This window comes from Salvelinus alpinus, chromosome 25 (genome assembly GCF_045679555.1).
Source record: "Salvelinus alpinus chromosome 25, SLU_Salpinus.1, whole genome shotgun sequence".
NCBI lineage: Eukaryota > Metazoa > Chordata > Actinopteri > Salmoniformes > Salmonidae > Salvelinus > Salvelinus alpinus.
In genome coordinates, this window is record NC_092110.1 from 46,435,027 (window position 1) to 46,507,115 (window position 72,089).

At 45.9% G+C, this 72,089-nt stretch overlaps 1 protein-coding gene across 3 annotated transcripts; it reads right to left on the reverse strand.

The window, feature by feature from the left end:
- Positions 1–27,028: 27,028 nt before the first annotated feature.
- On the reverse strand, positions 27,029–57,931 carry LOC139554038 (M-phase inducer phosphatase 1-like). Of its 3 annotated transcripts, none has more exons than XM_071366939.1 (10): positions 57,417–57,931; positions 56,877–56,962; positions 56,434–56,485; positions 54,202–54,243; positions 53,708–54,026; positions 53,383–53,577; positions 51,412–51,594; positions 40,943–41,104; positions 39,271–39,399; positions 27,029–27,331 (listed from the first exon to the last, which is right to left on the reverse strand). In XM_071366939.1, exons 1-10 carry the CDS (start codon positions 57,614–57,616, stop codon positions 27,191–27,193), a joined length of 1,509 nt encoding a protein of 502 aa, XP_071223040.1. In that variant the 5' UTR covers positions 57,617–57,931; the 3' UTR covers positions 27,029–27,190. The 3 variants fall into 3 exon arrangements, with proteins under 3 accessions (XP_071223040.1, XP_071223037.1, XP_071223038.1); XM_071366936.1 differs by having other exon boundaries at positions 27,035–27,331; positions 39,049–39,399; positions 57,417–57,929; XM_071366937.1 differs by lacking the exon at positions 54,202–54,243 and having other exon boundaries at positions 27,035–27,331; positions 39,049–39,399; positions 57,417–57,929.
- Positions 57,932–72,089: the final 14,158 nt, after the last annotated feature.

Here is a 72,089-nt window from a genome sequence, read left to right on the forward strand (position 1 = left end):
AATTTGTGATGTTTATGGGACATATTGGAGTGCCAACAGAAGCTCGTCAAAGGTAAGGCATGAATTATATTTTTATTTAACGCCTGCAGGGTTGAAATATGCTTCTCTTGTTAATCCTCTCTTTGGCTGGAAAAATGGCTGTGTTTTTCTGTGGCTATGTACTGACCTAACAATAACATCATCGCAAGGTGTGCTTTCGCCGTAAATCATTTTTGAAATCAGACACGGTGGCTGGATTAACGAGAAGTTTATCTTTAAAATGGTGTATAATACTTGTATGTTTGAGGAATTTTAATTATGAGATTTCTGTTGTTTTGAATTTGGCGCCCTGCAATTTCACTGGCTGTTGGTTAGGTTGGACGTTACCGTCCCACATATCCCAGAGAAGTTAAATAAAGGTGAAATAAAAATAAATAAAATAGGAAAAAAAAGTTATATCCCAGTTTACCCTGATTAACTCTTTAGTCATATATTTGGGTCAACACGTCTAAATGGTGTGACATTAGGATCGATACGTCTAAATGGTGTGACATTAGGATCGACACGTCTAAATGGTGTGACATTAGGATCGATACGTCTAAATGGTGTGACATTAGGATCGACACGTCTAAATGGTGTGACATTAGGATCGACACGTCTAAATGGTGTGACATTAGGATCGACACGTCTAAATGGTGTGACATTAGGATCGACACGTCTAAATGGTGTGACATTAGGAAATCCACATTCGAGGAGTTAACTCGTTTGTTTACAAAATCAAAAGTTATTATCCTGGGTGACCTCAATTACGATTGGGAAATGCAGGTGTCAGACAATCTAAAAGACACGTGTAATGATCTGAACTTAACTCAGCTGGTGACTAAGATTATACGCCCCAACCCTAGAGATCAACTCTGACTGATCTTATTTTAATGAATACACCAGAGAAATATATTTCTACTGGTGTCTTCGCCCCAAGACACTAGTGACCATTGCCCAGTTGTCTGTATTCTCACGTCTCTAACACAAACAACTAAGCCTAGTGTCGTCACAAAGAGGAACTTTTCAAAACTTCAGTGAACAGGCTTTTTATTTTTTTTATTTTTTACATGATCTTTCTTTCAGTGACCTTGATCAGATTTCAGTCGACCTTGAACTTGATTCAGCTGTGATCATTTTTTACAGATGTCTTCAATACTACTGTGGATTATTCATTCATGAAAGAGATGATGCTTGTGTCAAGGCCAGGAACACAGGCGTAGGCCCCGGACTGGCAAGCTTTTAAACAACTGAGGAGTCATTGTTGTTTAAAACAAAATCAAGAAAGGCTAAATCTGATTATGTTACCTCTCTTTCGGATTGTAATGAGAACCCGGCTAAATATCGGAAAACTGTCAAATCCCTGAAGGTTTCTACTTCCTCTTCTCTGCCACAACAAATTAATTCAGACACTGGCCTCATAACGGAAAACAAATGCCATCATTGATGCATTTAATCACCATTTTATCTCTTTGAAAGAACTTCTAAGCCTTTTCACTATGATACTGGGCTGGATGCTGATAGGGGAAACTTGTTGAATGATCACAGAAATGATAGTCAAAGCTTTTCTTTTAGGCTACTTACAGAAAAACAAGTCCTGGATGCTTTGCTAGCAATAGACAACAAGAAATCCACAGGGGCCGACCAATTGGATCCTAGTCTGCTTATTAAAGTGTGCAGCGCCCATCATTGTTGGCTCAATAACCCACATTTATATATTAAACATTGTCATCAGGAAATATTCCATAAGTATGTAAATCTGTTATGCTGCCTCTCCATAAGGGAGGATAGTACTGTCGTTAATCACTAGCACCCCATTTCAAGGCTTCCTGGTCGAGCTAAGATGGTAAACGTACAACTTTGTTCTTTTTAAATCAGAGAAATGTATTTTGAATGCTTTTTTAAATCAGAGAAATGTATTTTGAATGCTTTTTTTAATCAGAGAAATGTATTTTGAATGCTTTTTTAAATCAGAGAAATTTATTTTGAATGCTTTTTTTAATCAGAGAAATGTATTTTGAATGCTTTTAGGCGTTGCCAATGCATTAATATTCAAATAGATATTACATTCTAAAATATGAGAGAATAATGAGGACATTGCCTGACTAAATACACTGCTCAAAAAAATAAAGGGAACACTTAAACAACACAATGTAACTCCAAGTCAATCGCACTTCTGTGAAATCAAACTGTCCACTTAGGAAGCAACACTGATTGACAATAAATGTCACATGCTGTTGTGCAAATGGAATAGACAAAAGGTGGAAATTATAGGCAATTAGCAAGACACCCCCAATAAAGGAATGGTTCTGCAGGTGGTGACCAAAGACCACTTCTCAGCTCCTATGCTTCCTGGCTGATGTTTTGGTCACTTTTGAATGCTGGAGGTGCTTTCACTCTAGTGGGAGCATGAGACGGAGTCTACAACCCACACAGGTGGTGAGGGTAGGTAACAACATCTCCACCCCGCTGATCCTCAACACTGGGGCCCCACAAGGGTGCGTTCTGAGCCCTCTCCTGTACTCCCTGTTCACCCACGACTGCGTGGCCATGCACGCCTCCAACTCAATCATCAAGTTTGCGGACGACACTACAGTGGTAGGCTTGATTACCAACAACGACGAGACGGCCTACAGGGAGGAGGTGAGGGCCCTCGGAGTGTGGTGTCAGGAAAATAACCTCACACTCAACGTCAACAAAACAAAGGAGATGATTGTGGACTTCAGGAAACAGCAGAGGGAGCACCCCCCTATCCACATCGACGGGTCAGTAGTGGAGAAGGTGGAAAGTTTTAAGTTCCTCGGTGTACACATCACGGACAAACTGAATTGGTCCACCCACACAGACAGCGTTGTGAAGAAGGCGCAGCAGCGCCTCTTCAACCTCAGGAGGCTGAAGAAATTCGGCTTGTCACCAAAAGCACTCACAAACTTCTACAGATGCACAATCGAGAGCATCCTGTCGGGCTGTATCACCGCCTGGTACGGCAACTGCTCCGCCCACAACCGTAAGGCTCTCCAGAGGGTAGTGAGGTCTGCAGAACGCATCACCGGGGGCAAACTACCTGCCCTCCAGGACACCTACACCACCCGATGTCACAGGAAGGCCATAAAGATCATCAAGGACAACAACCACCCAAGCCACTGCCTGTTCACCCCGCTATCATCCAGAAGGCGAGGTCAGTACAGGTGCATCAAAGCAGGGACCGAGAGACTGAAAAACAGCTTCTATCTCAAGGCCATCAGACTGTTAAACAGCCACCACTAACATTTAGCGGCCGCTGCCAACATACTGACTCAACTCCAGCCACTTTAAAAATGGGAATTGATGGAAATTATGTAAAAATGTACCACTAGCCACTTTAAACAATGCCACTTAATATAATGTTTACATACCCTACATTACCCATCTCATATGTATATGTATATACTGTACTCTATATCATCTACTGCATCTTGCCATCTTTATGTAATACATGTACCACTAGCCACTTTAAACTATGCCACTTTATGTTTACATACCCTACAGTACTCATCTCATATGTATATACCGTACTCTATACCATCTACTGCATCTTGCCATGCCGTTCTGTACCACCACTCATTCATATATCTTTATGTACATATTCTTTATCCCTTTACACTTGTGTGTGTGTATAAGGTAGTAGTTGTGGAATTGTTAGGTTAGATTACTTGTTGGTTATTACTGCATTGTCGGAACTAGAAGCACAAGCATTTCGCTACACTCGCATTAACATCTGCTAACCATGTGTATGTGACTAATACAATTTGATTATTTGATTTGATTTGATTGAAGCGGCGGGAAACAAACTAAAGTGGCCACATCTATCACAAAAACAGCTAAAAAATTAAATCACAGATAATTATAAGGGAGCTGGAGAACTTAGAAATTGGCAACAATAATTACAAGGAATTATCAAGCACCAAATTGAGGAAATGTCTTATTTTCAAGTAGGCCTATTCAAGTACTTGAATTTATGAGCTCCAAATTCAAGTTCAAGTATGCTACTTCAAGCCCCTGGTATTGTTCAAAATTGCGGGTGTATTTCTCATGTTATTTCCTGACCAGGTCACATCGTGATGACGCCATCTAAGCTGTCATTTGTTGTCATTATATCCAGAATAATGAATAAGAATAGCGTTGGTTGTTAAGCAATAGTCTATCCTACACAATTGCGCACTGTGTCCAATCTGAGGCACAAAAACAACATGAAAAAATGAACTCATTACCTTGATGCTTTCTCTGTTAAATCTAATGAAACCCTGCTGTAAATGAAGCCGACTACAACAGATTATCAACATCCATTCACTAGGGATATTAGATCAATATGGATCCAGACACTACTGTCTTCACCAGCATAACGAATGAGACAACACAATATCACTAGGGATATTAGATCCAACATGGACCCAGACACTACTGTCTTCACCAGCGTAACGAATGAGACAACACAATATCACTAGGGATATTAGATCCAACATGGACCCAGACACTACTGTCTTGACTACTTGTCACGATCGTTGAAAAGAGTAGACCAAGGCACAGCGTGAGTAGAGATCCACATCATTTTAATAAACTGAAACTCACCTAACAAAACAACCAAACGAAACGCTACTGATGTGCACTAAGGCAACTATACATAGACAAGATCCCACAACACAAATGAGGAAAATGGCTACCTAAATATGATCCCCAATCAGAGACAACGATAAACAGCTGTCTCTGATTGGGAACCATATCAGGCCAACATAGACATACAAAACCCCCTAGACATACAACAACTAGAGTACCCACCCTAGTCACACCCTGACCTAATCAAAATATAAAGAAAAACAGAGATATCTAAGGTCAGGGCGTGACAACTGTCTTCACCAGCGTAACGAATGAGACAACACAATATTCTGGACAATCTTCGGGAAGACCTTTTTTTTCCAGTACTTGCTCTGTTATTTGCATCGCATGTGCTATCACATCAGCTGTTGTTGTCAAGCCATACACCATCACATCAGCTGTTGTTGTCAAGCCATACACCATCACATCAGCTGTTGTTGTCATTCCATACACCATCACATCAGCTGTTGTTGTCATTACATACACCATCACATCAGCTGTTGTTGTCATTACATACACCATCACATCAGCTGTTGTTGTCATTCCATACACCATCACATCAGCTGTTGTTGTCAAGCCATACACCATCACATCAGCTGTTGTTGTCATTCCATACACCATCACATCAGCTGTTGTTGTCATTCCATACACCATCACATCAGCTGTTGTTGTCATTCCATACACCATCACATCAGCTGTTGTTGTCAATCCATACACCATCACATCAGCTGTTGTTGTCATTCCATACACCATCACATCAGCTGTTGTTGTCAATCCATACACCATCACATCAGCTGTTGTTGTCATTCCATACACCATCACATCAGCTGTTGTTGTCATTCCATACACCATCACATCAGCTGTTGTTGTCATTCCATACACCATCACATCAGCTGTTGTTGTCATTCCATACACCATCACAACAGCTGTTGTTGTCATTCCATACACCATCACAACCAGCTGTTGTTGTCATTCCATACACCATCACAACAGCTGTTGTTGTCATTCCATACACCATCACATCAGCTGTTGTTGTCATTCCATACACCATCACATCAGCTGTTGTTGTCATTCCATACACCATCACAACCAGCTGTTGTTGTCATTCCATACACCATCACAACAGCTGTTGTTGTCATTCCATACACCATCACAACCAGCTGTTGTTGTCATTCCATACACCATCACAACCAGCTGTTGTTGTCATTCCATACACCATCACATCAGCTGTTGTTGTCATTCCATACACCATCACATCAGCTGTTGTTGTCACTCCATACACCATCACATCAGCTGTCGTTGTCAATCCATACACCATCACATCAGCTGTCGTTGTCAATCCATACACCATCACATCAGCTGTCGTTGTCATTCCATACACCATCACATCAGCTGTCGTTGTCATTCCATACACCATCACATCAGCTGTCGTTGTCATTCCATACACCATCACATCAGCTGTCGTTGTCATTCCATACACCATCACAATCAGCTGTTGTTGTCATTCCATACACCATCACATCAGCTGTTGTTGTCAATCCATACACCATCACATCAGCTGTTGTTGTCATTCCATACACCATCACATCAGCTGTTGTTGTCATTCCATACACCATCACATCAGCTGTTGTTGTCATTCCATACACCATCACAACCAGCTGTTGTTGTCATTCCATACACCATCACAACCAGCTGTTGTTGTCATTCCATACACCATCACATCAGCTGTTGTTGTCAATCCATACACCATCACAACAGCTGTCGTTGTCATTCCATACACCATCACAACAGCTGTCGTTGTCATTCCATACACCATCACATCAGCTGTCGTTGTCATTCCATACACCATCACATCAGCTGTCGTTGTCATTCCATACACCATCACATCAGCTGTTGTTGTCATTCCATACACCATCACATCAGCTGTTGTTGTCAATCCATACACCATCATATCAGCTGTTGTTGTCATTCCATACACCATCACATCAGCTGTTGTTGTCATTCGATACACCATCACATCAGCTGTTGTTGTCATTCCATACACCATCACATCAGCTGTCGTTGTCATTCCATACACCATCACATCAGCTGTTGTTGTCATTCCATACACCATCACATCAGCTGTTGTTGTCATTCCATACACCATCACATCAGCTGTTGTTGTCATTCCATACACCATCACATCAGCTGTTGTTGTCAATCCATACACCATCACATCAGCTGTTGTTGTCATTCCATACACCATCACATCAGCTGTTGTTGTCATTCCATACACCATCACATCAGCTGTTGTTGTCATTCCATACACCATCACAACCAGCTGTTGTTGTCATTCCATACACCATCACAACAGCTGTTGTTGTCATTCCATACACCATCACAACAGCTGTTGTTGTCAATCCATACACCATCACAACAGCTGTTGTTGTCATTCCATACACCATCACATCAGCTGTCGTTGTCATTCCATACACCATCACATCAGCTGTTGTTGTCATTCCATACACCATCACAACAGCTGTTGTTGTCAATCCATACACCATCACAACAGCTGTTGTTGTCATTCCATACACCATCACAACCAGCTGTCGTTGTCATTCCAAACACCATCACATCAGCTGTCGTTGTCATTCCATACACCATCACATCAGCTGTTGTTGTCATTCCATACACCATCACATCAGTTGTTGTTGTCAATCCATACACCATCACATCAGCTGTCGTTGTCAATCCATACACCATCACATCAGCTGTAGTTGTCATTCCATACACCATCACATCAGCTGTCGTTGTCATTCCATACACCATCACATCAGCTGTCGTTGTCATTCCATACACCATCACATCAGCTGTCGTTGTCATTCCATACACCATCACATCAGCTGTCGTTGTCATTCCATACACCATCACATCAGCTGTTGTTGTCATTCCATACACCATCACATCAGCTGTTGTTGTCAATCCATACACCATCACATCAGCTGTTGTTGTCATTCCATACACCATCACATCAGCTGTTGTTGTCATTCCATACACCATCACATCAGCTGTTGTTGTCATTCCATACACCATCACAACCAGCTGTTGTTGTCATTCCATACACCATCACAACCAGCTGTTGTTGTCATTCCATACACCATCACATCAGCTGTTGTTGTCAATCCATACACCATCACAACAGCTGTTGTTGTCATTCCATACACCATCACAACAGCTGTCGTTGTCATTCCATACACCATCACATCAGCTGTCGTTGTCATTCCATACACCATCACATCAGCTGTCGTTGTCATTCCATACACCATCACATCAGCTGTTGTTGTCATTCCATACACCATCACATCAGCTGTTGTTGTCAATCCATACACCATCATATCAGCTGTTGTTGTCATTCCATACACCATCACATCAGCTGTTGTTGTCATTCGATACACCATCACATCAGCTGTTGTTGTCATTCCATACACCATCACATCAGCTGTCGTTGTCATTCCATACACCATCACATCAGCTGTTGTTGTCATTCCATACACCATCACATCAGCTGTTGTTGTCAATCCATACACCATCATATCAGCTGTTGTTGTCATTCCATACACCATCACATCAGCTGTTGTTGTCATTCGATACACCATCACATCAGCTGTTGTTGTCATTCCATACACCATCACATCAGCTGTTGTTGTCATTCCATACACCATCACATCAGCTGTTGTTGTCATTCCATACACCATCACAACCAGCTGTTGTCATTCCATACACCATCACATCAGCTTTTGTTGTCAATCCATACACCATCACAACAGCTGTTGTTGTCAATCCATACACCATCACATCAGCTGTTGTTGTCATTCCATACACCATCACAACCAGCTGTTGTTGTCATTCCATACACCATCACAACAGCTGTTGTTGTCAATCCATACACCATCACAACAGCTGTTGTTGTCATTCCATACACCATCACAACCAGCTGTTGTTGTCATTCCAAACACCATCACATCAGCTGTCGTTGTCATTCCATACACCATCACATCAGCTGTCGTTGTCATTCCATACACCATCACATCAGCTGTCGTTGTCATTCCATACACCATCACATCAGCTGTCGTTGTCATTCCATACACCATCACATCAGCTGTCGTTGTCATTCCATACACCATCACATCAGCTGTTGTTGTCATTCCATACACCATCACATCAGCTGTTGTTGTCATTCCATACACCATCATATCAGCTGTTGTTGTCATTCCATACACCATCACATCAGCTGTTGTTGTCATTCCATACACCATCACATCAGCTGTTGTTGTCATTCCATACACCATCACATCAGCTGTTGTTGTCATTCCATACACCATCACATCAGCTGTTGTTGTCAATCCATACACCATCACAACAGCTGTTGTTGTCAATCCATACACCATCACATCAGCTGTTGTTGTCATTCCATACACCATCACAACCAGCTGTTGTTGTCATTCCATACACCATCACAACAGCTGTTGTTGTCAATCCATACACCATCACAACAGCTGTTGTTGTCATTCCATACACCATCACAACCAGCTGTTGTTGTCATTCCAAACACCATCACATCAGCTGTCGTTGTCATTCCATACACCATCACATCAGCTGTTGTTGTCATTCCATACACCATCACAACCAGCTGTTGTTGTCATTCCAAACACCATCACATCAGCTGTCGTTGTCATTCCATACACCATCACATCAGCTGTTGTTGTCATTCCATACACCATCACAACCAGCTGTTGTTGTCATTCCATACACCATCACATCAGCTGTTGTTGTCAATCCATACACCATCACATCAGCTGTTGTTGTCAATCCATACACCATCACATCAGCTGTCGTTGTCATTCCATACACCATCACATCAGCTGTCATTGTCATTCCATACACCATCACATCAGCTGTTGTTGTCATTCCATACACCATCACATCAGCTGTCGTTGTCATTCCATACACCATCACATCAGCTGTCGTTGTCATTCCATACACCATCACATCAGCTGTCGTTGTCATTCCATACACCATCACATCAGCTGTTGTTGTCATTCCATACACCATCACATCAGCTGTTGTTGTCAATCCATACACCATCATATCAGCTGTTGTTGTCATTCCATACACCATCACATCAGCTGTTGTTGTCATTCCATACACCATCACAACCAGCTGTTGTTGTCATTCCATACACCATCACAACCAGCTGTTGTTGTCATTCCATACACCATCACATCAGCTGTTGTTGTCAATCCATACACCATCACAACAGCTGTTGTTGTCATTCCATACACCATCACAACAGCTGTCGTTGTCATTCCATACACCATCACATCAGCTGTCGTTGTCATTCCATACACCATCACATCAGCTGTCGTTGTCATTCCATACACCATCACATCAGCTGTCGTTGTCATTCCATACACCATCACATCAGCTGTCGTTGTCATTCCATACACCATCACATCAGCTGTCGTTGTCATTCCATACACCATCACATCAGCTGTTGTTGTCAATCCATACACCATCACATCAGCTGTTGTTGTCATTCCATACACCATCACATCAGCTGTTGTTGTCAATCCATACACCATCACATCAGCTGTTGTTGTCAATCCATACACCATCACATCAGCTGTCGTTGTCATTCCATACACCATCACATCAGCTGTCGTTGTCATTCCATACACCATCACATCAGCTGTTGTTGTCATTCCATACACCATCACATCAGCTGTTGTTGTCAATCCATACACCATCATATCAGCTGTTGTTGTCATTCCATACACCATCACATCAGCTGTTGTTGTCATTCCATACACCATCACAACCAGCTGTTGTTGTCATTCCATACACCATCACATCAGCTGTTGTTGTCAATCCATACACCATCACAACAGCTGTTGTTGTCATTCCATACACCATCACAACAGCTGTCGTTGTCAATCCATACACCATCACATCAGCTGTCGTTGTCACTCCATACACCATCACATCAGCTGTCGTTGTCATTCCATACACCATCACATCAGCTGTCGTTGTCATTCCATACACCATCACATCAGCTGTCGTTGTCATTCCATACACCATCACATCAGCTGTCGTTGTCATTCCATACACCATCACATCAGCTGTTGTTGTCAATCCATACACCATCACATCAGCTGTTGTTGTCATTCCATACACCATCACATCAGCTGTTGTTGTCAATCCATACACCATCACATCAGCTGTTGTTGTCAATCCATACACCATCACATCAGCTGTCGTTGTCATTCCATACACCATCACATCAGCTGTCGTTGTCATTCCATACACCATCACAACAGCTGTCGTTGTCAATCCATACACCATCACATCAGCTGTCGTTGTCAATCCATACACCATCACATCAGCTGTCGTTGTCAATCCATACACCATCACATCAGCTGTCGTTGTCATTCCAACCACCATCACAACAGCTGTTCGTCACTTGACTGTCATTCAGAAAATTCCTAGATCAGAGGATGATGTGTGAAAATTTCAAGGAGTACCTAATCAACTGGACACCAAATGCACATCCAACAAGTATTGATGGACCACGCTAATTACCGTATCGATTTAAGTACCAAGGTAATCTGACTCGGTTAGAAGCACTCGATTTTGCAGTTGCATTTATTATTTAGGATTTGTGCGATTTGTCAATACCAGGGGCTTGAAGTAGCCTACTTGAACTCGAATTTGGAGCTCAGAAATTCAAGTACTTGAATAGTTGAACTACTTGAAAACTGTTTACACCCCCGTAACATAAGGAGACAGGAAATGTTACATTTCTGAGATCTCTGTATGAAATACTGTCCGACAGCAAGTTCAATGTTTAATTTAACGGATTAATATATGAAAGACTGAAGGACAGAAAAGGCATGTTATGTCACATGATTTTAGACAAATCCGTCAAGACACCAATCATGATAAAGGGTTAAACAGGTTTTAAATCAACTCGTGAATTGTATTGAATATAGCCATGATCCCCCCTTATATCTTCATGTAATAAAATTAAACACAAAATGGCAGATTATTATCAATGACTTATCAACAGCTGTAACAAGTTGTCCAGTGTAGGAAATCCCCACTGGTGCCCTAGCTTATAGAAAGACCCCTTTACATTGACCGTCACCTCCATCAATGAATAAAAATCATTATTTTGCGATGGGATTTTTTATCTCATTTTGGACGGCAACCGTTTTATTTACCGGCTTTCCATTATACATTTTTTTTAGCCGGTTAACAGAAACCCTGACACAAACACACTCCCATGACATCACACACGTCTCCCATGACATCACACGTCTCCCATGACGCAAACACACTCCCATGACACAAACACACTCCCATGACATCACACACGTCTCCCGTGACATCACACGTCTCCCATGACATCACACACGTCTCCCATGACCTCACACACGTCTCCCATGACATCGCACACGTCGCCCATGACATCACACACCTCTCCCATGACATCACACACGTCGCCCATGACATCACACACCTCTCCCATGACATCACACACGTCTCCCATGACCTAACACGTCTCCCATGACATCACACACGTCTCCCATGACATCACACACGTCTCCCATGACATCACACAAGTCTCCCATGACCTCACACGACTCCCATGACATCACACACGTCTCCCATGACATCACACGTCTCCCATGACATCACACACGTCTCCCATGACCTAACACGTCTCCCATGACATCACACACGTCTCCCATGACATCACACGTCTCCCATGACATCACACACGTCTCCCATGACATCACACACGTCTCCCATGACATCACACACGTCGCCAATGACATCACACGTCTCCCATGACATCACACACGTCTCCCATGACCTAACACGTCTCCCATGACATCACACACGTCGCCAATGACACAGTAAAACCAACAGAAACAAATCCTGTGGATTCATTCAAGGGCACTGCTCTGCTTTAAGGACGTCTCAGATCTGCATAGTCGACCTCAGCATAATGCTGATTTAAGTAGCTATGAGAAACATCCGTTCTGTGTTTAAATACTCGCCTACTCAAGATGATACCTGATATGAATAAAAATGACAAAACATTGGGCTCACACAGAGAAATATACATTTTAACAAACTCTTCAGTATTTCGGGTACTGTACCTGGTATCACTGGTGGCTGAGAGAAGAGAACCCTGCCAGTACTGTAGTGTAGCTAATGCCTGTTCAAACACTCCCCTCTAGTGGACATTTGGGAACAGTCTTGTCTACCAGCTGTTTAGTTTTTTTACACACGTTTTCAAAACTGTCTCCTTTTCTCAAAACTCTTCACACAAAATGCCTCACATCTCCTTCAAAATGTAACACTGCATTCAAAATACCAATAAACACATGTCAGAATGAAGCATTTGCATCAAATGGAAAACACTGCTTTCAATAATAGTATATTTTTGGATCTACCATGTAAACACTGCTGTTCTAAATCTAAAGCTCTCTGGTCTTTCATCGGCTTATATCTACAATACAATGTTCTACAGTGAAAGTCATCTGCTGAGAGGGGTAACAAGTACACTGTAAACACCAATGCAATGTAGAAACAGAACATATTTATTAGGCCAAACATTACTGTTGTATACAGTAGCATACAACAAAACCATAAACATATGTAAACCAAAAGTATATTCTTTAGAATACAGTAAAGAACACAATTGTGTGTGTGGGGTCCCGGGGGGGCAGTCCAGGAATTGGTAGGGGGGGGGGGGGGGGCAGTCCAGGAATTGGCAGGGGGGGGGGGGGGGGCAGTCCAGGAATTGGTAGGGGGGCAGTCACCAGTGCTAAGCTACGCTTCATCACTTCTAAGGACAAAGGGTCTGGCCACAATACTTCATCCTCATCACAAGATACGTTTTCTCTTGCCAAACATCGAGGGAAGTATCTCCTAGCGTGGCGTATCCAACCTTGGACAGAGGCAACCTCTACGTCCCCACATGCGTCCTCCATTGCCTGGAGAAGCGGCATGCGGGCATAGGGTTGGCGATCATACTTTCCAGCGCCAGGCTGAGAAGAATTCCTCCATGGGATTTAGAAAAGGTAAATATGGGGGTAGGTACAAAACTACAAATTGTGGATGGGTGGCAAACCAGTTTTGGACCAGAACAGCCCGGTGAAAACTAACATTGTCCCATAAAACCACAAATCTAGCAGGCTCCTGATTTGGATCAGGGACAAGCATTGTGTAAATTGCATCCAGAAAAGTGAGCATATGGCCGGTGTTGTACGGACCCAGTGTGGCATTGTGATGGAGGACCCCGTTTTGAGTGATGGCAGCACACATAGTTATATTACCCCCACGCTGTCCAGGGACATTGGTAATTGCCCTCTGTCATTTCTTCCGCGGCGCCTGGTTTTGGTGAGGTTGAAGCCAACCTCATCCACATAAATAAATTCATGGCGAATTACATGGGCATCCAGCTCCAATACTCTCTGTAACAGACCACAGGATATACAGATGAGTAAATATGGCATGTCTGAAGTACTGGAAGTAGTGTTGCATACATACCTCTACAAAGTCATGTTGCATATTCTTGACTCTGTCAGAGTTTCTCTCAGATGGCACCTTGTAAAGTTGTTTCACCGTCACTCGGTGCCGTTGGAGGATGCGTTGTATGGTCGACAGGCTTACAGCATTGATGTTGTTAAATATGGTGTCATTAGTCAAGATATGCTCTCTTATCTCTCGAATCCTAATTGCATTGTTGTCCAAAACCATATTTATAATTGCAGTCTCTTGTACATCTGTAAACAAGCGTCCTCGTCCTCCATGATGTCTTTGCCTTTCTACTCTGTACAGAATTCAAACACAGTATGTGTTCAGCATAGGAACTGTAAACAATGTACAAAAACATGTAGTACAGCATGATAACCAACCTCATTCATTCAATGCAGTGCAGTAAATGGATGGCTTAGAGTTACAAATGTTTATGCAATACTATGCAGTCATACGTATTTTACAGTACATTACTGTAATGCTAAAATAGTCATTTAGATAGTTGCATACCTGTTCTCATTTCTGAAGGTTCGAATTATAGATGCCACTGTAAATCGACTCAAGTTGGGCTGGACTCTCAGTCCAGCCTCTCTCATGGTCAAACTGTGGTTCATCACATGATCAACAAGTGTTGCCCTAATCTCATCAGAGATGGCTCTCCTTCCTTCTCTTCTTTGCCCTCGTCCTCTTCTTCCTCTTCCTCTCCCTCCTACTCCTCTTGCTCTCTGTCCATTGTTGGCATCCATTGTTCAAAACAGGTCATCTGACCTTTGACCTATTTATAGGCCTATACTACAGTAAAGCAGTGATTAGTGTTTAGATTAGCTATTAGTGTTTGCACATGTGAGGAGTGTGTGTGTGACCTGGTGAATAAGTGTAGCATTTTGATTGGTTGTGTTTGGAAAAGGAAAGCAAGTCACTTCCTGTTAGATTTTTGTGTTTTAGGTAGAGAATTGTGTGTAGTGTTTTGAAAAAAGTGTTTTATGCAATTGACAACTGAGTCAAAGGCTGAGAAATAGCTTATGGTTTTGGATATTTGGTGTGTCGTTTTGCACTTTGAGTGAGAGGTTTCAAAAATCGTGTGACATGAAAAGATTTTGTGTGTAAGCAGTTGGAAAAAGCTGCCATTAACCGGTTGTGGACCAAGGACACTGCGAGGTACAGTACCAGTCAGAAGTATGGACACTCCTACTTATTCAAGGGGTTTTCTTTAGTTGTACTATTTTCTACATTGTAGAATAATAGTGAAGACATCAAAACTATGAAATAACACATATGAATCATGTAGTAACCAAAATAGTGTTAAACAAATCAACATTTATTTTATATTTGAGATTCTTCAAAGTAGCCACCCTTTGCCTTGATGACAGCTTTGCACACTCTTGACATTCTCTCAACCAGCTTCATGATGTAGTCACCTGGAATGCATTTCAAATAACAGGTGTGTCTTGTTAAAAGTTAATTTGTGGAATTTCTTTCCGTCTTAATGCGTTTGAGCCAATCAGATGTGTTGTGACAAGGTAGGCGTGGTATACAGAAGACAGCCCTGTTTGGTAAAAGACCAAGTCCATATTATGGCAAGAACAGCTCAAATAAGCAAAGAGAAACGACAGTCCATCATTACTTTAAGACATGAAGGTCAGTCAATCCTGAACACACAAATTTCAAGAACTTTGAAAGTTTCTTCAAGTTCAGTCGCAAAAACCATCAAGCTCTGTGATGAAACTGGCTCTCATGAGGACCGCCACAGGAAAGGAAGACCCAGAGATGCCTCTGCTGCAGAGGAGAAGTTCATTACAGTTACCAGCCTCAGAAACTGCAGCCCAAATAAAGTAACAGACACATCTCAACATCAAATGTTCAGAGGAGACTGCGTGAATCAGGCCTTCAAGGTCAACTTGGTGCAAAGAAACCACTGCTAAAGGACACCAATAAGAAGAAGAGACTTGCTTGGGCCAAGAAACACGAGCAATGGACATTCGACCGTTGGAAATCTGTCCTCTGGTCTGATGAGTCCAAATTGGAGATGTTTGGTTCCAACCGCCGTGTCTTTGTGAGACGCAGAGTAGGTGAATGGATGATCTCCGCATGTGTGGTTCCCACCGTGAAGCATGGAGGAGGTGTGATGGTGAAAAAACATTCCAGGTGAAGCTAGTTGAGAGAATGCTAAGAATGTGAAAAACTGCATCCATAGATAGGAGTAAGAAGTCCAGGAAACAGCAGAGGGAGCAGCCCCCTATCCACATCGACGGGACAGTGGTGGAGAAGGTGGAAAGTATTAAGTTCCTCAGCGTACACATCACGGACAAACTGAAATGGTCCACCCACACAGACAGTGTGGTGAAGAAGGCGCAACAGCCTTCAGGAGGCTGAGGAAAATTGGCTTGTCACCTAAAACACTCACAAACTTCTACAGATGCACAATCGAGAGCATCCTGTCGGGCTGTATCACCGCCTGGTACGGCAACTGCTCCGCCCACAACCATAAGGCTCTCCAGAGGGTAGTGAGGTCTGCACAACGCATCACCAGGAGCAAACTACCTGCCCTCCAGGACACCTACACCACCCGATGTCACAGGAAGGCCAAAAAGATCATTAAGGACAACAACCACCCGAGCCACTGCCTGTTCACCCCGCTATCATCCAGAAGGCGAGGTCAGTACAGGTGCATCAAAGCTGGAACCGAGAGACTGAAAAACAGCTTCTATCTCAAGGCATTCAGACTGTTAAACAGCCATCACTAACACAGAGAGGCTGCTGCTAACATACTGACTCAAATCTCTGGCCACTTAAATAAATTGACTTAATAAAGGTATCACTAGTCACTTTAAATAATGTTTACATATCCTACATTACTCATCTCATATGTATATACTGCTATATACCATCTACTGCATCTTGCCTATGCTGCACAACCATCGCTCATTCATAAACTTCTATGTAAATATTCTTATTTATCCCTTTACACTTGTGTGTACAAGGTAGTTGTTGTGAATTTGTTAGATCACTTGTTAGATATTGTCGGAACTAGAAGCACAAGCATTTCGCTACACTCGCATTAACATCTGCTAACCTTGTGTATGTGACAAATAACATTTGATTTGATAAGGTGCCCGCGATACGGTGTGACTCGCTACAGTAAATAACTAGCAAAATAACATATCTTCATAATAACTAAATGGAACACAAAAGTCAATCAACATGATAAAACTCAGCAAACAGATCACATAGAAGGCACAGTGTGTGGGTATAGGTGGACGTATTGTGATGGAAGGTGTGGTGTGTGTTTTTTTGGTGTTTTGGAAAAGTGTGGCGTTGAGTGACTGAGAAAGGAAATGGTTGCATATCCCAGAACCAATGTGTGTCTGTGAGCAGGGGTTGTGAGAGAGAGAAAGCTTTCAATTTTGTGCAGATATGGCATATACATTTTTTTTTAAATAAATGATACGTGTAGCCCCCATCTAGATTCTGAGCCTGCCTGGCAGGGTTGGTCCTGCCCCCTAAAGGGAGAGCATAATATACAAGGACATTCTCAAAGCTGCTAATGAGAACCTTGATGTACCTAGCCGGTGGTGATTCCGGTGGGGTGCCCCCACCCAGGCAGTGGCAGTGCTGGCAACGCTAGCTTGCAGTAACCCATGGGGAGGGGGTCACACTCTGACAATCAGAAAAGGGGGTATATTAGTGTGGCCCTGGTGGCACATAATCATCAAAGGTCTGATTGCACTGATGCTTGGAGAAATGGTCACAACGGGGGGACCAGCGTGTGGGTGTTTCAGGGAAAGGATCTGATCTCCATCACCTAGGACTTGACAATGGTTAATCAAATCTCACATTTTTTGCTCAATCTTTCATGCTTTCTCAAACAGCTGTAACTGTATTCATAAATCAGGTCATTTCTTAAGGCTCTGGGATGTAACAAACGTTGAGCATCTGAGCTTATGGTTGATTGTGGGGGAAAGGGGTGGGGGGTGTGTGTGTGTGTGTGTGTGTGTGTGTCCCACAATTATCACAATCACAATAACAAACAATTATTGTGATTCCTCCTATGTTGTACCTAACATAACAGTGTGTGTGTGTGTGTGTGTCCACCCCCCCCCCCACACACACAATGTTATGTTAGGTACAACATAGGAGGAATCACAATAATTGTTTGCAAAAATAATAATGCAAAAATGTACAAAAATAATACAGAAATGTAATGCAATAATCCTGGTTATAGGTACCAATCCTTTGCACTGCCAACATTATTACGCATATTAATCGTTAATGATGGAAATTAAGATAGAATGTATATACTTCTGTTCAAAAGTTTGGGGTCACTTCGAAATGTCCTTCATTTTGAAAGAAAAGCACATTTTTGGTCCATTAAAATAACACAACATTGATCAGATATACAGTGTAGACATTGTTAATCCTGTAAATGACTATAGTAGCTGGAAACGGCAGATTTTTTATGGAATATCTACAGAGGCGTACAGAGGCCCATAATCAGCAACCATCACTCCTGTGTTCCAATGGCACGTTGTACTGGCTAATACAAGTGATTAAAGAAGCAATAAAAACTGGCCTTCTTTAGACTAGTTGAGTATCTGGAGAATCAGCATTTTGTGGGTTCAATTACAGGCTCAAAATGGCCAGAAACAAATAACTTTCTTCTGAAACTCGTCAGTCTATTCTTGTTCTGAGAAATGAAGGCTATTCCATGTGAGAAATTGCCAAGAAACTGAAGATCTTGTACCATTCTGTGTATTACTCCCTTCACAGAACAGCGCAAACTGTCTCTAATGTGTGTCTCTAATGAGAGACAGTTTGAGAGACACAGAACACATCTCCTTCCTGAGCGGTATGACGGCTGCGTGGTCCCATGGTGTTTATACTTGCGTACTATTGTTTGTACCACGTTGTACACAATGAACGTGGTACCTTCAGGCGTTTGGAAATTGCTCCCAAGGATGAACCAGACTTGTGGAGGTCTACAATTTTTTCCTGAGGTCTTGGCTGATTTCTTTTGATTTTCCCATGATGTCAAGCAAAGAGGCACTGAGTTTGAAGGTAGGCCTTGAAATACATCCACAGGTACACCTCCAATTGACTCAAATGATGTCAATTAGCCTATCAGAAGCTTCTAAAGCCATGACATAATTTTCTGTAATTTTCCAAGCTGTTTAAAGGCAGTCAACTTAGTGTATGTAAACTTCTGACTCACTGGAATTGTGATAGTGAATTATAAGTGAAATAATCTGTCTGTCAACAATTGTTGGAAAAATGACTTGTGTCATGCACAAAGTAGATGTCCTACCCGACTTGCCAAAACTATAGTTTGTTAACAAGAAATTTATGGAGTGGTTGAAAAATGAGTTTTAATGACGCTAATCTAAGTGTATGTAAACTACTATGACTACAACTGGACATGATCAAATACACATTTAACCATAATAACTACCGTGGGACATGCATCAACAGCAACCTTGGGAAAATCCTCTGCATTATCATCGTACATTTCCTCAGTGAAAATAATGTACTGAGTAAATGTCAAATTGGCTATTTACCAAATTAGCGTATGAAAGGCAAAGTCTTCTCGTGCTTTTTTGGATTTCAAAAAAGCTTTTGACTCAATTTGGCATGAGGGTCTGCTATACAATGTGTTAGAAAGTGGTGTTGGGGAAAAAACATAGGACATTATAAAATCCATGTACACAATTTTTATTTTACCAGGTAAGTTGACTGAGAACACATTTTCATTTACAGCTGAGGAATAGTTACAGGGGAACAGAGGAATGAGGCAATTGTAAGATGGGGTGATTAGGTGGCAATGATGGTATGAGGGCCAGATAGGGAATTTAGCCAGGAAACCGGGGTTAACACCCCTACTCTTACGATAAGTGGCATGGGATCTTTAGGTGACCACAGAGAGTCAGAACACCTGTTTAATGCCCCATCTGAAAGACAGCACCCTACACAGGGCAATGTCCCCAATCACTGCCCTGCATTGGGATATTTTTTTGGACTGAGGAAAGAGTGCCTCCTACTCGCCCTCCAACACCACTTCCAGCAGCATCTGGTCTCCCATCCAGGGACTGACCAGGACCAGGACCAACCCTGCTTAGCTTCTGAGGCAAGCCAGCAGTGGGCTGCAGGGTGTTATGCTGCTGGCAAAAAAAAAATGCAGGGTGGTATGCACAAACAACAAGTGTGTATGGATAAAATTGGCAAAAAACACACACAATTCTTTCCACAGGGCAGTGGGGTGAGACAGGGATGCAGCTTAAGCCCCACCCTCTTCAACATATATATCAACGATTTGACGAGGGCACTAGAACAGTCTGCAGCACCCGGCCTCGCCCAACTAGAATCTAAAGTCAAATGTCTACTGTTTGCTGATGATCTGGTGCTTCTGTCCCCAACCAAGGAGGGCCTACAGCAGCATCTAGATCTTCTGCACAGATTCTGTCAGACCTGGGCCCTGACAGTAAATCTCAGTAAGACACAAATAATGGTGTTCCAAAAAAGGGTCCAGTTGCCAGGACCATAAATACAAATTCCATCTGGACACTGTTGTCCTAGAGCACACAAAAAACTTTACATACCTCGGCCTAAACATCAGCGCCACAGTTAACTTCCAAAAATCTGTGAACGATCTGAGGGACACGGCAAGGGCCTTCTACGCCCTTGAAAAGGAACATAAAATCTCACATACCAATTAGGATCTGGGTAAAAATACTTGAATATGTTATAAAACCCATTGCCCTTTGTGGTTGTGAGGTCTAGGGTCTGCTCACCAAACAAGAATTCACAAAATGGGACAAACACTAAATTGAGACTCTGCATGCAGAATTTTGCAAAAATATCCTCTGTGTACAACGTAAAATACCAAATAAATGCATGCAGAGCAGAATTAGGCCAATAACCACTAATTATCAACATCCAGAAAAAGAGCTGTTCAATTTTACAACCACCTAAAAGGCTATTTTGCCCTAAACAGATACTACACAGTGGCAGAATACCTTACCACTGTGACTGACCAAAATGAAGGAAAGCTTTGACTATGTATAGACTTAGTGAGCATAGCCTTGCTATTGAGAAAGGCCACCGTAGGCAGACCTGGCTCTCAAGAGAAGACAGGCTGTGTGAACACTGCCCACAAAATGAGGTGGAAACTGAGGCGCACTTCCTAACCTCCTGCCAAATGTATGACCATATTAGAGACACATATTTCCCTCAGATTACACAGATCCACAAAAAATTCTAAAACAAACCCAATTTTGATAAACTCCCATATCTACTGGGTGAAATACCACAGTGTTCATCACAGCAGCAAGATTTCTGACCTGTTGCCACAAGAAAAGGGCAACCAGAGAAAAACAAACACCATTGTAAATACAAGCCATATTTATTTATTTTCCCTTTTGTACTTTAACTATTTGCACATCGTTACAACACTGTATATAGATATAATATGACATCTGAAATGACTTTATTATTTTGGAACTTCTGTCAGTGTAATGTTTACTGTTCATTTTTATTGTTTATTTCACTTGCTTTGGCAATGTTAACATATGTTTCCCATGCCAATAAAGCCCTTGGATTGAATTTTGAGAGAGAGAGAGAGAGAGAGAGAGAGAGAGAGAGAGAGAGAGAGAGAGAGAGAGAGACAGAGAGAGAGACAGAGACAGAAGTGGGGCATATAGAATTGCCTCTATCAGAGTTTTACTTGTTTTTTTATTTTCCGGAAATGTGTTATGTCACAATGTGTATGAAGTCAGTAGCAGAGTTTGAATTGCCTCAGACAGAGATATCTCCAAAATGGTACCCTATTCCCTACACCCTATTCCCCCCTGTGGGCCCTGGTCAAAAGTAGTGCACTACCCTATGGGTCATGGTCTAAAGTAGTGCACTCTATAGGGAATAGGGGTCCATTTGGGAGACATTCTCAGACACAAAGACAGCTGTAACTCAACAGCTGCTGCCTTCTTTAGTTCCCAGAGGGCCCCAAACCACCTCTGAAGAAACACAAGAGACAAAGAACACACTCATTCCCTTTTCCTCACCCATTCCTCCCCCCTTTCCTCTTCTTCCACACTAAGATGTACATGACCTTATAGAAATGTCCACATAATAATTCCCATTTTCTGTTGCTGTACAATTATGTACTGTACATACTCTACTGTACTATGCTGCACTGAACTGAACTATACTGAACAATACTGCACTGTACTGAACTATACTGTACTGTTCCACACTATACTGAACAATACTGTACTGAACTATACTGTACTGAACTATACTGAACTATACTGTTCTGTACTGAACTATACTATGCTGAACTATACTATGCTGAACTATACTATACTGAACTATACTGTTCTGTACTGAACTATACTATGCTGAACTATACTATACTGAACTATACTGTTCTGTACTGAACTATACTGTTCTGTACTGAACTATACTGTACTGTTCCACACTATACTGAACAATACTGTACTGAACTATACTGTACTGAACAATACTGTACTATACTGAACAATACTGAACAATACTGTACTGTTCTGTACTGAACAATACTGTACTGTTCTGTACTGTACTGAACTGTACTGCACTGAACTATTCTGAACTATACTGAACTATACTGAACTGAACTATACTGTTCTGTACTGAACTATACTGTTCTGAACTATACTATAGCCAGCAGGCATACCACCCTGCATACCACTGCTGGCTTGCTTCTGAAGCTAAGCAGGGTTGGTCCTGGTCAGTCCCTGGATGGGAGACCAGGTGCTGCTGGAAGTGGTGTTGGAGGGCCAGTAGGAGGCACTCTTTCCTCTGGTCTAAACAAAGATCCCAATGCCCCAGGGCAGTGATTGGGGACACTGCTCTGTGTAGGGTGCCGTCTTTCGGATGGGACGTTAAACGGGTGTCCTGACTCTCTGAGGTCATTAAAGATCCCATGGCACTTATCGTAAGAGTAGGGGTGTTAACCCCGGTGTCCTGGCTAAATTCCCAATCTGGCCCTCAACCATCACGGTCACCTAATAATCCCCAGTTTACAATTGGCTCATTCATCCCCCTCCTCTCCCCTGTAACTATTCCCCAGGTCGTTGCTGCAAATGAGAACGTGTTCTCAGTCAACTTACCTGGTAAAATAACGGAAAAATAAATACTATACTGAACTATACTATACTGAACTATACTGAACTGAACTATACTATACTGAACTATACTGAACTTATAGTATAGTTCAGTATAGTATACTGAACTATACTGTACTGAACAATACTGAACTGTTCTGTACTGAACTATACTGTGCTGAACTATACTGAACTATACTATACAATACTGCACTGTACTGAACTATACTATGCTGTACTATACTGAACAATACTATACTGAACAATACTGCACTGTACTGAACTATACTGTGCTGAACTATACACTACTGATTTATACTATACTGTACTGAACTATACTGAGCTTCACTGAACTATACTGAACTATACTGTACTGTACCGTACGGTACTATACTGTACTCTACTGTACTATACTGAACAGTACGGTACTATACTATACTTTACTGAACAATACTGCACTGTGCTGAACTATACTGAACATTACTGAACTATACTATGGTGTACTGTACTGAAATTTACTGAACAATACTGTGCTGTACTGAACTTTACTATACTGTGGTGTACTGTACTACACTCTACTGTACTGAAATATACTATACTGAAATATACTATACTGAACAATACTGCGCTGTACTGAACTGAACTATACTGTGCTGAACTTTACTGAACTATGCTATACTGTACTATACCGTACGGTACTAATACTGAACTATAATGAACTATGCTATACCGTACGGTACTAATACTGAACTATAATGAACTATGCTATACTGTACTATACCGTACGGTACTAATACTGAACTATAATGAACTATGCTATACTGTACTATACCGTACGGTACTAATACTGAACTATACTGTACTGAACTATACTATACTGAACTATAATGAACTATGCTATACTGTACTATACCGTACGGTACTAATACTGAACTATAATGATCCACACAGCCAACTTGGAGTTTCAGCAGTCCATATTTCTGACCTGCAGTGAGTCATGGTTCCTCTGAAGCAGCTAGCAGGAAGGCAGACCTCATCTGGAGCTGAGTCAGAATAACAGGATGTGGTTGAGAGAGAGAGAGATGGCAGCTCGCAAGCAGCCAGGGCTAATGGCTAACATGACACGCTGTTCAAAAATATAGGAATCTAAAGGCCAGAAATGATTTAGGACCTATCAGGAGACGTGGAGGAGGCCGTAGGAGGGCAGCAACCCAGCAGCAGGACCGCTACCTCCGCCTTTGTGCAAGGAGGTGCACTGCCAGAGCCCTGCAAAATGACCTCCAGCAGGCCACAAATGTGCATGTGTCAGTATATGGTCTCACAAGGAGTCTGAGGATCTCATCTCGGTACCTGATGGCAGTCAGGCTACCTCTGGCGAGCACATGGAGGGCTGTGCGGCCCCCCAAAGAAATGCCACCCCACACCATGACTGACCCACCGCCAAACCGGTCATGCTGGAGGATGTTGCAGGCAGCAGAACGTTCTCCACGGCGTCTCCAGACTCTGTCACGTCTGTCACATGTGCTCAGTGTGAACCTGCTTTCATCTGTGAAGAGCACAGGGCGCCAGTGGCGAATTTGCCAATCTTGGTGTTCTCTGGCAAATGCCAAACGTCCTGCACGGTGTTGGGCTGTGAGCACAACCCGCACCTGTGGACGTCGGGCCCTCATACCACCCTCATGGAGTCTGTTTCTGACCGTTTGAGCAGACACATGCACATTTGTGGCCTGCTGGAGGTCATTTTGCAGGAGCGGTAGAGATGCTATGAAAAGCCAACTGACATTTACTCCTGAGGTGCTGACCTGTTGCACCCTCTACAACCACTGTGATTATTAATATTTGACCCTGCTGGTCATTTATGAACATTTGAACATCTTGGCCATGTTCTGTTATAATCTCCACCCGGCACAGCCAGAAGAGGACTGGCCACCCCTCATAGCCTGGTTCCTCTAGGTTTCTTCCTAGGTTTTGGCCTTTCTAGGGAGTTTTTCCTAGCCACCGTGCTTCTACACCTGCATTGCTTGCTGTTTGGGGTTTTAGGCTGGGTTTCTGTACAGCACTTCGAGATATTAGCTGATGTAAGAAGGGCTATATAAATACATTTGATTGAGAGGCTTTGAAGCCAGCAGTCGGCCATAATGGCAGTCCCCGGCTGGAGCAGACCTCCATGGGAATGAATGGAAAGGACAACATGACAGTATTTAAGTAGCGTTTTTTTGTATTGTGGACAGTAATGAACTTTCAAAAAATTATTCTTCATTTTTATTTATTTATATATGTTTAGCTCAAATAGTATGATTTAAATGCATTAAGTTGTCTGATAGAATAAATGTGGTAAAAACAAAATGTAGACATTACTACATGCATTTCTATATCTTCCCTTACCGTGGTGTGTACATACACATACATACATACATACATACCCCTCCCGGGCAGTAGGGTTACAGGGGGGGGGCAGTAGGGTTACAGGGGGGGGGGGCGGGGCAGTAGGGTTACGGGGGGGCAGTAGGGTTACAGAGGGGGGGGGGGGCGGGGCAGTAGAGTTAAGGGGGGGCAGTAGGGTCACAGGGTTGGGGGGGGCGGGCAGTAAGGTTACGGGGGGGGGGGGGGGCAGTAAGGTCACGGGGGGGCAGTAGGGTTACAGGGGCGGCAGTAGGGTCACAGGGGGGGGGGGGCAGTAGGCTCACAGGGGCGGCAGTAGGGTCACAGGGGCGGCAGTAGGGTCACAGGGGGGGGGGCAGTAGGCTCACAGGGGGGGGGGGCAGTAGGCTCACGGGGGGGGGGGGCAGTAGGCTCACAGGGGCGGCAGTAGGGTCACAGGGGGGGGGGCAGTAGGCTCACAGGGGGGGGGGGGGGCAGTAGGCTCACAGGGGCGGCAGTAGGGTCACAGGGGGGGGGGGGGCAGTAGGCTCACAGGGGGGGGGGGGGGCAGTAGAGCAGGGTTACAGGGGGGGGCAGTAGGCTCACAGGGGGGGGGGGGGGGCAGTAGGGCAGGGTTACAGGGGGGGGCAGTAGGGTAGGGTTACAGGGAGGGGGGCAGTAGGGTAGGGTTACAGGGGGGGGAAGTAGGTACACAGGGGGGGGGGGGGGGGGGGGCAGTAGGGCAGGGTTACAGGGGGGGGGCAGTAGGGTAGGGTTACAGGGAGGGGGGCAGGGGGGGAGTAGGGTTACAGGGAGGGGGGCAGTAGGGTTACAGGGAGGGGGGCAGTAGGGTTACAGGGGGGGGGGCAGTAGGGTTACAGGGGGGAGGCAGTAGGGTTACAGGGGGGGGCAGTAGGGTTACAGGGGGGGGGCAGTAGGGTTACAGGGGGGGGCAGTAGGGTTACAGGGGGGGGCAGTAGGGTTACAGGGAGGGGGGCAGGGGGGGAGTAGGGTTACGGGGGGGGGGGGGGGGGCAGTAGGGCAGGGTTACAGGGAGGGGGGCAGTAGGGTTACAGGGAGGGGGGCAGTAGGGTTACAGGGAGGGGGGCAGTAGGGTTACAGGGAGGGGGGCAGTAGGGTTACAGGGGGGAGGGCAGTAGGGTTACAGGGGGGGGGGCAGTAGGGTTACAGGGAGGGGGGCAGTAGGGTTACAGGGGGGAGGGCAGTAGGGTTACAGGGGGAGGGCAGTAGGGTTACAGGGGGGGGACAGTAGGGTTACAGGGGGGGGGGGCAGTAGGGTTACAGGGGGGGGGGGCAGTAGGGTTACAGGGGGGGGCAGTAGGGTTACAGGGGGGGCAGTAGGGTTACAGGGGGGGGCAGTAGGGTTACAGGGGGGGGCAGTAGGGTTACAGGGGGGAGGTGGGGGGGGGGCAGTAGGGTTACAGGGGGGGGCAGTAGGGTTACAGCTTCTTCAGTCTGCTGTACAGTTCTCTCTTGCTGCGCTCCCCAGCCCAGGTCCTGCTCTTCAGTCTGAACTTCCTCAGGTCCTCTTTAAAGTCCTGGTGGTGCATGGGTCGGTACCCCTGGGGCTCACACTGCATCTACACACAGAGAGACCAGTTACAACATACAGCCAGACAGCTTTGGCAATATGTACATTGCTACATCAGGCCAATAAAGTGAAGTGAATTGAGAGAGAATAACTGAGTTGAACTGGTCACCTTCATGAGGCAGGGAATGAACAGAGAAAGCATGCAGGGGATTCTAAGCAATTAAAAAACACATTCAAATTGAAATACCTTTTACCATTTGGCTAAAACTAATTGAATGCGTCATTGAACCAATTGCGCTTTATGTCAGCGAGGTGAGGGGTCCACTTACAAAACAAGATTTCACCCAATTGAAACCCTGCATGCAGGGCAGAATTAGGCCAATATCCACGGATAATAAAAACTCAAAAAAGAGAAATCACGTTTTGGAAACATCTAAAATACAGTGACCCCCCTCTCATATCATTACCAAGCCCTGCAATGCCAAGAGCTGAGCAAAGGAAATAGTCCCCTCATCCAGCTGGTCCTGGGGCTGAGTTCACAAACCTGTTCTACTAACACACTGAAGCCTCAGTCCCCTCATCCAGCTGGTCCTGGGGCTGAGTTCACTAACCTGTTCTACCAACACACTGAAGCCTCAGTCCCCTCATCCAGCTGGTCCTGGGGCTGAGTTCACAAACCTGTTCTACTAACACACTGAAGCCTCAGTCCCCTCATCCAGCTGGTCCTGGGGCTGAGTTCACAAACCTGTTCTACTAACACACTGAAGTCTCAGTCCCTTCATCCAGCTAGTCCTGGGGCTGAGTTCACTAACCTGTTCTACTAACACACTGAAGCCTCAGTCCCCTCATCCAGCTGGTCCTGGGCTGAGTTCACTAACCTGTTCTACTAACACACTGAAGCCTCAGTCCCCTCATCCAGCTGGTCCCGGGGCTGAGTTCACTAACCTGTTCTACTAACACACTGAAGCCTCAGTCCCCTCATCCAGCTGGTCCTGAGTTCACAAACCTGGTCTACTAACACACTGAAGCCTCAGTCCCCTCATCCAGCTGGTCCTGGGGCTGAGTTCACTAACCTGTTCTACTAACACACTGAAGCCTCAGTCCCCTCATCCAGCTGGTCCTGAGGCTGAGTTCACTAACCTGTTCTACTAACACACTGAAGCCTCAGTCCCCTCATCCAGCTGGTCCTGGGGCTGAGTTTACTAACCTGTTCTACTAACACACTGAAGTCTCAGTCCCTTCATCCAGCTAGTCCTGGGGCTGAGTTCACTAACCTGTTCTACTAACACACTGAAGCCTCAGTCCCCTCATCCAGCTGGTCCTGGGGCTGAGTTCACTAACCTGTTCTACTAACACACTGAAGCCTCAGTCCCCTCATCCAGCTGGTCCTGAGGCTGAGTTCACTAACCTGTTCTACTAACACACTGAAGCCTCAGTCCCCTCATCCAGCTGGTCCTGGGGCTGAGTTCACTAACCTGTTCTACTAACACACTGAAGCCTCAGTCCCCTCATCCAGCTGGTCCTGAGTTCACTAACCTGTTCCACTAACACACTGAAGCCTCAGTCCCCTCATCCAGCTGGTCCTGAGGCTGAGTTCACAAACCTGTTCTACTAACACACTGAAGCCTCAGTCCCCTCATCCAGCTGGTCCTGGGGCTGAGTTCACTAACCTGTTCTACCAACACACTGAAGCCTCAGTCCCCTCATCCAGCTGGTCCTGGGGCTGAGTTCACAAACCTGTTCTACTAACACACTGAAGCCTCAGTCCCCTCATCCAGCTGGTCCTGGGGCTGAGTTCACAAACCTGTTCTACTAACACACTGAAGTCTCAGTCCCTTCATCCAGCTAGTCCTGGGGCTGAGTTCACTAACCTGTTCTACTAACACACTGAAGACTCAGTCCCCTCATCCAGCTGGTCCTGAGGCTGAGTTCACTAACCTGTTCTACTAACACACTGAAGCCTCAGTCCCCTCATCCAGCTGGTCCTGAGTTCACTAACCTGTTCTACTAACACACTGAAGCCTCAGTCCCCTCATCCAGCTGGTCCTGGGGCTGTGTTCACTAACCTGTTCTACTAACACACTGAAGCCTCAGTCCCCTCATCCAGCTGGTCCTGAGTTCACAAACCTGGTCTACTAACACACTGAAGCCTCAGTCCCCTCATCCAGCTGGTCCTGGGGCTGAGTTCACTAACCTGTTCTACTAACACACTGAAGCCTCAGTCCCCTCATCCAGCTGGTCCTGAGGCTGAGTTCACTAACCTGTCCTACTAACACACTGAAGCCTCAGTCCCCTCATCCAGCTGGTCCTGAGTTCACAAACCTGGTCTACTAACACACTGAAGCCTCAGTCCCCTCATCCAGCTGGTCCTGGGGCTGAGTTTACTAACCTGTTCTACTAACACACTGAAGTCTCAGTCCCTTCATCCAGCTAGTCCTGGGGCTGAGTTCACTAACCTGTTCTACTAACACACTGAAGCCTCAGTCCCCTCATCCAGCTGGTCCTGAGGCTGAGTTCACTAACCTGTTCTACTAACACACTGAAGCCTCAGTCCCCTCATCCAGCTGGTCCTGAGTTCACTAACCTGTTCCACTAACACACTGAAGCCTCAGTCCCCTCATCCAGCTGGTCCTGAGGCTGAGTTCACTAACCTGTTCTACTAACACACTGAAGCCTCAGTCCCCTCATCCAGCTGGTCCTGGGGCTGAGTTCACTAACCTGTTCTACTAACACACTGAAGCCTCAGTCCCCTCATCCAGCTGGTCCTGGGGCTGAGTTCACTAACCTGTTCTACTAACACACTGAAGCCTCAGTCCGTTCATCCAGCTGGTCCTGGGGCTGAGTTCACTAACCTGTTCTACTAACACACTGAAGCCTCAGTCCCCTCATCCAGCTGGTCCTGAGTTCACAAACCTGTTCTACTAACACACTGAAGCCTCAGTCCCCTTATCCAGCTGGTCCTGAGTTCACAAACCTGTTCTACTAAAACACTGAAGCCTCAGTCCCCTCATCCAGCTGGTCCTGAGTTCACTAACCTGTTCCACTAACACACTGAAGCCTCAGTCCCCTCATCCAGCTGGTCCTGAGTTCACTAACCTGTTCTACTAACACACTGAAGCATCAGTCCCCTCATCCAGCTGGTCCTGGGACTGAGTTCACTAACCTGTTCTACTAACACACTGAAGCCTCAGTCCCCTCATCCAGCTGGTCCCGGGGCTGAGTTCACTAACCTGTTCTACTAACACACTGAAGCCTCAGTCCCCTCATCCAGCTGGTCCCGGGGCTGAGTTCACTAACCTGTTCTACTAACACACTGAAGCCTCAGTCCCCTCATCCAGCTGGTCCCGGGGCTGAGTTCACTAACCTGTTCTACTAACACACTGAAGCATCAGTCCCCTCATCCAGCTGGTCCCGGGGCTGAGTTCACTAACCTGTTCTACTAACACACTGAAGCCTCAGTCCCCTCATCCAGCTGGTCCCGGGGCTGAGTTCACTAACCTGTTCTACTAACACACTGAAGCCTCAGTCCCCTCATCCAGCTGGTCCTGAGGCTGAGTTCACTAACCTGTTCTACTAACACACTGAAGCCTCAGTCCCCTCATCCAGCTGGTCCCGGGGCTGAATTCACTAACCTGTTCTACTAACACACTGAAGCCTCAGTCCCCTCATCCAGCTGGTCCTGAGGCTGAGTTCACTAACCTGTTCTACTAACACACTGAAGCCTCAGTCCCCTCATCCAGCTGGTCCTGGGACTGAGTTCACTAACCTGTTCTACTAACACACTGAAGCCTCAGTCCCCTCATCCAGCTGGTCCTGAGGCTGAGTTCACTAACCTGTTCTACTAACACACTGAAGCCTCAGTCCCCTCATCCAGCTGGTCCCGGGGCTGAATTCACTAACCTGTTCCACTAACACACTGAAGCCTCAGTCCCCTCATCCAGCTGGTCCTGAGTTCACTAACCTGTTCCACTAACACACTGAAGCCTCAGTCCCCTCATCCAGCTGGTCCTGAGTTCACTAACCTGTTCTACTAACACACTGAAGCCTCAGTCCCCTCATCCAGCTGGTCCCGGGGCTGAGTTCACTAACCTGTTCTACTAACACACTGAAGCCTCAGTCCCCTCATCCAGCTGGTCCCGGGGCTGAGTTCACTAACCTGTTCTACTAACACACTGAAGCCTCAGTCCCCTCATCCAGCTGGTCCCGGGGCTGAGTTCACTAACCTGTTCTACTAACACACTGAAGCATCAGTCCCCTCATCCAGCTGGTCCCGGGGCTGAGTTCACTAACCTGTTCTACTAACACACTGAAGCCTCAGTCCCCTCATCCAGCTGGTCCCGGGGCTGAGTTCACTAACCTGTTCTACTAACACACTGAAGCCTCAGTCCCCTCATCCAGCTGGTCCTGAGGCTGAGTTCACTAACCTGTTCTACTAACACACTGAAGCCTCAGTCCCCTCATCCAGCTGGTCCCGGGGCTGAATTCACTAACCTGTTCTACTAACACACTGAAGCCTCAGTCCCCTCATCCAGCTGGTCCTGAGGCTGAGTTCACTAACCTGTTCTACTAACACACTGAAGCCTCAGTCCCCTCATCCAGCTGGTCCTGGGACTGAGTTCACTAACCTGTTCTACTAACACACTGAAGCCTCAGTCCCCTCATCCAGCTGGTCCTGAGGCTGAGTTCACTAACCTGTTCTACTAACACACTGAAGCCTCAGTCCCCTCATCCAGCTGGTCCCGGGGCTGAATTCACTAACCTGTTCCACTAACACACTGAAGCCTCAGTCCCCTCATCCAGCTGGTCCCGGGGCTGAATTCACTAACCTGTTCTACTAACACACTGAAGCCTCAGTCCCCTCATCCAGCTGGTCCTGAGGCTGAGTTCACTAACCTGTTCTACTAACACACTGAAGCCTCAGTCCCCTCATCCAGCTGGTCCTGGGACTGAGTTCACTAACCTGTTCTACTAACACACTGAAGCCTCAGTCCCCTCATCCAGCTGGTCCTGAGGCTGAGTTCACTAACCTGTTCTACTAACACACTGAAGCCTCAGTCCCCTCATCCAGCTGGTCCCGGGGCTGAATTCACTAACCTGTTCCACTAACACACTGAAGCCTCAGTCCCCTCATCCAGCTGGTCCTGAGTTCACTAACCTGTTCCACTAACACACTGAAGCCTCAGTCCCCTCATCCAGCTGGTCCTGAGTTCACTAACCTGTTCTACTAACACACTGAAGCCTCAGTCCCCTCATCCAGCTGGTCCCGGGGCTGAGTTCACTAACCTGTTCTACTAACACACTGAAGCCTCAGTCCCCTCATCCAGCTGGTCCCGGGGCTGAGTTCACTAACCTGTTCTACTAACACACTGAAGCCTCAGTCCCCTCATCCAGCTGGTCCCGGGGCTGAGTTCACTAACCTGTTCTACTAACACACTGAAGCATCAGTCCCCTCATCCAGCTGGTCCCGGGGCTGAGTTCACTAACCTGTTCTACTAACACACTGAAGCCTCAGTCCCCTCATCCAGCTGGTCCCGGGGCTGAGTTCACTAACCTGTTCTACTAACACACTGAAGCCTCAGTCCCCTCATCCAGCTGGTCCTGAGGCTGAGTTCACTAACCTGTTCTACTAACACACTGAAGCCTCAGTCCCCTCATCCAGCTGGTCCCGGGGCTGAATTCACTAACCTGTTCTACTAACACACTGAAGCCTCAGTCCCCTCATCCAGCTGGTCCTGAGGCTGAGTTCACTAACCTGTTCTACTAACACACTGAAGCCTCAGTCCCCTCATCCAGCTGGTCCTGGGACTGAGTTCACTAACCTGTTCTACTAACACACTGAAGCCTCAGTCCCCTCATCCAGCTGGTCCTGAGGCTGAGTTCACTAACCTGTTCTACTAACACACTGAAGCCTCAGTCCCCTCATCCAGCTGGTCCCGGGGCTGAATTCACTAACCTGTTCCACTAACACACTGAAGCCTCAGTCCCCTCATCCAGCTGGTCCTGAGTTCACTAACCTGTTCCACTAACACACTGAAGCCTCAGTCCCCTCATCCAGCTGGTCCTGAGTTCACTAACCTGTTCTACTAACACACTGAAGCCTCAGTCCCCTCATCCAGCTGGTCCTGGGACTGAGTTCACTAACCTGTTCTACTAACACACTGAAGCCTCAGTCCCCTCATCCAGCTGGTCCTGGGGCTGAGTTCACTAACCTGTTCTACTAACACACTGAAGCCTCAGTCCCCTCATCCAGCTGGTCCCGGGGCTGAGTTCACTAACCTGTTCTACTAACACACTGAAGCCTCAGTCCCCTCATCCAGCTGGTCCCGGGCCTGAGTTCACTAACCTGTTCTACTAACACACTGAAGCCTCAGTCCCCTCATCCAGCTGGTCCCGGGGCTGAGTTCACTAACCTGTTCTACTAACACACTGAAGCCTCAGTCCCCTCATCCAGCTGGTCCCGGGGCTGAGTTCACTAACCTGTTCTACTAACACACTGAAGCATCAGTCCCCTCATCCAGCTGGTCCCGGGGCTGAGTTCACTAACCTGTTCTACTAACACACTGAAGCCTCAGTCCCCTCATCCAGCTGGTCCCGGGGCTGAGTTCACTAACCTGTTCTACTAACACACTGAAGCCTCAGTCCCCTCATCCAGCTGGTCCCGGGGCTGAATTCACTAACCTGTTCTACTAACACACTGAAGCCTCAGGACCAGAACATCCAATCAATCAGAATAAAACAAATTACAACAGTCAAAATAAAACTACATTACTTATTGGGAAACACAAGCACAAAGCAAAACTCAGTGCTATCTGGCCCTAAATCAACAGTACACCGTGGCTAACTATTTGTCCCTGATGCAGTGCTATCTGGCCCTAAATCAACAGTACACCGTGGCTAACTATTTGACCATGATGCAGTGCTATCTGGCCCTAAATCAACAGTAGACCCGTGGCTAACTATTTGTCCCTGATGCAGTGCTATCTGGCCCTAAATCAACAGTACACCGTGGCTAACTATTTGACCATGATGCAGTGCTATCTGGCCCTAAATCAACAGTACACCGTGGCTAACTATTTGACCATGATGCAGTGTTATCTGGCCCTAAATCAACAGTAGACCGTGGCTAACTATTTGACCATGATGCAGTGCTATCTGGCCCTAAATCAACAGTAGACCGTGGCTAACTATTTGTCCCTGATGCAGTGCTATCTGGCCCTAAATCAACAGTACACCGTGGCTAACTATTTGACCATGATGCAGTGCTATCTGGCCCTAAATCAACAGTAGACCGTGGCTAACTATTTGACCATGATGCAGTGCTGTCTGGCCCTAAATCAACAGTACACCGTGGCTAACTATTTGACCATGATGCAGTGCTGTCTGGCCCTAAATCAACAGTAGACCGTGGCTAACTATTTGACCATGATGCAGTGCTATCTGGCCCTAAATCAACAGTACACCGTGGCTAACTATTTGACCATGATGCAGTGCTGTCTGGCCCTAAATCAACAGTACACCGTGGCTAACTATTTGACCATGATGCAGTGCTGTCTGGCCCTAAATCAACAGTACACCGTGGCTAACTATTTGACCATGATGCAGTGCTATCTGGCCCTAAATCAACAGTACACCGTGGCTAACTATTTGACCATGATGCAGTGCTATCTGGCCCTAAATCAACAGTAGACCCGTGGCTAACTATTTGACCATGATGCAGTGCTATCTGGCCCTAAATCAACAGTAGACCCGTTGCTAACTATTTGACCATGATGCAGTGCTATCTGGCCCTAAATCAACAGTACACCGTGGCTAACTATTTGACCATGATGCAGTGCTATCTGGCCCTAAATCAACAGTAGACCCGTGGCTAACTATTTGACCATGATGCAGTGCTATCTGGCCCTAAATCAACAGTACACCGTGGCTAACTATTTGACCATGATGCAGTGCTATCTGGCCCTAAATCAACAGTACACCGTGGCTAACTATTTGACCATGATGCAGTGCTATCTGGCCCTAAATCAACAGTAGACCGTGGCTAACTATTTGACCATGATGCAGTGCTATCTGGCCCTAAATCAACAGTAGACCGTGGCTAACTATTTGACCATGATGCAGTGCTATCTGGCCCTAAATCAACAGTAGACCCGTGGCTAACTATTTGACCATGATGCAGTGCTATCTGGCCCTAAATCAACAGTAGACCCGTGGCTAACTATTTGACCATGATGCAGTGCTATCTGGCCCTAAATCAACAGTAGACCCGTGGCTAACTATTTGACCATGATGCAGTGCTATCTGGCCCTAAATCAACAGTAAACCGTGGCTAACTATTTGACCATGATGCAGTGCTATCTGGCCCTAAATCAACAGTAAACCGTGGCTAACTATTTGACCATGATTAGTGATGAGAAGTACAGGCTCAGTGAGCAAAGTCTTTCCATTGAGAAAGGTAGACACATGAAAACCTGACTTCCTGTAAAAGGAAAGGGCGTGCAACCACTGCACCACAGCAGAACCTGAGACAGAGCTGCATTTCCTGACAAAATTTCAGATTTATAATTAGAGTGTAATTTCCCCAAATGTGAAACCCTTATTCAAGGTTTCAAAGACCTCTCTGATGAGGATAGGCTACCCGTCCTGTTGGGGGAGGACGCAGAGAGCTGTGGGTTGGCAGCGCACTACATTGCTGCCTGCCATAAGATGAGGGACAGAGTCTGACATACCAACCAACCTGCCAATCTAAGTGAATACAATGCACAGATTACGAGTTGAAGATAACTACATTTACTAAGAGTATTAGTATATTAGTAATTGACTGACCCGGCCTCTCCAGATCTCCTAACAGTACTATTTACAGGGTGAATTTCAGATCAATGCTAAGCATTTTCAGCCATTCCTGAACCTGAGACCAGAAACAGGCTACCTGAGGGCAATACCAAAATAAATGGTCTATTGATTCTGTATCCTAACAACAAAATCTGCAGAGCTTCCATGATTTTATGCCCCAAATATTCTACATTTTGTTGGGGGCAAGAATTCTATACAATCATTTTAGCTGAAAAGCACATCTTGAATCTTGCGTTAGTTTATATATCAACTCACATACCCTGTACCATGGAATCGGTGCATCAAAAATCTCTCACAGACTATGTTGCAATCTGTATGGCACAGTTGTCAACATCCTGGTCCTCAAATGAAACTGGTTTACTTTCCTATTGATGCTATTTTTAATCCTCCGCCAGTTTTGATCCTTTATATTGGGCAGACAGACAGGTTCCCTTCCTCCTCCCGCCTGCTCCAGTTTTGGGGTAATGCTGTAATCAATTGGTTGTACTCCTGGATTGAGGAGACCTTCCCGTACAATTCTGATAACTCCATGAAGGACATAACTCTACCATTCCAATGTACAATATCATTTAAGAATAAAATACCCTTTTCAAACATCTTTCCCATAAATACAGGTATTTTATCAAACAGCACATTGCGTTCGGTCATAATATTTGTTCTCTCTTTTCAGGGGGATGAAATTGTAACCAGCTCTGCAATGCTTGTTTGAAAAACAGATAGTTACTTTGAAAAAAACAGTATGGTTTTTAATTAATTGAGAATGAGACATGGCAATCTGCACAGAGGCAAAGAGGCCATTTTTAAACAATGGATGAGCTTTTCTTAGTAATCTACTTGAGAACCATTTAGGGTTCAAATAAAACTTTTGAATGACTGAAGCTTTTAGAGAGGGTTTAGTGCTTTTATATTTAATAATCTCAACCCACCCAATTCATATTCATTATAAAGATAGACACGCTGTAATTTGTCTGGTTTAGCGTCCCAGATAAAGCGAAATATGTTTTGAAAAACGAATCAGTAGGAGGCAGCTCCATAAGTACAGTTGTAGTCGGAAGTTTACATACACCCTATCCAAATACATTTAAACTCAGTTTTACACAATTCCTGACATTTAATCCTAGTAAACATTCCCTGTCTTTGGTCAGTTAGGATCACCACTTTATTTTAAGAATGTGAAATGTCAAAATAATAGTAGAGAGAATTATTTATTTTTGCCAGACTGTGTTGGAAGTACAAAGGAAAACCTCCAAATAACTCATGTAGAGCAGAATTGGGCCAAAACCCCTCATTCAAATAGAAGAAAAAGAGACATCACATTTTACAAGCATCTAAAAACAAGTGACCCCAAAACATTCCATCACACAGCTCTACAATGTCAAGAGATGAAACAAGAGAAGAGTCCCCTCAGCCAGCTGGTTCTGAAGCTCAGTTCACTAACCCAAACCAACCCCATAGAGCCTCAGGACAGCAGTCAGCCAGCTGGTTCTGAGGCTCAGTTCACCAACCCAAACCAACCCCATAGAGCCTCAGGACAGCAGTCAGCCAGCTGGTTCTGAGGCTCAGTTCACCAACCCAAACCAACCCCATAGAGCCTCAGGACAGCAGTCAGCCAGCTGGTTCTGAGGCTCAGTTCACCAACCCAAACCAACCCCATAGAGCCTCAGGACAGCAGTCAGCCAGCTGGTTCTGAGGCTCAGTTCACCAACCCAAACCAACCCCATAGAGCCTCAGGACAGCAGTCAGCCAGCTGGTTCTGAGGCTCAGTTCACTAACCCAAACCAACCCCATAGAGCCTCAGGACAGCAGTCAGCCAGCTGGTTCTGAGGCTCAGTTCACCAACCCAAACCAACCCCAAATCATGACCCAATCAAAGGACTCATATTTACAACTGTGGAAAAACGAAAAATCCAAAAGCCGACTAAATTGCTATCTGACCCTAAACAGAGAATATGACTTGGCTGATTATCTCTACTCTGTCAGAGATACGAAGCAGAGACAGATCCTTACCAAGTACAGGCTGAGTGACCACCTGGCTGATTATCTCTACTCTGTCAGAGACACGAAGCAGAGACAGATCCTTACCAAGTACAGGCTGAGTGACCACCTGGCTGATTATCTCTACTCTGTCAGAGACACGAAGCAGAGACAGATCCTTACCAAGTACAGGCTGAGTGACCACCTGGCTAATTATCTCTACTCTGTCAGAGACACGAAGCAGAGACAGATCCTTACCAAGTACAGGCTGAGTGACCACCGATTGGCAATAGAAACCGGCAGACATAAAAAGACCTGGCAACCTAAAGAGGAGCGTGTATGTGGTCACTGCACGACAGGGGAGGTAGAAACAGAGATGCACTTTCTCCTTTACTGTGAGAAATATTCCTCACCAAGAAATTACTACATTTATTCAAAATGTTAACTTATTAAACCCAGAGGAAAAACTAAAAATACTCATGGGCGAAGGAGAAACGGCTCCTCTTGCAGCCAAATATGTATTTGCCTGCCACAGCCTGAGGGAATACTAACGTCTGCATAGTAAAGAGTTACTACTAATGATGGTAGTTGTAGTACCGATGTAATGGTGAGGATGACAGTTATATTCTCCGTGTTCAGCCTCTTATATTTATTATATTCTAATATTGACGGTTACCATTTTATAGTTGTTATTCTTTTTTTCTTTTTTTAATCTTTATTATTTTTTTACTTTATACATCGTTGCGTTGACACTATTGACGCAAATACATTGAACACGTGTGAGTAAACGCCAACGCTGCGGCCCCTTGCTAACGCTGCATTTTAACTGCATGTCTTTTGTTATAGAAATAAAATATATTAATGATAATTTCAATAACCTCTGATTCCATGTCTAGAGATCAAAACGTTTTCAGTCATCTATGATTGTGCAGTGTGTTTTACCCGGAAGTGACGGAAGAACTCTTGGTAGCCTCCCTTGAGGACGTAGAGTTCTGGGTAGTGCAGGTTAGGGTACTCGTACTCGTTCATCGTCCTGTCCCTCCTACGTACGAAACGACACATCCCGGGCCCTCGCTCTGAGGAGAACTCACAGTGGAAGACGAGGAGGACCCTGCGGTCAGGGGAGAGGGGGGCGATGGGGGTGCGTAGGAGGTACTCCTCTACCTGCTCCTCCTGGTGAAGGTTCAGGGCTCCTTTGATGTGGCCCCCCTCAAACTCGTACGGGTAGCGACAGTCAATCACCACGATCCTCTCGACTAGATGATCCAGCTGGCCGCTCAGAGCGGACACCATCTGAGGAAGACAGACAGGTTAGTCCCAGGTTATAGATGATCCAGCTGGCCGCTCAGAGCGGACACCATCTGAGGAAGACAGACAGGTTAGTCCCAGGTTATAGATGATCCAGCTGGCCGCTCAGAGCGGACACCATCTGAGGAACAGACAGACAGGTTAGTCCCAGGTTATAGATGATCCAGCTGGCCGCTCAGAGCGGACACCATCTGAGGAAGACAGACAGGTTAGTCCCAGGTTATAGATGATCCAGCTGGCCGCTCAGAGCGGACACCATCTGAGGAACAGACAGACAGGTTAGTCCCAGGTTATAGATGATCCAGCTGGCCGCTCAGAGCGGACACCATCTGAGGAACAGACAGACAGGTTAGTCCCAGGTTATAGATGATCCAGCTGGCCGCTCAGAGCGGACACCATCTGAGGAACAGACAGACAGGTTAGTCCCAGGTTATAGATGATCCAGCTGGCCGCTCAGAGCGGACACCATCTGAGGAACAGACAGACAGGTTAGTCCCAGGTTATAGATGATCCAGCTGGCCGCTCAGAGCGGACACCATCTGAGGAACAGACAGACAGGTTAGTCCCAGGTTATAGATGATCCAGCTGGCCGCTCAGAGCGGACACCATCTGAGGAACAGACAGACAGGTTAGTCCCAGGTTATAGATGATCCAGCTGGCCGCTCAGAGCGGACACCATCTGAGGAACAGACAGACAGGTTAGTCCCAGGTTATAGATCCACTCGACTAGATGATCCAGCTGGCCGCTCAGAGCGGACACCATCTGAGGAACAGACAGACAGGTTAGTCCCAGGTTATAGATGATCCAGCTGGCCGCTCAGAGCGGACACCATCTGAGGAACAGACAGACAGGTTAGTCCCAGGTTATAGATGATCCAGCTGGCCGCTCAGAGCGGACACCATCTGAGGAACAGACAGACAGGTTAGTCCCAGGTTATAGATGATCCAGCTGGCCGCTCAGAGCGGACACCATCTGAGGAACAGACAGACAGGTTAGTCCCAGGTTATAGATCCTCTCGACTAGATGTCATTCTAAAGCATATTAATACGTCAGGGTTTGAATAGAGCTTTAAGCAGCATGAACAATATGTCATCACGCACAGCCTTTTATCCGCAACAAGTCCATTTGACGTAAATACATCTCTGGTGGTTATAATTATAATTCCACATATTGTTTTATATAGATTTTAGAATAGTCGCATGAAAGTCTTTCGCCAAATTGAATGAAAACCTACCTATATTTTTCCTCTGGGAGGATGACCCCCAGAGAACTGAGCGAATGGAATGGCAAACACATGGCAACCGTGTGTGTGATGTATATCCACTCAAGCCATTACCACGAGCCCGTCCTCCCAATTAAAAAGGTGCCACTAACCTCCTGTGGCTGATACCATGTAAAATGTTATCATGTTTCATTTTTGGGGGGGGGGGGAGATACAGCTAAACACTGTTCCTCACCATCTCAGGTAAAGGGATAGAACAAGCCAAACTATAGTGGTGAAGAAATGAAAGGGTGATTGTCCCTCACCATCTCAGGAGTGATGTATTTGAGGTCCTGGTGTTTTCCCTCCACGGTAGATAGGGCAAAGGGTTTGGTGAAATCTCCAATCAGCTCCTTATCCAGCAGCTTCTCAATCTCGGTGTGGTTACAGAAAGATTTGGAGCGCTGTAGGTGACGCTCAGAACATACCTGGATAGAGAGAGACAGAGACAGAGAGAGACAGAGACAGAGACAGAGAGAGAGACAGAGAGAGAGACAGAGACAGAGAGAGAGAGAGAGAGAGAGACAGAGACAGAGAGAGACAGAGAGAGAGAGAGAGAGAGAGAGAGAGACAGAGAGAGAGAGAGACAGAGAGAGAGAGAGACAGAGACAGAGAGAGACAGAGAGAGAGAGAGAGAGAGACAGAGAGAGAGAGAGAGAGACAGAGAGAGAGAGAGAGAGAGAGAGAGAGAGAGAGAGACAGAGAGAGAGAGAGAGACAGAGAGAGAGAGAGAGAGAGAGAGAGAGAGAGAGAGAGAGAGAGAGAGACAGAGACAGAGAGAGAGAGAGACAGAGAGAGACAGAGACAGAGAGAGACAGAGACAGAGAGAGAGAGAGAGAGACAGAGAGAGAGAGAGACAGAGAGAGACAGAGACAGAGAGAGAGACAGAGACAGAGACAGACAGAGAGAGAGAGAGAGAGACAGAGACAGAGACAGAGAGAGAGAGAGAGAGAGACAGAGAGAGAGACAGAGACAGAGAGAGAGACAGAGACAGAGAGAGAGAGAGAGAGACAGAGAGAGAGGGGTGGTTATTTCAGGGGCTCATGTAGAATAACAGCAGGAGTTGGTACTGTAGATTGTATTCACAACTCTAGACATTTTCCACATTTTGTTGTGTTACAAAGTGGGATTGAAATCGATTTTATCATTTATCTTGTTTATAACGATCTACACAAAAGACTCTAATAACAAAGTAGAAGAAAAATGTACATTTGTAATGTAAAATACCACACTGAGTGTACAGAACATTAGGCACACATAATATTGAGTTGCTCCCCCTTTTGCCCTCAGAACAGCCTCAATTCGTCAGGGCATGGACTCTACAATGGTGTGGAAAGCGTTCCACAGAGATGCTGGCCCATGTTGACTCCAATGCTTCCCACAGCTGTGTCCAGTTGGCTGGATGTCCTTTGGGTGGTGAACCATTCTTGACACACACACGGGAAACTGTTGAGTGTGAAAAACCCAGCAGCGTTGCAGTTCTTGACACAAACCGGTGCGTCTGGCACCTACTACCATACCCCGTTCAAAGGCACTTAAACACTCCTCCATCATCTACACTGATTGAAATGGATTTAACAAGTGACATCAATAAGGGATCATTCTTTTACCTGGACAAGCATTTTGCTCCACTCGCAATAACATCTGCTAACCATGTGACCAATAACATCTGCTAACCATGTGACCAATAACATCTGCTAACCATGTGACCAATAACATCTGCTAACCATGTGACCAATAACATCTGCTAACCATGTGACCAATAACATCTGCTAACCATGTGTATGTGACCAATAACATCTGCTAACCATGTGACCAATAACATCTGCTAACCATGTGACCAATAACATCTGCTAACCATGTGACCAATAACATCTGCTAACCATGTGACCAATAACATCTGCTAACCATGTGACCAATAACATCTGCTAACCATGTGACCAATACCATCTGCTAACCATGTGACCAATACCATCTGCTAACCATGTGACCAATACCATCTGCTAACCATGTGACCAATACCATCTGCTAACCATGTGACCAATACCATCTGCTAACCATGTGACCAATACCATCTGCTAACCATGTGACCAATACCATCTGCTAACCATGTGACCAATACCATCTGCTAACCATGTGACCAATACCATCTGCTAACCATGTGACCAATACCATCTGCTAACCATGTGACCAATACCATCTGCTAACCATGTGACCAATACCATCTGCTAACCATGTGACCAATACCATCTGCTAACCATGTGACCAATACCATCTGCTAACCATGTGACCAATACCATCTGCTAACCATGTGACCAATACCATCTGCTAACCATGTGACCAATAACATCTGCTAACCATGTGACCAATAACATCTGCTAACCATGTGACCAATAACATCTGCTAACCATGTGACCAATAACATCTGCTAACCATGTGACCAATAACATCTGCTAACCATGTGACCAATAACATCTGCTAACCATGTGACCAATAACATCTGCTAACTACGTGTATGTGACCAATAAAATGTGATATTGATTCACCTGGTCAGTCTGTCATGGAAAGAGCAGATGTTCCTAATGTTTTGTCCACTCAGTGTATCTTGATTAGACAAGTATTCAACCACCCTGAGTCAATACATGTTAGTCACCTCTGGCAGTGATTACAGTAGAGAGTCTTTCTGGGTAAGTCTCTAAGAGCTGTGAGTCTTTCTGGGTAAGTCTAAAAGAGCTGTGAGTGTTTCTGGGTAAGTCTCTCAGAGCTGTGAGTCTTCTCTGGGTCAGTCTATAAGAGCTGTGAGTGTTTCTGGGTAAGTCTCTCAGAGCTGTGAGTCTTCTCTGGGTCAGTCTCTAAGAGCTGTGAGTGTTTCTGGGTAAGTCTCTCAGAGCTGTGAGTCTTCTCTGGGTCAGTCTATAAGAGCTGTGAGTCTTCTCTGGGTCAGTCTCTAAGAGCTGTGAGTGTTTCTGGGTAAGTCTCTAAGAGCTGTGAGTGTTTCTGGGTAAGTCTCTCAGAGCTGTGAGTCTTCTCTGGGTCAGTCTATAAGAGCTGTGAGTCTTCTCTGGGTCAGTCTCTAAGAGCTGTGAGTGTTTCTGGGTAAGTCTCTCAGAGCTGTGAGTCTTCTCTGGGTCAGTCTCTAAGAGCTGTGAGTGTTTCTGGGTCAATCCCTAAGAGCTGTGAGTGTTTCTGGGTCAATCCCTAAGAGCTGTGAGTGTTTCTGGGTCAATCCCTAAGAGCTGTGAGTGTTTCTGGGTCAATCCCTAAGAGCTGTGAGTGTTTCTGGGTCAATCCCTAAGAGCTGTGAGTGTTTCTGGGTCAATCCCTAAGAGCTGTGAGTGTTTCTGGGTAAATCCCTAAGAGCTGTGAGTGTTTCTGGGTAAATCCCTAAGAGCTGTGAGTGTTTCTGGGTAAATCCCTAAGAGCTGTGAGTGTTTCTGGGTAAATCCCTAAGAGCTGTGAGTGTTTCTGGGTAAATCCACACCCCGGATTGTGCAACATTTGACCATCATTCTTTTCAAAACTCTTCAAACTCTGTCATATTGGGGTGTTGATCATTGCTAGACAACCATTTATGACAAAGTCTTGACAAAGTACCAGTTAAAAGTATGGACACCTACTCATTCCAGGGGTTTTCTTAATTTGTACTATTTTCTACAGAATAATAGTTAAGACATCAGAACTATGAAATAACACATGGAATCATGTAGTAACCAAAAAAGGAAAAACAAAGAAAAACAAACATAAATGTATGTTGTATTGTGAACTGGTGAAAGGAGAGGTTGTAGGGGTGCTTCCTTCGTTGCCTATTGAGGGTATCAACGTTATCCTTGGGAATAACTTGGATGGTGAGCGGTTATGGCCTGTCGGGTCTCCATCTCTAGTGGTTTCCACTAATCCATCGTTTGGAGGAATTCACAATGAGAGCGAGTAGCGTTTCCCCAGAGGTGTTCTCAGAGCGAGTAGCGTTTCCCCAGAGGTGTTCTCGGAGCGAGCAGCGTTTCCCCAGAGGTGTTCTCGGAGCGACCAGCGTTTCCCCAGAGGTGTTCTCGGAGCGACCAGCGTTTCCCCAGAGGTGTTCTCGGAGCGACCAGCGTTTCCCCAGAGGTGTTCACGGAGCGAGTAGCGTTGCCCCAGAGGTGTTCTCGGAGCGACCAGCGTTTCCCCAGAGGTGTTCTCGGAGCGAGTAGCGTTTCCCCAGAGGTGTTCTCGGAGCGACCAGCGTTTCCCCAGAGGTGTTCTCGGAGCGACCAGCGTTTCCCCAGAGGTGTTCTCGGAGCGAGTAGCGTTTCCCCAGAGGTGTTCACGGAGCGAGTAGCGTTTCCCCAGAGGTGTTCACGGAGCGAGTAGCGTTTCCCCAGAGGTGTTCTCGGAGCGAGCAGCGTTTCCCCAGAGGTGTTCTCGGAGCGACCAGCGTTTCCCCAGAGGTGTTCTCGGAGCGAGCAGCGTTTCCCCAGAGGTGTTCTCGGAGCGAGCAGCGTTTCCCCAGAGGTGTTCTCGGAGCGAGCAGCGTTTCCCCAGAGGTGTTCTCGGAGCGAGCAGCGTTTCCCCAGAGGTGTTCTCGGAGCGAGCAGCGTTTCCCCAGAGGTGTTCTCGGAGCGACCAGCGTTTCCCCAGAGGTGTTCTCGGAGCGAGCAGCGTTTCCCCAGAGGTGTTCTCGGAGCGACCAGCGTTTCCCCAGAGGTGTTCTCGGAGCGAGCAGCGTTTCCCCAGAGGTGTTCTCGGAGCGAGCAGCGTTTCCCCAGAGGTGTTCTCGGAGCGAGTAGCGTTTCCCCAGAGGTGTTCTCGGAGCGAGCAGCGTTTCCCCAGAGGTGTTCTCGGAGCGAGCAGCGTTTCCCCAGAGGTGTTCTCAGAGGGCGCAGTGACACGGGTCCATGAGCCGTGGCGACCTGGTCACTGAGCCGGCTAACGACGAAGTTACAAAGAAATAAGAAATATGTCACCACTTTCCCTGTTATCCCGTTATCTGTACCCTCCTGCTCAGATCTAATCAAGGCGCAACGGGCTGACCCCACATTAGAAGAGTTGCATGACCAAATTGTGCCTGTGGAACAGTTGGGAGATGTCACACATGGCTATTTTCTCCAAGAGGATGTCCTGATGAGAAGGTGGGTGTCTCGTGGTGGTTGTTTTGTTGGGGAGGTGACTAGTCAGGTTGTTGTACCAGTTAAGCTTCGTGAGTTGGTGTTGACAACTTGTTGTTGACAACTTCCCACAATGACGTTGCTGGACATATGGGTGTGAGGAAAACCTACAATCGCATATTAAGACATTTCTTTTGGCCTAGGTTAAAGAGGGATGTTTATGAGTTCATCAAAACCTGTCACACCTGTCAATTAACAGGTAAACCCAATCAAGCTATTAAACCGGTACTGCTGTTTCCTATTCCCGTAGTCAGCCAGCCTTTTGAGTATCTGATTATTGACTGTGTTGGTCCTCTGCTCTAAGAATGGTAGCCGTTCACTGTGTCAGACCACAAGGTTTCCTGCTGCCCATCACCACTAAGTCTGTGCTGAAAGCTTCGACTCAGTTTCTCGCTGTTTGGAATCCATAAGGTTATTCAAGGTTCTAATTTCACCTGTAAATCTGTTTGGTCAAGTTCTCCAACAGCTCCATACTAAACACAAATTTAGCTAGCACCCATCACGCGAAGAGGCTAGGAGCACTGGATCGTTTCCATCAAACACTTAAGTCTTTGTTGAGAGATGGATAAGGATTGGGAGGAGGGGTTGCCTTGGTTACTGTTTGCCGCCAGGGAGGTTTCACAGGAGAGCACAGGTTTCAGTCCAAATGACCTATTGTTCGGGACATAGTCTGCGTGGGCTTCTAGCGGTGCTACAGGATGACGAAGTCTCCCAAGCTACCTCAGTCCCTGTTACCTTGTGTGTGATGTCCAGTGACGCCTGTACACCGCTGGTGAGATGGGTAAAGAGAAGCTGTCATCGTCACAGGGGAGGATGAAAGGACTATTTGATCGGCGAGCTGAGCCGATCACTTTAGTCCAGGTGACCAGGTTCTTGCTCTGCTGCCAATTGTTGGTTCTCCTTTTCAGGCAAAGTTTCAAGGTCCATATACAGTGGTGCGCAAGTACACTGAGCAAAACTATCTAGTTGCCACTCCTGACCGGAGGAAAATGCACCAACTGTGCCATGTAAATCTGCTAAAACCCCTATTACCCACGTTCCTCTGGGGCCGAAGAGTGGGAGTCCGCAGAGGACGGTAAACCTGTTCTTTTGGCCAGTAAGGTTACATTGCTGGGTTCTTCTTTTTGTCATGTTAGGACTGTGCACGGTGAAGATGTCCCAGGTCCCAACTACTGCGTACTGCAGGGTAGAATGAAAAATTCAGTCACTGGATGTTTTGAATAACCTTCTAGCTCATCTACCTGCTGACAGGCGAGACGAGTTGGTCGGTCTGATTCTTCTAGTTCTTTTCTGATACACCTACAAAACTAAATAGAACACAAAATTAAACAAGTATTCGGTTATGAGTTTCGGCGTAAAGCACCCGTCACTTTTCAGCGCCTTATGAATTAGGGTTGTCTCCGGTCTGGTCGGCTGTTTATCTGGACGATGTAAAAGTTTATGAAGATACTTGGGAGGAGCATCTGTCCCGTATTCGAGCCTTGATCGACCGCCTGGCTGTGGGTCACCTCACTATCAATCTGGCTAAGTGTGAGTTTGCTCAGGCGACCGTTACGTACCTTGGTGAGGTGGTTGGGCAGGGTGAAGTGCGTCCTGTTCGGGCTAAAGTGGTAGCTATTGATGCTTTTCCACCGCCAACTACTAAAAAAAGGAACTGATGCGTTTCTTGGAAATGATTGGTTATTACCATAGTTTCTATCTTCTCTACTGTAGTTGCTCCCCTGACAGATTTGCTGAAAGTTAAGGCGGTTTTACACCTGGTCTTCTCTCTTGTCAACAGGCTTTTGAGGATGCAAAGAGATTGCTTACCTCAGCTCCGGGGCTAGCTGCTCCTCGAGTCACGTGGTGGCAGGTGCAATCCTGCTGCAAGCAGATGTGTCCGGTGTTGAGAGGCCTGTTAAGTTTCTTTTCCAAAAAGTTATCAGTTGAACTACTCGGTCGTGGAAAAAGAAGCGCTCACTCTCATATGGGCGCTACGACACGTCGAGGTCTGTCGGGTCGGGAGTAGTACCTATTGGGGTCTGAACCGACCATAACCCTCTCAACTTCTTGAGGTCTACGATGATACCAGAGGATAATGAGATGGTGTTTGTTTTTAATAGGCATTCCATGTCGATGTGCGGCAAATCAGAGCGGACTGATAATGTCATTGCTGACGCGCTCTCTCTCGTGTTCCTGAACGTGTCTGGTCCGATTGATCGATGGACACACGTTCTTATACGCGTTGTCCCCAAAAGGTAATGCGTGTCGTCCACTGTTTATGTTGTGTTGTCCAGTCACTCCAGTCTTCTGTTCCCTGCTGTCCTTATTTCTTTCCTCTTAAAGGTTGCTTCCTGTGCGTTAACCAGGGCAGTGGGGTAGCGTTAACCAGGGCAGTGGGGTAGCGTTAACCAGGGCAGTGGGGTAGCGTTAACCAGGGCAGTGGGGGTAGCGTTAACCAGGGCAGTGGGGGTAGCGTTAACCAGGGCAGTGGGGGTAGCGTTAACCAGGGCAGTGGGGTAGCGTTAACCAGGGCAGTGGGGTAGCGTTAACCAGGGCAGTGGGGTAGCGTTAACCAGGGCAGTGGGGTAGCGTTAACCAGGGCAGTGGGGGTAGCGTTAACCAGGGCAGTGGGGTAGCGTTAACCAGGGCAGTGGGGTAGCGTTAACCAGGGCAGTGGGGTAGCGTTAACCAGGGCAGTGGGGAAGCGTTAACCAGGGCAGTGGGGAAGCGTTAACCAGGGCAGTGGGGTAGCGTTAACCAGGGCAGTGGGGAAGCGTTAACCAGGGCAGTGGGGAAGCGTTAACCAGGGCAGTGGGGAAGCGTTAACCAGGGCAGTGGGGTAGCGTTAACCAGGGCAGTGGGGTAGCGTTAACCAGGGCAGTGGGGTAGCGTTAACCAGGGCAGTGGGGAAGCGTTAACCAGGGCAGTGGGGTAGCGTTAACCAGGGCAGTGGGGTAGCGTTAACCAGGGCAGTGGGGTAGCGTTAACCAGGGCAGTGGGGAAGCGTTAACCAGGGCAGTGGGGTAGCGTTAACCAGGGCAGTGGGGTAGCGTTAACCAGGGCAGTGGGGTAGCGTTAACCAGGGCAGTGGGGTAGCGTTAACCAGGGCAGTGGGGTAGCGTTAACCAGGGCAGTGGGGTAGCGTTAACCAGGGCAGTGGGGAAGCGTTAACCAGGGCAGTGGGGTAGCGTTAACCAGGGCAGTGGGGAAGCGTTAACCAGGGCAGTGGGGTAGCGTTAACCAGGGCAGTGGGGAAGCGTTAACCAGGGCAGTGGGGTAGCGTTAACCAGGGCAGTGGGGAAGCGTTAACCAGGGCAGTGGGGTAGCGTTAACCAGGGCAGTGGGGAAGCGTTAACCAGGGCAGTGGGGAAGCGTTAACCAGGGCAGTGGGGAAGCGTTAACCAGGGCAGTGGGGTAGCGTTAACCAGGGCAGTGGGGTAGCGTTAACCAGGGCAGTGGGGTAGCGTTAACCAGGGCAGTGGGGTAGCGTTAACCAGGGCAGTGGGGTAGCGTTAACCAGGGCAGTGGGGTAGCGTTAACCAGGGCAGTGGGGTAGCGTTAACCAGGGCAGTGGGGTAGCGTTAACCAGGGCAGTGGGGAAGCGTTAACCAGGGCAGTGGGGTAGCGTTAACCAGGGCAGTGGGGTAGCGTTAACCAGGGCAGTGGGGAAGCGTTAACCAGGGCAGTGGGGTAGCGTTAACCAGGGCAGTGGGGAAGCGTTAACCAGGGCAGTGGGGTAGCGTTAACCAGGGCAGTGGGGAAGCGTTAACCAGGGCAGTGGGGAAGCGTTAACCAGGGCAGTGGGGTAGCGTTAACCAGGGCAGTGGGGTAGCGTTAACCAGGGCAGTGGGGTAGCGTTTACCAGAGCAGTATTGATTGGTTGGTGTGGTGTTCCGAGGTTCTTGGTGGTCATGATCCTCCTACTCTGTCGAATTCTCTCTTCGCTCGTTTTCCTTAATAGGATGTCGGTGGGCGAAGCCCGGTGGGTCATCAGCCAGGTGGGTCACACCTGGGTTCGGGTGTGTCCCGGGGATAAATACATCGAGGAGACTCTCCACACAGACAAACTGTTGTTTTTGGTTGTGGCATTTCGGTACTTCTTTTTGTTCATTTGTTTTGGCACCTCTCAACACCATTATCACCATCTATGTATACATCCACTCACTTTGTTACTTGGATATAGTTGACTTTAATAAATATGTTTGTTATATCTTTATTTCCGTGTTGTCTCCCCCTTTTTGTTATGAGCCGGTTCGTAACACAAGCATACCCATAACATGATGCAGCCACCACTATGCTTGAAAATATGGAAAGTTGTACTCAGTGACGTGTTGTATTGGATTTGCCCCAAACATAACACTTTATTCAGGACAAAAAGTGATTTGAGTCACAATTTTTTTTTGTTGCAGTATTACTTTAGTGCCTTGTTGCAAATCAGGATGCATATTTTAGAGAAAAAGAAACATGTATTATGTACAGGCTTCCTCCTTTTCACTCTGAATTAGGTTAGTATTGTGGTATAACTACAATGTTGTTGACCCATCCTCAGTTTCCTCGTATCACAGCCATTAAACTCTGTTTAAAAGTCACCATTTCCTCTCACGGTGAAACGAGGCCATTTCCTCTCCGGCAACTAAGTTAGGAAGGACGCCTGTGTCTTTGTAGTGACTGGATGTATTGATACACCATCAACAGTGTAATTAATAACTTCACCATGCTCAAAGGGATATTCAATGTCTGCTTTTCTATTTTTTACTCATCTACCAATCGGTGCCCTCCTTTGCGAGGCATTGGAAAACCTCCCTGGTCTTTGTAGTTGAATCTGTGTTTGAAATTCACTGCTCGACTGAGGGACCTTACAGATAATTGTGTGTGTGTGGTACAGAGATGAGGTTGTTATCCAACCATCCTGTTAAACACTATTATTGCACACAGAGTGAGTCCATGCAACTTATTATGTGACTTGTTAAGCACATTTTTACTCCTGATTGTAGACTTGCCATAACAAAGGGGTTGAATTCTTCAGCTTTTCATTTATTAAATTTGTAACAATTTGGAAAATCATAATACCACTGACATTATGGGGTATTGTGTGTAGGCCAGTGATGGGGGGAAAATCACCTTAAATCGTAATTTGTAACAAAATGTGTAAAAAGTCAAGGGGTGTGAATACTTTCTGAAGGCCCTGAAGTGATTCAACAGATCTAAAACATGGCAGTCAGACAAAAAACACTGATCTAGAAAATCACTTTCCAAATAACAAATCATTTTGTGATCAAGATTAGTGATTCTGTGGTTCTCCTTGCTCAAATCGATCCCCCCCCCCAAAAAACCTCACCGACTGTGTACGGGTGGAGACATTAAGCAGGAAGTACCAGGACCAGTTCACTAGGGGGTGGAGACATTAAGCAGGAAGTACCAGGACCAGTTCACTAGGGGGTGGAGACATTAAGCAGGAAGTACCAGGACCAGTTCACTAGGGGGTGGAGACATTAAGCAGGAAGTACCAGGACCAGTTCACTAGGGGGTGGAGACATTAAGCAGGAAGTACCAGGACCAGTTGACTAGGGGGTGAAGACATTAGGCAGGAAGTACTGTGAGCAGGTACGTACCATCTTGCTGGGAGAGCAGTCGTCCTGGTCCACGGTGGTGCCATGAGTTTCCGCCAGGCTGCGTCGTCTCTTCACTTTGACCGGCGTGTTCTCGTCCTGGGGGCGCTTCAGAGGTGTGCGGTCCGCCTGGCTGGGCATGGAGGGCGAGCGGAACAGACCCCGCGGCCGACAACGAACCACCGGCTGAGGAAGAGGACAAAGACGAAGTTAGTTTGATGCTACCGTGGACACCTGTTGTTTTCGTCCTAGCACGGACTGTGCTGATAGTGGCTGTAAGGGTAGTCGTTCCTACTGACCCTAGTTGAACACCGACGGTGTTACTCTGGATAAGAGCCACAGTTAAAGGAGGAGTTTACCCAGAATCCAGTAACTACCAAGTGACTCCATACATTGAAAATTTGTACACCCATTAGTGTACTGACACAGCTGTAAAAAAGGGTCACGTGACTCATGACGTTGCTGGATGCAGGCTTCGCTGCTCCGTTGTCAGTGAATTCATGGTTCAGAAATCAAACATGTGGACAAATTAGTTGTTTTATTGAAAGCTTACGGCCAAATGAGCCATTTCTGTCAAAAGTAGTATCGGTTTTAAGTTCGGAAATGTAACCTTTTCCACCCAAAACATTTGCTATTATGTAGCCGACTGCCACAGCAGTGGAGATGAGTAACAACTCTCGGGGGAATCCTTGCTACGGACAAACGTCACGTTACGCAGATGAAGGGGCTTTCAGCAGGGAAGTGAACACAGCGATACACAAAGTAAAACAACCTGCAAATGTCTGATGCCCAATGGTCGACGGTGTCACGGAACGTATTTATTTGATCCTGAGTATTCAGATTGAGCTTCAGGTGGCCCCCACCGCTCTAGCCACAGCAGCAGCTGGACCACAGCCCCTACACACCCCTGGTTCAACACAGACTGGTGCTGCAGCTGGACCAACACAGACTGGTGCTGCAGCTGGACCAACACAGACTGGTGCTGCAGCTGGACCAACACAGACTGGTGCTGCAGCTGGACCAACACAGACTGGTGCTGCAGCTGGACCAACACAGACTGGTGCTGCAGCTGGACCAACACAGACTGGTGCTGCAGATCCGGTCACCGAACGACAGAAACGGTCGCCCCAGATCCGGTCACCGAACGACAGAAACGGGCATCTCCCCTTCTGTGCCAGTCCTTACCCATCTCCCCTTCTGTGCCCGTCCTTACCCATCTCCCCTTCTGTGCCCGTCCTTACCCATCTCCCCTTCTGTGCCCGTCCTTACCCATCTCCCCGTCTGTGCCCGTCCTTACCCATCTCCCCGTCTGTGCCCGTCCTTACCCATCTCCCCGTCTGTGCCAGTCCTTACCCATCTCCCCGTCTGTGCCAGTCCTTACCCATCTCCCCTTCTGTGCCAGTCCTTACCCATCTCCCCTTCTGTGCCAGTCCTTACCCATCTCCCCTTCTGTGCCCGTCCTTACCCATCTCCCCGTCTGTGCCCGTCCTTACCCATCTCCCCGTCTGTGCCAGTCCTTACCCATCTCCCCTTCTGTGCCCGTCCTTACCCATCTCCCCTTCTGTGCCCGTCCTTACCCATCTCCCCTTCTGTGCCCGTCCTTACCCATCTCCCCTTCTGTGGCTAATGATTTCAGTGGAAAAGCACACATTTCCTCACTCAAAACCGAGAGCACTTTAGTCTGTACGATTTCAATAAAACAACGAATGTTCACACTTGTAGGATTTCTGAATCATGAATTCACAGGCAAAGGAGCAGAGAGGCCTGCATCCAGCAACGTCACATGACCCGTACAGGGAGAGAGAGACGACAAACTCCACTGAAATGGTTTCAATGTATGGAATCACTTAGGAATTTCTGGATTTTGGGGTAAACTCCCTTTAAAATGACTCAAAAGTAAAATGACTGGTTCTGATTTCTTCAAAGAAAGACAGGCAGACTAAAACCAGACATCTGGTGGCTAAACATCCATACCGAGTCATCTCCTGGCGCGGTGCGGTCCTTCACAAGCGGAGCGGTCAGCAGGCTGGACATCCCCATGGGCATGTCACACTCCTCCTCACGGTCATCCAGAACGTCAAGGAAACCGTCGTCATCGTCCAGGGAGCAGCGATGCGGGAAGACGGGTCTTCTGTCATCCAATGAGCTGAGGCGTTGGGACGGAGATAGCTAGAGGAAGAAAGGAAGGAGACAAGAAAGGGTTAACTGATGTTGTCTGAACGTCAACACAACCGCTGGTCCACTGTCACATATTGATGATGTCGGAGTGTCTGTAAGTGTGTGTGTCCGTGCTACCCACCACGAGCGCTGGGCCAAAGTCCTTGGGCCAGGGGGCAAAGTCCTTGTTCTCCTCCCCTTCACTATGGAAGGACCTCATACGGCAGGGTGACATGGGCTTGGAAGGCTTCTTAAACTCAAAGCTTTCCCGGTTCTCCTTGTTTCCCTGTCCACCGTGAACGCTGTGCTCAGAGGAGGCGGCTGTATCCTGGGCTGAGCCGAGCCGTCCGAAAGCCCCGTGGCGCTGCTGACTCGGGCTCCCTGGGACCGGACCCTTCAGAGCCGGGCTGAAGTCTGGCAGCTGCAGTGGCAGAGAGTTGATTCTTCGGATTGGCATGTTACTTTAAGTGGGGAAGAGAAGCTACACCGTCAGTAAACATGGATGGACCAGTCACTCAATCAATATGGAGCTTGGATTATGAACTTTGAAAAGAGGAAACTACTCCCCAGATAGCAAATTAGGGTCAAATGAGACTTAAAAAGCGATTCATTAAGCACGAGGGACTAAGCACTTACTCATTGACAACTCTTCCAGACTGGAGAATGGCCTTCTCAAACCTGCCAGAGACAAACATTTACATTCAGTGACAGACCAATTTATTGAGATCCTTGCCCTACACAGTGAAAAGGACCCAGGAAGCCTTCGCCACTAACCAGGCCAGAAGAGGTCTGCAACTAAATTACCTTCTCAGGACAGACAAAGACCCTGGCTGCCTCTAATGAAGAAGAGTACAGAGAGGGGCAGGAAGTGGTCTCTCCTTATCGCTGTACAACAGAGCAATGCCAGCTAATGCCCAGAACGTAGTATGCGTAGAATAGAGTAGCAGGCGAGGGGGGGGAAGAGATGAGTACACAGACAGAAACAGAGGAGAAAGGCGGGGGGGTGGGGGGTCTGCTAATCTACCATAAGTGACTCGTTTCAGGAAGCTGGGCTTATGTCGCACGTCACTACCTCACTGGAGAGGCATTTCAACGTCTTTGACATGTTTATCAAACATTTTGTATTTTGAAATGCCTTCTGGTACATGTGAACTTTCATGTGCCTTAATAAACACACTTAGTTCCATCTGTAAACAAATAAAATTGTTAAATTATGAGTGGAGCTACGGAAAAAAGCCAGGAACCTTCCCTCTAGCCATGATTGGCTGAGATAATTGATGGGGCTGGACATGTCGGGAGATGAGTTCTGATTGGTCTGCCATGTAGCATACTTCTGTCTATAACGTGAGATGCTCAGTAAGTGTCGGTAATGCTTTCTACCACGGCTGTTTTTAAACATAACGCCATCGAGAACTACAAAAATGTTGCTACTTTTTTCTACAACATCGATGCCCTGAATTTAGCGGGCGCCATCGACAGATCAGTAGGACAAAGTGATGGGCTCCTTTCTACACACGCCACGGTCAGCGTGAACCTGGAGTGACTTGACACAACGCCGGCCAAACAAGATGTAGCTACAAACAAACCAGAGCTAAATGGTTCCGGTCAGTGTGAACCGGAGTGACTTGACACAACGCCGGCCAAACAAGATGTAGCTACAAACAAACCAGAGCTAAATGGTTCCAGTCTGTGTGAACCGGAGTGAGTTGACACAACGCCAAACAAGATGTAGCTACAAACAGAACAGAGTTAAATGGTTCCAGTCAGTGTGAAGCGTTCCTCCATGTATAATGGGTAAGAGTCTAGCTACATTTTCAGACATTATACGTTTCTAATTTCGTCAGAAAGTCATTTTCATCGCAAGTTAAAGCGTACTGTTACCTAGCTAGCGAACGTTAGCTTGCTGGCTCGCTAGCTAGCGTTACTTGTATGATCTGTGTAGTAATATTAGTCGAATCCGAAAAATGGTTTTCATTGCTATACAAGAATAAAAGTGATGTAGAATTAGCTACTATGCAAATAACCGCTTCACTGTACCGTTTACACCTTCTGTATCCTGTGCATGTGACAAATAAACAGATTTTATTTGATATAGTGTGTGTTTACCAGAGACGGTAATGTGAAGAACAACGTGACCTGCACCAAAGTCAGATTAGGATCCATGCCAAAGACTAGATATTGTATTTTAACCTGGAGTTTTTCCTTATCGTAGGCTACTACTTTCACCACTTTTAGTCTTGAAATATTTGGTTGTTTACTACACTACTCACTCTGTTTAGCACATGGCCTCACATGTTATCCCCACCCATCTCTTTAAGGGTTAAGACGGTATAAATAATGCTGAATGGGTGTAGACAAAGAAGAGCTCTCCAGTAGTAGTACCAAAACATTCAAGGGCCATTTTCTCAAAAGTGGGGTTACAAGTTTATCAACTTCCAAAGCAGAATGACTTTCCTATTGTTCCTCTGAAGCCCACTGCTAGGAGATAATGCCTTCCACAATAATGAATTAACATTTTAGAAACTGTATAACAATTCTATAAGAAAAGAGTCAGGTATAAATATCATCCGTTAACACCACTGTAACTGTTTGCTTCTATATCCGAGCAAGGGGATTGGTGCATCTGACTAATCATTGGTTCAACATCTCCCATGAGCCCATCCTTTAACTAGGGAAAGTTCTGTAGTATAAGAGCATCTTGTCTGTTAATCTGTAGTAACACCTAATCCCAGAGCACAGCTGAGCTGGTGACACTGGCCGTGTTCCATCGGGATGAGGAAGAGGAGGAGGGATAGTACGGAGGAAGGGAGGGTAAGCATTGCTAGAACAGAGAGATAGATTGGGCCAGACAAGAGGACTATAGCTTACGTCTCTTCAACATGGATGGGGTCCATGGGGCTGGGGGAATCCATACCAAGACCTGGAAGAACATGGAGAAACACCTCAACAGTTGATCTGATCGTAAACCGTTGACTAGTTCAAATCAGAACACATTCTCCCCACAGGTCTACAAGGTGACACAGGAGAGAATATTTAAATCATGTACATTTTGGCTTTTTTCCTGTCCTGTTAATAACAAAAAATGTGTATCATGTATTGTCCTGTACTGGTAAAAAAGGAAAATATCCTACACATTTTTTCAAGGTGGTCAAACTGCACAACTGAAAAGAGCAGAATTTAAAAAAACAGGAAATGACTAAATATAAGGGCTACACACCTCGCAAAAAAAATATTTGACCTTTTAAAATAGCAAGCCAAGTTCCTATTGCCAACATTATATCGACATATTGGGGTCAAACATTTTGTCGTACCTGCATCAGAGGAGCAGTCAGAGGCGACGGACGGAAACTTCAGGAGGGGCACACGTTGTTTCCGCTTTGGAGTGTCACATTGCTGGCTGTAAAGGAACGGGTTACATAATCCGTTAACTTTACTAACAACCAGCCAAACTAGCAATTTCCATTAGCTTGAAATAGTTAGCTAACTACCAAGCTAGCTGGGGAGTATTCATTATGCCGATTCTGTTGCAAAACGTTTCTTAAACTGAAGCGAACGAAACGGGGTGAAACTTTAGTTTAGTTGCAAGACTGGTTGGACCAATGATCGGGTTTGGACTAATGGTTATAAAACAACCCTACCACAATATAACCGTTTTTTTTGTTGCGGTGAAGCCGGCTATATGGTGGTAGGGTTACTTTCTGTCGCAGACCACCAGAACAATGCAAAACTCAAGAGTGCAAACAGACTCCCGATGTTATGTCCCAAATGTAGTTGTCGTGCAGCTTTCACGCAGTTAGATGAAAACAACATAGCTAACTAGCATAGCAACATACATTGTATTACACTCTTACCTCCCAAGTCCAGCTAGATTGTTCATGTTTAGGGCCAGATTAGTGACGGGAGACAGTACATTTGTGGGTCCAGGAGAGAAGAGACTCTTGTTGATGCAAGGCGAGGCCATCATCATGTCCGACATCGAGGAAAGCCCTGAGACTCTGTCGGGCCTGCTGGTCAAGGTGACTGGACTGAAATCTTTGGTAACGTTTTCCATTTTTACAAGGTAAATCCAATGATAGTTCCTTGAATGGAATTCAATTTAGATGCCTGTTAAAGAAGGCCAAAATATCGGTGAAAATACACAGGCCGAAAAAAATCAGGCTAGCTAACCAAATTAGGAAACTTGCAGAATGAGTGTGAAGAGTAATAAATGCAAAACAACCATGGCAAGCTGTTTGCAGACCCCGTCTTGGAAAACCACAATTTAGAACAGCATCTTGCCTTAAAAGTACATACTTTATATTCTGTCAGAGAGCTGCACAGCTGTGTCCTCTCCCTGACAGGCCCCACTCAAGTTCTGAGGAAGTAAATGCAGCTGACTGTATTTACGTTCAAAATAGATGCTCACAAGCGCCAATGCTTTCGGCAAATCAGAGACGTCGTTACATCCTGCACGTCCAATCAGAGACGTCGTTACATTCTGCTCGTCCAGAGGCGTTTCCCTTTCTGCGAGGTTGTCTGGCTGGAACATCGCTTGTGCTATTCGGGATCATTGGGACGTCCGTACAATAACCCTTACGCTAACATTAACCATAACTCTAACCTTTAATCATAACCTTTACCGTTTAAAATGTCACCTTCAATGGGGTGACGTAAGAGTTAGGAGGTCCCAAGGATTCAGTTGGGACTTTTCAGCATGAAAATGGGAAGGGATGTCATTTCCATGACGTACTCGTCAACGAACCAATCAAATTCATGACAGCAGCGTAGTCATGACAGGTAGCCAATGATATGCATTTTAGAATATGAAATGAGTGTTGTTGACTTCAACCGCCTGTATTCAACGGAGAGAGACGCTTTACTACGAGGCTCTTACATGAATATACAGTATATCAAGTGTTTTTTCTCTAAGTTGCCGGGATGTCACCCGTCCTACTTATATCAGTACATTCGTGACAAATGAAGCATTACGAAACTTCTATTCGATCAAATAAACTTCACGTTGCAAATATGTCATCATTTTTTTTGGGGGGGGGGGACCAAAATTCGACACCCATTGATCTGCATAGAAAAACTCCTTGCCTGGTGAAGGGAGACAGATTTTCCACCGAGTTGGACCTTTCTGTTCCTCTTTCTCTCCGTCTATAATAAACGCATTCTTCCCGCGGAAGATTTGAAGCGGCAGTTGGAGAATAACCACATGACCAACACAGCCAATCACACAGCAAAACCCCATTCATATGGCGAAGAAACAACGACAGGCACAGAGTTTGATATAGCGTGTGATTATAGGACTTCAGCTAAACTTAGTACAGACTTGCCTTTTCACATTCTTATGTTTGGAATCGCACTTGAAAAATTGACAGTTGACTTCCGTACCCCGCTATACGCTCTAGATAGAACACAAATATACATTTGAGAAGAATACCCAAGTCCGCACCTCCATTTGTACCACCTCACGGTAAAGAAACACCAGTTGAAAATATTGACGCATGCGGTACACAGAACGCACCGCAGCCTAGTGCGGCACTCCCAACGAGCGTTCTGGACTGCTCCATTGACAATGATTGACTTCCTCTGGGTACGCAAAGAGTTTGATGTATCTGGTGGACATGAGGCGTTAAGAGTAGTTTTCACATACAAACTTTATATGATCTCAGAATCAAATATTCTTCCCTAAAATAACATGGTCACTGTTGTAAAACGTTTATTTTAATTGGCGATTTTCCGCATTTATCAGAGTGCCGTTAGGTAGTCTGATTGCAGATGTGTCCATGTAAACAGGATTAGTAGGGAAATCGTTCATCTTGCAAAGCATGTAAACAGGATTAGTAGGGAAATCGTTCATCTTGCAAACCATGTAAACGTTTTAATCCAACTATTATATTAATCTGACTATCCACAATAATCGCATTATTGTTTGCTCAGCGAAATGTTGAGATATTGAGATGAAGCCTCGTGTCCACCAGATGCATTGGTTCTGCTGGAAGTAATTCATTGCAAACGGAGAAGTCCGCAACGCCTCTGCCGCACTTGGCTGCGGTGGGTTCTGTGTACCGCATGCGCTCAATATTTTCAACTCGTGCGTTGCAAAGTAAATAATATGTGAGTCAAGTACGGAAAATGTGGGCTAGACATCCAGCCTGAATTCAAAATTGATTAAATTGACTTTTTTTTCTCACCCATCTACACAGAATACCCCATAATTTGTATTTGTATTTATTAAGGATCCCCATTAGCTAATGCCAAGGCAATACCAGTTGTTATACTGGATGGATGGTACAATACCAGTTGTTATGTTGGATGGATGGTACAATACCAGTTGTTATACTGGATGGATGGTACAATACCAGTTGTTATACTGGATGGATGGTACAATACCAGTTGTTATGTTGGATGGCTGGTACAATACCAGTTGTTATGTTGGATGGTACAATACCAGTTGTTATGTTGGATGGATGGTACAATACCAGTTGTTATGTTGGATGGATGGTACAATACCAGTTGTTATGTTGGATGGATGGTACAATACCAGTTGTTATGTTGGATGGATGGTACAATACCAGTTGTTATACTGGATGGCTGGTACAATACCAGTTGTTATACTGGATGGATGGTACAATACCAGTTGTTATGCTGGATGGATGGTACAATACCAGTTGTTATACTGGATGGATGGTACAATACCAGTTGTTATACTGGATGGATGGTACAATACCAGTTGTTATGTTGGATGGCTGGTACAATACCAGTTGTTATGTTGGATGGATGGTACAATACCAGTTGTTATGTTGGATGGATGGTACAATACCAGTTGTTATGTTGGATGGATGGTACAATACCAGTTGTTATACTGGATGGATGGTACAATACCAGTTGTTATACTGGATGGATGGTACAATACCTGTTGTTATACTGGATGGATGGTACAATACCAGTTGTTATGTTGGATGGATGGTACAATACCAGTTGTTATACTGGATGGATGGTACAATACCAGTTGTTATGTTGGATGGATGGTACAATACCAGTTGTTATGTTGGATGGATGGTACAATACCAGTTGTTATGTTGGATGGATGGTACAATACCAGTTGTTATGTTGGATGGATGGTACAATACCAGTTGTTATGTTGGATGGATGGTACAATACCAGTTGTTATACTGGATGGATGGTACAATACCAGTTGTTATGTTGGATGGCTGGTACAATACCAGTTATGTTGGATGGATGGTACAATACCAGTTGTTATGTTGGAAGGCCGGTACAATACCAGTTGTTATGTTGGATGGATGGTACAATACCAGTTGTTATGTTGGATGGCTGGTACAATACCAGTTGTTATGATGGATGGATGGTACAATACCAGTTGTTATGTTGGATGGCTGGTACAATACCAGTTGTTATGTTGGATGGATGGTACAATACCAGTTGTTATGTTGGATGGCTGGTACAATACCAGTTGTTATGTTGGATGGCTGGTACAATACCAGTTGTTATGTTGGATGGCTGGTACAATACCAGTTGTTATGTTGGATGGATGGTACAATACCAGTTGTTATGTTGGATGGATGGTACAATACCAGTTGTTATGTTGGATGGCTGGTACAATACCAGTTGTTATGTTGGATGGATGGTACAATACCAGTTGTTATGTTGGATGGATGGTACAATACCAGTTGTTATATTGAATGGCTGGTACAATACCAGTTGTTATGTTGGATGGCTGGTACAATACCAGTTGTTATGTTGGATGGCTGGTACAATACCAGCTGTTATACTGGTTGGCTGGTACAATACCAGTTGTTATGTTGGATGGATGGTACAATACCAGTTGTTATACTGGATGGCTGGTACAATACCAGTTGTTATGTTGGATGGATGGTACAATACCAGTTGTTATACTGGATGGCTGGTACAATACCAGTTGTTATGTATTTGTATTCATTAAGGATCCCCATTAGTTCCTGCCAAATCAAATCAAGTTTATTTTATATAGCCCTTCGTAAAAACATCAGCTAATATCTCGAAGTGCTGTACAGAAACCCAGCCTAAAACCCCAAACAGCAAGGCAGCAGCTACTCTTCCTGGGGTTTATTATGGATCCCCATTAGTTCCTGCCAAGGCAGCAGCTACTCTTTCTGGGGTTTATTATGGATCCCCATTAGTTCCTGCCAAGGCAGCAGCTACTCTTCCTGGGGTTTATTATGGATCCCCATTAGTTCCTGCCAAGGCAGCAGCTACTCTTCCTGGGGTTTATTATGGATCCCCATTAGTTCCTGCCAAGGCAGCAGCTACTCTTCCTGGGGTTTATTATGGATCCCCATTAGTTCCTGCCAAGGCAGCAGCTACTCTTCCTGGGGTTTATTATGGATCCCCATTAGTTCCTGCCAAGGCAGCAGCTACTCTTCCTGGGGTTTATTATGGATCCCCATTAGTTCCTGCCAAGGCAGCAGCTACTCTTCCTGGGGTTTATTATGGATCCCCATTAGTTCCTGCCAAGGCAGCAGCTACTCTTCCTGGGGTTTATTATGGATCCCCATTAGTTCCTGCCAAGGCAGCAGCTACTCTTCCTGGGGTTTATTATGGATCCCCATTAGTTCCTGCCAAGGCAGCAGCTACTCTTCCTGGGGTTTATTATGGATCCCCATTAGTTCCTGCCAAGGCAGCAGCTACTCTTCCTGGGGTTTATTATGGATCCCCAGTAGTTCCTGCCAAGGCAGCAGCTACTCTTCCTGGGGTTTATTATGGATCCCCATTAGTTCCTGCCAAGGCAGCAGCTACTCTTCCTGGGGTTTATTATGGATCCCCAGTAGTTCCTGCCAAGGCAGCAGCTACTCTTCCTGGGGTTTATTATGGATCCCCATTAGCTAATTCCAAGGCAGCAGCTACTCTTCCTTGGGTCCAGCAACATTAAGGCAGTTACATATAATTAAAAATATTACATGACATTTCATGCCTTTTTCACAACACATTAAGTGTGTTCTCTCAGACCACTACTCCACTATCACATATTTACAATACAACATCCATGTGTACATGTATGTAGAGTGCGTGTGTTATCATGTGTATGTGTGTCTGTGCCTGTGTGTGTCTCTTCACAGTCCCCGCTGTTCCACAAGGTGTATTTTTACCTGTTATTTAAATCTGATTCTGCATCAGTTACCTGATGTGGAATAGAGTTCCATGTAGTTATGGCTCTATGTAGTACTGTGTGCATCTCCCATAGTATGTTCTGGACTTGGGGACTGTGAAGAGACCTCTTGTGGCATGTCTTGTGGGGTATGCATGGGTGTCTGAGCTGTGTGTTAGTAGTTCGAACAGACAGCTCGGTGCATTCAACATGTCAATACCTCTCACAAAACCAATTAGTGATGAAGTCAATCTCTCCTCCAGTTTGAGCCATGAGAGATTGAATGCATATTATGAATGTTAGCTCTCCGTGTATATTTTAGGGCCAGTCGTGCTGCCCTGTTCTGAGCAAATTGTAATTTTCCGAGGTCCCTCTTTGTGGCACCTGACCACACGACTGGACAGTAGTCAAGGTGTGACAAAACTAGAGCCTATAGGACCTGCCTTGTTGATAGTGTTGTTAAGAAGGTAGAAACTAAGGCCTGTAGGACCTGCCTTGTTGACAGTGTTGTTAAGAAGGTAGAATCTAGGGCCTGTAGGACCTGCCTTGTTGATAGTGTTGTTAAGAAGGTAGAAACTAGGGTCTGTAGGACCTGCCTTGTTGATAGTGTTGTTAAGAAGGTAGAAACTAGGGCCTGTAGGACCTGCCTTGTTGATAGTGCTGTTAAGAAGGTAGAAACTAGGGCCTGTAGAACCTGCCTTGTTGATAGTGTTGTTAAGAAGGTAGAAACTAGGGCCTGTAGGACCTGCCTTGTTGATAGTGTTGTTAAGAAGGTAGAAACTAGGGCCTGTAGGACCTGCCTTGTTGATAGTGTTGTTAAGAAGGTAGAAACTAGGGCCTGTAGGACCTGCCTTGTTGATAGTGTTGTTAAGAAGGTAGAAACTAGGGCCTGTAGGACCTGCCTTGTTGATAGTGTTGTTAAGAAGGTAGAAACTAGGGCCTGTAGGACCTGCCTTGTTGATAGTGCTGTTAAGAAGGTAGAAACTAGGGCCTGTAGGACCTGCCTTGTTGACAGTGTTGTTAAGAAGGTAGAAACTAGGGCCTGTAGGACCTGCCTTGTTGATAGTGTTGTTAAGAAGGTAGAAACTAGGGCCTGTAGGACCTGCCTTGTTGATAGTGTTGTTAAGAAGGTAGAAACTAGGGCCTGTAGGACCTGCCTTGTTGATAGTGCTGTTAAGAAGGTAGAAACTAGGGCCTGTAGGACCTGCCTTGTTGACAGTGTTGTTAAGAAGGTAGAAACTAGGGCCTGTAGGACCTGCCTTGTTGATAGTGTTGTTTAGAAGGTAGAAACTAGGGCCTGTAGGACCTGCCTTGTTGATAGTGTTGTTAAGAAGGTAGAAACTAGGGCCTGTAGGACCTGCCAGAATAGTTAGAATCAATGTCACTGCTATGACAGGTCAGAATAGTTAGAATCAATGTCACTGCTATGACAGGTCAGAATAGTTAGAATCAATGTCACTGCTATGACAGGTCAGAATAGTTAGAATCAATGTCACTGCTATGACAGGTCAGAATAATTAGAATCAATGTCACCTGTTTGTGTGGCGCCACCTAGTGGTCATTTTAAGCACTTAAAGTTCAATGCACCTCCTTATATTCTCCACAGGTTGGCACTGTAAGACTGGGTAGTGATCGCATGGGATGAGGATGACCTTTCACCAGTGTAACAATTTTAAAGTTCAAACAAAGTTCAATGGAGTTGATGAGGGAAGTGAGGAATGGGAGAAGGTGTCCAGAGATGGTCTGGAGAAGGGAGGAGAGGATGGGGTCGAGTGGGTAGGTTGTCAGGAGGTCAGACCTCACTGGTTACAGGACTTCAACATTTGCTCATCTGAAAAAAACACTGAGTAGGTGAAAGCAATATGGTGGATGGTACCAGGAATCTGCATTCAATCTCAGTCCGAATGGAGGAAAGGAGACAAGGGGACAAGGAGAGGAAGCCACTGTTGCCTATAGAAATGCTCCCTTGTCTAGTGTGGCTTTGCCAGTCTTCTCCTACTATGGCTATTAGATATCCCTAGAGGCCTGGTGGTGGCATGAAAGGAAGCCACTGTTGCCATGCGACCCAAAAGCACCAGAGATCTGTATATAATGACGAGTTGCTCATGTCTCCTCCCTAACGATAGGGCTTATCGCTGTCCCAAAAAGGTGAAACCTCTCGCTTCACCTCTACCACTCTGCCAATACTCTCTCCCGAAATGTGGAAAGAAGTGGTGTAACAGATATGGAGAATCTCTCTCCAGTCCAGGGTTACATCAATCCAATGTTTATAAATGTGTGGGAAGGACTTGTAGAGCATTAGGATCAAGAGTATGAGATGCACCCTAGACTTTCCCGTCTTCTCTTCCTGCGGCCAGTAGATGTCACTAGATATCTATAAGCAGGTCCTTTAGCCAGCTCAGCCTGTGGGGTCCTGTTTAATGTCAAACTAGTGACCTTCATCTTCCTCCTAAATACTCATTAGCCATTGTCCCTTTCTAATGGCCTCAGGTATTTGTGTTTATTATGGATCCCCATTACTTCCTGCCAAGGCAGCAGCTACTCTTCCTGGGGTTTATTATGAATCCCCATTAGTTCCTGCCAAGGCAGCAGCTACTCTTCCTGGGGTTTATTATGGATCCCCATTAGTTCCTGCCAAGGCAGCAGCTACTCTTCCTGGGGTTTATTATGGATCCCCTTTAATTCCTGTCAAGGCAGCAGCTACTCTTCCTGGGGTTTATTATGGATCCCCATTAGTTCCTGCCAAGGCAGCAGCTACTCTTCCTGGGGTTTATTATGGATCCCCTTTAGTTCCTGTCAAGGCAGCAGCTACTCTTCCTGGGGTTTATTAAGGATCCCCATTAGTTTCTGCCAAGGCAGCAGCTACTCTTCCTGGGGTTTATTATGGATCCCCATTAGTTCCTGTCAAGGCAGCAGCTACTCTTCCTGGGGTTTATTATGGATCCCCATTAGTTCCTGCCAAGGCAGCAGCTACTCTTCCAGGGGTTTATTATGGATCCCCATTAGTTCCTGCCATGGCAGCAGCTACTCTTCCTGGGGTTTATTATGGATCCCCATTAGTTCCTGCCATGGCAGCAGCTACTCTTCCTGGGGTTTATTATGGATCCCCATTAGTTCCTGCCATGGCAGCAGCTACTCTTCCTGGGGTCCAGCAACATAATGAGGCCTGTTGTGAGGCCTGTTGTGAGGCCTGTTGTGAGGCCTGTTGTGAGGCCTGTTATGAGGCCTGTTGTCTTGTCTGTGTTGACGACAGACTGGCTAGTAGTCACCTATCATTGTCAGCCTGTTATGAGGTCTGTTGTCTTGTCTGTGTTGACAACAGACTGGCTAGTAGTCACCTATCATTGTCAGCCTGTTATGAGGCCTGTTATGAGGTCTGTTGTCTTGTCTGTGATGACAACAGACTGGCTAGTAGTCACCTATCATTATCAGCCTGTTATGAGGCCTGTTATGAGGCCTGTTATGAGGCCTGTTGTCTTGTGTGTGTTGACGACAGACTGGCTAGTAGTCACCTATCATTGTCAGCCTGTTATGAGGCCTGTTGTCTTGTCTGTGTTGACGACAGACTGGCTAGTAGTCACCTATCATTGTCAGCCTGTTCATGATAGAACATGAATATCAGTCTGTCTGGTGTTTCTCCATGGATACAGGGTATTTGATTTTCCTAGTGTCCTGATTGGCTCAAAGGGACACCTTTGTCTCATCGGAATGCAGCAGTTTTCTCCATGGATACAGGTATTTGATTTTCCTAGTGTCCTGATTGGCTCAAAGGGACACCTTTGTCTCAGCGGAATGCAGCAGTTTTCTCCATGGATACAGGGTATTTGATTTTCCTAGTGTCCTGATTGGATCAAAGGAACACCTTGGTCTCAGCGGAATGCAGCAGTTTATGTGCACCTAAAGATAGTTAGCTATGGACTGAGACTGGGGTCTATGGAAAGACAATGCTCATTGAGATCGTTCACACATTTCTGTGAATGCCAAGTGCAACTTGATATGCATCTATTAAATCAGAACCACAATGAGCAGGGTCACAATTTAACTGTCTGTCTGTCTTCTCTTCTTTTCATTCTATCAGTATTCTGTCGATTTCAATGGATTACTGTAACATCACCTCCTCAGCCTCCTGCCTGCCGCCTCCACGTTTTACACAGGACAGGTGTCTTTCAATCAGGTGTGCGTGTGTGCATGAGAGAGAGAGAGAGAGACGGAGAGAGAGACACAGAGAGCGAGAGAGAGAGAGAGAGAGAGACACAGAGAGCGAGAGACAGAGAGAGAGAGAGACAGAGACAGAGAGAGAGAGATTCATTCTCCCTCACACAATCGTAAGTCTCACAGGTGTCCGCTTGTGTCAGGGTATATCTGGTTATTAACGCCAAGATCTGATCATCGTTCAACTCATTCTTATCCAAGGCCAATATCCAATGTTGACCAGAATAGGGATCTCTATATTTAATCAGGTTTCCATCTCAATTTCTGGTGAAAATATGTTTGCATCATGTTCCATGGAGCTGAATAATGAAAAGGAGACATGATGACCATCAATGTAATCTGTTATCCATGTTGAATAATGCAGAAGCCTTATTTCACTATAAACCCAAACAGGGGAAAGAGAGACAGGAAGTGACGTGTGGATATAATATACGCAGACAGAGAATGTGAAGACAGGAAATGGCCTTCCAGTATAAAGTTCGAGAAGGACATAGCAATCAGCTCTCATCTCCAGGGTGATGCCTCTGTCCTTTTCACTACAGAGCCCTACAGGAGGCAGGGACAGTTAATAGACAGGCTGTATCTCCAGGGTGATCCCTCTGTCCTTTTCACTACAGAGCCCTACAGGAGGCAGGGACAGTTAATAGACAGGCTGTATCTCCAGGGTGATGCCTCTGTCCTTTTCACTACAGAGCCCTACAGGAGGCAGGGACAGTTAATAGACAGGCTGTACCTCCAGGGTGATGCCTCTGTCCTTTTCACTACAGAGCCCTACAGGAGGCAGGGACAGTTAATAGACAGGCTGTACCTCCAGGGTGATGCCTCTGTCCTTTTCACTACAGAGCCCTACAGGAGGCAGGGACAGTTAATAGACAGGCTGTACCTCCAGGGTGATGCCTCTGTCCTTTTCACTACAGAGCCCTACAGGAGGCAGGGACAGTTAATAGACAGGCTGTACCTCCAGGGTGATGCCTCTGTCCTTTTCACTACAGAGCCCTACAGGAGGCAGGGACAGTTAATAGACAGGCTGTACCTCCAGGGTGATGCCTCTGTCCTTTTCACTACAGAGCCCTACAGGAGGCAGGGACAGTTAACAGACAGGCTGTATCTCCAGGGTGATGCCTCTGTCCTTTTCACTACAGAGCCCTACAGGAGGCAGGGACAGTTAATAGACAGGCTGTACCTCCAGGGTGATGCCTCTGTCCTTTTCACTACAGAGCCCTACAGGAGGCAGGGACAGTTAATAGACAGGCTGTATCTCCAGGGTGATGCCTCTGTCCTTTTCACTACAGAGCCCTACAGGAGGCAGGGACAGTTAATAGACAGGCTGTATCTCCAGGGTGATCCCTCTGTCCTTTTCACTACAGAGCCCTACAGGAGGCAGGGACAGTTAATAGACAGGCTGTATCTCCAGGGTGATCCCTCTGTCCTTTTCACTACAGAGCCCTACAGGAGGCAGGGACAGTTAATAGACAGGCTGTATCTCCAGGGTGATCCCTCTGTCCTTTTCACTACAGAGCCCTACAGGAGGCAGGGACAGTTAACAGACAGGCTGTATCTCCAGGGTGATCCCTCTGTCCTTTTCACTACAGAGCCCTACAGGAGGCAGGGACAGTTAATAGACAGGCTGTACCTCCAGGGTGATGCCTCTGTCCTTTTCACTACAGAGCCCTACAGGAGGCAGGGACAGTTAACAGACAGGCTGTACCTCCAGGGTGATGCCTCTGTCCTTTTCACTACAGAGCCCTACAGGAGGCAGGGACAGTTAACAGACAGGCTGTATCTCCAGGGTGATCCCTCTGTCCTTTTCACTACAGAGCCCTACAGGAGGCAGGGACAGTTAACAGACAGGCTGTATCTCCAGGGTGATCCCTCTGTTCTTTTCACTACAGAGCCCTACAGGAGGCAGGGACAGTTAATAGACAGGCTGTACCTCCAGGGTGATCCCTCTGTCCTTTTCACTACAGAGCCCTACAGGAGGCAGGGACAGTTAACAGACAGGCTGTATCTCCAGGGTGATCCCTCTGTCCTTTTCACTACAGAGCCCTACAGGAGGCAGGGACAGTTAATAGACAGGCTGTACCTCCAGGGTGATGCCTCTGTCCTTTTCACTACAGAGCCCTACAGGAGGCAGGGACAGTTAATAGACAGGCTGTACCTCCAGGGTGATGCCTCTGTCCTTTTCACTACAGAGCCCTACAGGAGGCAGGGACAGTTAACAGACAGGCTGTATCTCCAGGGTGATCCCTCTGTCCTTTTCACTACAGAGCCCTACAGGAGGCAGGGACAGTTAATAGACAGGCTGTACCTCCAGGGTGATGCCTCTGTCCTTTTCACTACAGAGCCCTACAGGAGGCAGGGACAGTTAATAGACAGCCTGTATCCCAAATGGAATCCTATTCCCTATATACAGTAGTTCACTAATGGGCCCTGGTCAAAATGAGTGCAGTATAGAAGGTAATAGGGGCCGTTTGACTCCCACAGGAAGCGTCAACACAGGTCTGGTGTTAAAGTCCAGCCCTCCAATTCTCACCTCCATTAAATGCTGTTTATATGTAGAACCCCCAGGACCACCTGGGAGGAGGCTGTCATGACAACAGAGTTACAGTTTACCAGAGGAACAGTTTACCAGAGGAACAGGTTACCACAGAGTCTCATTCACTAACAGGTTACCACAGAGTCTCATTCACTAACAGGTTACCACAGAGTCTCATTCACTAACAGGTTACCACAGAGTCTCATTCACTAACAGGTTACCAGAGTCTCATTCACTAACAGGTTACCACAAAGTCTCATTCACTAACAGGTTACCACAGAGTCTCATTCACTAACAGGTTACCACAGAGTCTCATTCACTAACAGGTTACCACAGAGTCTCATTCACTAACAGGTTACCAGAGTCTCATTCACTAACAGGTTACCAGAGTCTCATTCACTAACAGGTTACCACAGAGTCTCATTCACTAACAGGTTACCACAGAGTCTCATTCACTAACAGGTTACCACAGAGTCTCATTCACTAACAGGTTACCACAGAGTCTCATTCACTAACAGGTTACCACATAGTCTCATTCACTAACAGGTTACCACAGAGTCTCATTCACTAACAGGTTACCAGAGTCTCATTCACTAACAGGTTACCACAGAGTCTCATTCACTAACAGGTTACCAGAGTCTCATTCACTAACAGGTTACCACAGAGTCTCATTCACTAACAGGTTACCACAGAGTCTCATTCACTAACAGGTTACCACAGAGTCTCATTCACTAACAGGTTACCAGAGAGTCTCATTCACTAACAGGTTACCAGAGTCTCATTCACTAACAGGTTACCACAGAGTCTCATTCACTAACAGGTTACCAGAGTCTCATTCACTAACAGGTTACCAGAGTCTCATTCACTAACAGGTTACCAGAGTCTCATTCACTAACAGGTTACCACAGAGTCTCATTCACTAACAGGTTACCACAGAGTCTCATTCACTAACAGGTTACCACAGAGTCTCATTCACTAACAGGTTACCACAGAGTCTCATTCACTAACAGGTTACCACAGAGTCTCATTCACTAACAGGTTACCACAGAGTCTCATTCACTAACAGGTTACCACAGAGTCTCATTCACTAACAGGTTACCACAGAGTCTCATTCACTAACAGGTTACCACAGAGTGTCATTCACTAACAGGTTACCAGAGTCTCATTCACTAACAGGTTACCAGAGTCTCATTCACTAACAGGTTACCACAGAGTCTCATTCACTAACAGGTTACCACAGAGTCTCATTCACTAACAGGTTACCACAGAGTCTCATTCACTAACAGGTTACCACAGAGTCTCATTCACTAACAGGTTACCACAGAGTCTCATTCACTAACAGGTTACCACAGAGTCTCATTCACTAACAGGTTACCACAGAGTCTCATTCACTAACAGGTTACCAGAGTCTCATTCACTAACAGGTTACCACAGAGTCTCATTCACTAACAGGTTACCACAGAGTCTCATTCACTAACAGGTTACCACAGAGTCTCATTCACTAACAGGTTACCACAGAGTCTCATTCACTAACAGGTTACCACAGAGTCTCATTCACTAACAGGTTACCACAGAGTCTCATTCACTAACAGGTTACCACAGAGTCTCATTCACTAACAGGTTACCAGAGTCTCATTCACTAACAGGTTACCACAGAGTCTCATTCACTAACAGGTTACCACAGAGTCTCATTCACTAACAGGTTACCACAGAGTCTCATTCACTAACAGGTTACCAGAGAGTCTCATTCACTAACAGGTTACCACAGAGTCTCATTCACTAACAGGTTACCACAGAGTCTCATTCACTAACAGGTTACCAGAGAGTCTCATTCACTAACAGGTTACCACAGAGTCTCGTTCACTAACAGGTTACCACAGAGTCTCGTTCACTAACAGGTTACCACAGAGTCTCATTCACTAACAGGTTACCATAGAGTCTCATTCACTAACAGGTTACCACAGAGTCTCATTCACTAACAGGTTACCACAGAGTCTCATTCACTAACAGGTTACCACAGAGTCTCATTCACTAACAGGTTACCAGAGTCTCATTCACTAACAGGTTACCACAGAGTCTCATTCACTAACAGGTTACCACAGAGTCTCATTCACTAACAGGTTACCACAGAGTCTCATTCACTAACAGGTTACCACAGAGTCTCATTCACTAACAGGTTACCACAGAGTCTCATTCACTAACAGGTTACCAGAGTCTCATTCACTAACAGGTTACCAGAGTCTCATTCACTAACAGGTTACCAGAGTCTCATTCACTAACAGGTTACCAGAGTCTCATTCACTAACAGGTTACCACAGAGTCTCATTCACTAACAGGTTACCACAGAGTCTCATTCACTAACAGGTTACCAGAGTCTCATTCACTAACAGGTTACCACAGAGTCTCATTCACTAACAGGTTACCACAGAGTCTCATTCACTAACAGGTTACCACAGAGTCTCATTCACTAACAGGTTACCACAGAGTCTCATTCACTAACAGGTTACCAGAGTCTCATTCACTAACAGGTTACCACAGAGTCTCATTCACTAACAGGTTACCACAGAGTCTCATTCACTAACAGGTTACTGCAGCCTGGTCTCATAGACTAGACGTAACATAGTAAACCTAATCTCGTGAATCGGA

Bases quoted from the DNA above. Each gene is read 5' to 3' on its own strand.
- LOC139554038 (XM_071366936.1), bottom strand. From the start codon at position 57,616: ATGGAAAACGTTACCAAAGATTTCAGTCCAGTCACCTTGACCAGCAGG. The intron at 51,595-53,382 runs GTATGGATGTTT...CCTCTTCCTCAG, and splicing joins CCGCGCCAGGAGATGACTCG to CCGGTGGTTCGTTGTCGGCC. The intron at 39,400-40,942 runs GTGAGGGACAAT...TGTCTTCCTCAG, and splicing joins AATACATCACTCCTGAGATG to ATGGTGTCCGCTCTGAGCGG.